Source organism: Leptonotus elevatus, chromosome 11, assembly GCF_054856555.1.
Source record: "Leptonotus elevatus isolate MCC_2025b chromosome 11, RoL_Lele_1.0, whole genome shotgun sequence".
Taxonomy (NCBI): Eukaryota; Metazoa; Chordata; class Actinopteri; order Syngnathiformes; family Syngnathidae; genus Leptonotus; species Leptonotus elevatus.
In genome coordinates, this window is record NC_141249.1 from 13,864,132 (window position 1) to 13,936,220 (window position 72,089).

Here is a 72,089-nt window from a genome sequence, read left to right on the forward strand (position 1 = left end):
TTTAGCTAGTTACTACTTGCCTGTTTGTCAGTTTTCAAAACAGATTTATTGAATTCAAATTGATTGAAAATCTGACAAATCTAAATTTGAAGAAACTAGAAGTCAACCAACATCACAGGGTAGGCTGTATTCAACTTTGGAGTCAATGTCGATGCAATGTTATTGGCATTGTCGTGACCAGCTAACGGACAAATGGCTGCCGAACAATAAAACAAAAAGTTCAAAGTACAAGGAAATTAAAATGGCAAAGGTGTCTCTCTGATAGCTGCTTCCTCTGAGGTCACTACGTAATCAGAATGCCCCTGCCAAAAAGAAAGCAATCAGTTGCATTTGCAAACCCTGTAAAAAAAAAAAAAAAAAGAAGAAGAAGAGACTATACGCACTGAAAGACTACAAATTGCAGAAAAATCTAATAATCTGCTCTAAATGACTTCACCCCGCTTAACCAGAACCATCCGCCGGCTTGAAGAAGACACCAGACGTCTTCAATATGACAGCGGCGTTCATCACTACTGGAACTCCACTACCAAATTTCAAGCCTGACTACTGGCAGTCAAGGTGCATTATGGGTAGAGTAGCTGCCAAGTGTTGAAAAGGAAAGATGAATGTGTGGAATAAAACTTGATCTTTCCAGTTGCGGCAGGATATATTTTTTTTCTTGTACAGACCATCAGAGACAGTGCGCAAGAGAAGAGCTTTAAATGAATGGCTGTTTTTTTTTTCTTCCGTTTACTAAACCCGCAGTGCATTGCACACACTTCATCTTCCTGTGAAACTGGGCCCACAGTGACAGGAAGTGCAGGCCAGATTTGGCAGGCGACATCCTGGGTAGGGCAGTCAAAGTTTTTCAAGCATGCATGCTTTATGGTAAACAAAATGCAGCTTTAGGTTATTTATTAAAAAAATAAAAATAAAATAAAACAGGAAGTATGGTTTCGATCCATAAATAACCAACGGACAACAGCTTATACAGAAGTCAAAACAGATGTTCAAACAGTTTAACAATGATAAAAGCACTCAGGTCAAATACTGCAATACTGGACAGCAACACTAGCAAAGAGCCTGAAACCACAAAAAGTGAAAATAACAAAGAGCCAGTACATTTCATTTTTAGCCAGAAATGCAGCGTCTGTCCCTTGTGTCCACGTTGTGAAACAATGATGCATTACATGAACACACTCAGCAATTCTTCTCTTTTGATCTCCCTGTGTGCTCCAATGAAAGCGCGTTTGTGCCAAGGAATAACTCCAGGTTGTCCTAATTATTCACATGTGGTATCGCAGCACTCCGTCACACAAAAGGACGCTCCATTCAACTTTATAAACAAAAAAAAAGAGGGCAATCGGACAGTCCTGAAAATATCAATTCATGTCATGAAGGAAATTGGGGTGCAGTTTGGACTCTCTCAAGTCGAGTCAAAAATTTATAATAAAAAAATAAATTGCCGTTTCCATTCTATGCAAGTCCCGATTCTCAGACGTTTCTACAAGATTTTCCTGAGAGATTATCTTGTGGTATGCTGTGTTTAAAGATAGATTTGTTTTCCCTCCTTGATCATCTTGGAAAATGAAAAACGTGTTTATTTTTAAAATCACAAATATATCTGGTTAAATCGAGTTTCACCGAGCCACAAATTCCATTCTCGTGATGTGAACCTGAACGATAGGCTCATTGAGGAATGTCTCTGAAGGTCGTGCTGTTAGTAGTTTGAGTTGGAACACAATTGACCACCAAAAAAAAAAACTGCAAAAAGAAGAGTTTGCAACCACAGTGTAGTTTCCAGATAAGCTAAAAGATACTGTAGATTTGTCTACAATGACTTATTTGTATTTAACAGCAGTCTGGAAGCCTTGTTGCACCATGTTGTTTGTCACGGCCTATTCTTGGTACTACATACTTGGTGGTCGAGGAATTAAGGTTTAATTGTTCATTTGACCTATAGCCACACTCAAAAAAACTCAATTAACATCACCAATCCCTGGTCGCAATGTTGCCCACAATCAGAAAGTTTGTACAGTTCTGCATCCAGACAGCGTGAAGGCCAAGCAGGCCATTTCACCGAATCATCTCTCGTATCTTTAATGGCAACACCTTCCCCTCCCACTCGCCGAATCATTAAGCCGCCCCTACGCTGCTAGATGCCATAAACGAAACAAGTGTGTTACCCAAGTGTGCTTGCTAAGCGTTTCCATTCTTCTGACTCTTCTACTGTGAGCTTATAAAACCCTGATGTGAGTCGTGTCAAGAGGCAGGCAGGTAGCACACACAAAAAAAAAAGGGTCACTTGCGACACAGTCCGTCTTCTTGACTGAGGAAGTATTTGTGGAACTAGTCGTGTCAGTGTAGGATCATACCAAGAGATGATTTTGCAAGTAACCATTCAAGCCCATTTCTTTGTATACTAAGTAAGCAGAGCCTTAATTTAGGGGTATGGCAAGAGCCAATTTCAACACTACTGTAATACTCATTCATCTATTTTCTATAGCACTTATGTTCGGACTAGTTGTCAGAAAATCGTTAGCACAGATAAACTAACCACCATTCATACCTATGGACAATTTTGCCTGGTTGGAAGTCAAAGTAATCCCAAGCAAGCGTGGGCAGAACATGCAAACTCCACGCAGGAATGCCCGAGCCCACATTCGAACCCTGAACATTACAACGGTGAGGCAGGTCAGGTGTCCTGCTAGTTATAACAAAAATTTTATGTAGCCCTGTCACATACTATATCAACTTATCGTTTGATGAAATAAAATGGACACAGTTTTTTTTTTTTTCAGACTCGATGTACACTCATTAACATGCGTGTTTTGTTTATGTACATCATAACCTCAAGTCAGTTGTGCTGATTTGTTCCCTCTCCGGTCAGTCACCCTACTCGGCATGTACACATACATTTTTGAAACCATTTAAAAACGGTTGAGTTTGACTGCTTCAGATTAGTTAGCATTTGGTTGGTACATAGGCATTAGCCAAGTAGCGGTAATGTTAGTCAGCGCAACCATGCACGTTGGCAAACAGCTATCCTATTCCATGCTCTATTTGTACTTTTTCATTGCTTTTTTATGCACAACCACTTCTGCAAACATTCGTAACGCCCGAACTTAAAAAAGGGAAGTCAACCAAAAACGTGTATTTAGAATAATATGTTGTATGCACGCACCCCCACTCGTCTAAACGCGACATTCTGATACAGAGTCTGTATCTCTGCAGTGCAAGATCTCTGGTGAAGAGATCTTGTGATGGAGAGTAAACCTGGCTTGAAATCAATATACGTTTATATAAACCCATCAGTGTACGCGCATCATATAAGACTTATTTAATAACTTGAGCTTTTATTTAGGAGAGTAAATGTTAGATCAATTGGAAAACAATCTTTGTTGAGCCAAGGTACCTACTTTGCGTTGTAAAAATATCACAGGTAACCAACCACCAAACAAAAATATAACAAAATATGAATACTGTACTGAAATAAATGATCTTGTCGCAATTTGGTCACAAACGTACTTATTCAGTCAGTGTGAAAAGTAAGCTTGTTTAATTGAACAAAACAAACATTGGCACTTATCAGCAAGTACTCAAACGTCAGTTTTGTTTAAACAATGTTGATTGCTAAAAGGATATATGAAAAGGAAGGAAAAAAGCCCTTAGCAGTGAGCATCAAACCGCGTGGCGCATGCGCAGAGACCCGCAGGAATCCAATCCAAACTCCCCCCCGAAAGGGACCAACGCCTTGCATTGTGGCACAATCACACCCGGCAACCAATCAATTGCACGGTTTTATTCTTCGCCTTCATTCTACAGCTATAGCTGAATAACGGACGCACACATAGCCGAACGGTTCGCTACGACATGTTACAAACCAACATCTAAAAATAACCACTCTTAATGCGACATAAACGTGGTGGAAAAGGACAAGAACTTGATTGTCTCACTTTCTCCCGGAGCTCTCGTTCGCTGTCCAATTCCCTCTGCAGGATCTGCGCCCGATCCTCGGCGTCGTCCGCCTGCTGCTGCAAACACTGGATCTTCCTCTTGACAGCATCCAAAGAGTTCAAACCTGCCATTTTCGACTAATTCTACGACTTAACTTTACACTACACGTGGACGGAAGGGGGGAAACGATGCCAAAAAAAATGGCTAAACCCTGCCTGTTTGTATGGGTCTTGTTCTAAAATGTGACTTCTGAACGAGGAAAAACACTTGACTCGAACTTCTGAATTAAAAAAAAAAGTCCGTCCGAAGTATCGACAACGGAGCCGTTCAAGTTCAACAAAAATGAGTGATATAACCAGGAAGTAGGAATGCTCAAGTGGTCCCCGAAATGTTTCTTTCGGCGCTGAAGAATGAATGGAAGCTGAAAGGCATGGAGAGGGGCGCGAAAGGTAAATCGTCCTTGGGAATGTAGCAATTTTTTTGGTACGGACACTTGGAGGGATAAAAGAAAGCTGAGTGGAGGAGAGAGTCACACTGTGGAGGCCGGAGGAGGAGAGACATGATTGGATGGTGATGTCACAGGGGGCGGGGCCTAAAAGTTGACCCCTTTGACTGATGTGATCACGTCTATGGGGCTTGTAAAGAAAATGCCCGGATGTAAAGTATGAATTACAGTCTGGAAGCTCTTGTCTGCTGGATTTAAGTCTCTATTGCCAACGATGTATTCATATCTCCTGACTGGACTGTTTCTGCATCTGTATGAGAATGTTAGCACTGGGACTGTTTCGTTAACCAATCAGATTTAAAATTTAATTTCAGTCCATTTCATTTATTTGTTTATTTCTAAAAATGAGACAAAACATATTAATGAACATTTACAAATGTCAATATGTATGGGATTATAGCCGTACGACTAATTTGCATCCCTTGTCCCGTTTCCCCACACACAGTCAGAGCGCTGGCTCTTGATGAGGTCAAGATTTTTCAGTCTTGATTGGTTTGTCCAGAGCAAGCCAAGTTTAAGCAAAAGACGCCTGTTGCCATCTGTACTTATTAATTATACAGTGTAGCATTTTATAGTATTTGTGTAATGTTTTTGTGACATTATTAGAAAAAGATACACTGTTCAGTTGCATACTGTTGTTGCGATTTTATATAGGATTGAAGGTTTCAAGTTTGAAATTTACAGTGGAGCAGCATCAGATGCGTCTCCAATCCCTGTTGGAAAAAGTATTACGAATGAGGGCTCTGACACAAAGCGAGCGACTACTCAGTGTTCCCTTTGTGACTTTTGCACCCCCCCCCCCCCCACACACACACACACAAAACCACTATCAACACATCAAGAAACGTTGTGGTTTTACAGGGACTTCTGGAGAATCTAAGAATTCCCCTCAGAGCAAAAGATGTGATGTCCAGATTGCAAATGAATTGCACTAGTGACTGAAGTCACTGATCACTGGCTAATTTAACAATTTCACAATTTGTACTTTTGGACAATAAAATAAAATAAAATAAAGTTTCCATTGCAAACAACCCATTTGGGGGGGGGGGAGTTTGCATTTGTTTACAATAATGCAAAATGACATATTAAATCATGTTAGTAGTATTTAATAATGTCTAATGCTACATTGCTCGACAGACTTAATCTCCAAGTGGAAGCGTATTGTGAGACCTCAGTTCAGTGAGCATGTCAATGATTAACTAAGGCTAAAAAAAAAACGGTGGCAACATTTTTCTTGACACCTTTTTTATTACTTGATCAAAATGCCTATAGGGAAGGGGTCTCAACTGAACTTTATTACAGCAGAGCAATTAATAAATGAAAACAGTGATGTAACAAAGATGTGCGTAAGCTTACACATAAAACATAATACAGTACATCTGATAATAAATGAAAAAAAGAAGGAAAAAAATGAAAAAATGAATGGAAAGCGGTACGTGGCCCTGTCATGGCTGCTCAGTTGTACAACTTTTATTCCAAGCTGCATGCTTATACACATGATGCTCGTCTTTCTTCACTGTCGAGCATGAGAAGAGCCGTCAGCCTCGTCAGCCTCATCAGCTACTTTGTCTGATTTGCAACGGAAATGCTGGAAGCGTAGATTTCATTGGAGACAGGAGAGCTGGCTTTTCTGTTTGCCTTAGCTGCATTCTTGAAATTCCAGAGCAGCCACCCCCCCCCCCCCACCACCACCACCACCACCACTTCTCCCATCACCGTGCCCCTGAAGAAGTAATTGTTTTCACTGCTGCTATCATTAGCTTTGATGCCACCGTGTCCTTCCTTTCTCGAGCTTTTGTGCTACTGATACTGAGATCTGTGGAATGCATGGATGCTTGACTTGTTAGTCAGCTGTAATGACCCGCGTTTGAATGGTGTCCTCACTCACTGGAGACAACAAAGATACCATAACCCGTGTACACTAACACCAACACTGAGCAACACTTTGGGCAAAAGGTGGACTACTGTTTATTGGTCACCAGTCAACCCACAACAAACAAAACAGCTCTCGCTGCACACTCAGATGTATTTAAAGAGGAAGTCACCCCCCAAAAAATTTCTTGACAAATATATTCTATGCAGCCTCACTAGTCTAAATACGGTATTTTGGTTAATATTGCGTTAGTGGAATATGAGTTAAGCAGCAAAATCTAGCCGTTTTTTTTATCAATATCAGAAGGCATCAAATGGAACTAAGAGCTCTTAGAAGTATTCTTTGAGTTTATTCAAACAGAGCAGCAGCTTAAAACCGACGTGACTTACTGACACACTTCCCTTTCCTTTGTGTGTCCTGCTACACCGCATTTCCCCGGGATATCCCCCAACAGAGTCTTCTATGCTTCTTTCTCCACAGTGTTTACTCAGTTGTCTTACATGACTGAGCGCCTACTGGTGATATGAGCCTGTGAAGGGCTTTTTTTTTTTTTTATGTGTTTAATGGTTCTCTTATAAAAACTTTGCTTGTTTGGATTGATCACCTCTGTCGTTTGCTTTGTAAAGTTGCCAATATGCTGAAATTGGTGATGTGAATTATGACATTCTGTTACGGAAGTTTGTCTTCATCATGTACTAAATTTAAACTTAAAAAAAAAGAAATCATGCTTGGAGCGAATAAAATCTGATTAAATATTACTAGCATTTCTTTGTGTGCAAGGAGAAATAAATAAATTTTATTTTGAAAATCCAGTGCCTCTGTCACAATGCTCATCGCCATCAAATGATACACACACAAAATAGCAAACATGTAAAAACCCAAATGTGGTTTGACAGCTTCTTTAAAAAAAGGGGAAAAAAAGAGCAATGGAGTGAATAATGAGACAGCATAAGAGCCGACAACTTAACGAAAACAATATTTTCGAGACAATATTGATATTCCTGTTTGAGGTGCTGGTTTATTGCTAGTTGACTTGCACGTACCAAACCAGCTTTGTGTAATGTGTAAAGACAGACTCGCAAATGGGGCATGAAGCCATTAACTGCGTGGGAACATGGAGCCCAAGTACCTGACATTAAAAGAAAAGCCTCTGGAGCGTTATGAAAGAGGAAAGATTACAGCCTGAGCCGGACATGGGACCAGCTCATTGAGGAAAAACAAGTGCAGGGCGAAAGGAAACGAAATGACAACTAGAATCAGCATAATGGTGAGTTAAACATTTGTTTTGATTTGTTTCTATACCAAAATACGTTTTTATATGAGACGTGTCCAATTTCCATGTGTTTTTGTTGGGGGTGGAAGAACATAAAGAAGAATGTAGAAAACTGAAATGGGAACCGTTGATGTGGTTTGTGCGCATGTGTGTCTTAATAGAAGTGAGCGCTCATCTTTCAGGAGTGGCTGTACAGGAATGCGCAAAGTGTCTGAAGAGTTTCAAAGCGTTCCAGTGTCCAGCTGCGGAATGGCAGCGCTCAATTGGGCTTTGCCGTGAGCCGAGTGTAGACTCAGTAAGTTATTAACATGAAGGGAAAGTGAGTGGAGTTGAGTGATGCGAAAGTTATTTGACCCTTACTTTGTAACTAAGTGTGCGTGTGTGCGTGTGTGCGTGTGTGCGTGCTCACTCACGTCTGCAGCTGTCTTCTCAGACAGTTCCAGTTTTTCCTGAGCGTCCTTCAGGCCCTCAGAGAACTTGTCCAGTTCATCCTCTGTCTGCTTCATCTTCTTCTGGAGGTCAAGCAGCTCTTCTTCCAGCTGGAGATGAAAATGTCAAATTTAGTAGGCTACTCTATTGCTCTCAATCACTCGCGTCTCAGGTAAGCCCATTACAGCTGACTTTGGACAAGAAGAGGGGTAGACCCTGGATTGGTAACCGGGGTATATTTTTCTTTCATTATATTATATAGTTCTAATGCCTCATGGGATGTAAGTAGCATTTCACATTGATTTTGACTTTGGCTTATAATCAAAATTGGCATTATTTGAAATTGCATGTACTAATTAATAAGCCAATATATTTTGGGCAACGAGACAACTTGAGAATGCTGAAAGCTGAATGCTAATATTTGAATGCATGTGGAATGCTTGTGAATAAATTGAAAGAACAATTATGTGAAATTGACGAACTATTAATTTCAGTTAAATGATAAATAAAACAAAAGAAAAGGTGGGATTCGAACCCTCGCCTCCCGTTCACTGGTCTATGCTTTGCTGCAGTAGCCACTGAGCCACAATGGACTTGCAGCTAACATTGAAGTGTTGTGAAATGGTATTGAAGGATGTCTTGCTGAATGCCAGTAAATGCGTCATTAAAATTTTAATTAAATGCATTAAATATAATGTGTGTTAAACGAAGGATAATGAAAGATAAATTGAGTGAAAATGACAAATGATCAATTGTAGGTGAATAATAAATGAAAAAAAATTTTTTTTCAATCGCAATCAGTCGAAGGTGGTATTTGAACCCTTGCAACAAACTCACTAGTCTTTTGGATTAACTACTGGAACATTGCTGCTATGAACAATTGGAGGTAGGATTCAAACCCATGATCTTCTGGATACTAAACAATACCTTCCACCGAGCAGTATTAGCTGATAATGAATGGAAAGTACTTTGAAATTTTTTAATGCATCTCCCATTGAAAATGAATAGGAAAAAGTTGATATTTAACTATAAATTGTGCGAAAACTGTCAATGACGTGGAATCAGATGATATATACCCAGGATGGCGTGAATTTTTGAAGCACATTGAAATTTGAACGGTGTAAATCGGCTTTATTATGTGGGTTTTTGCACGCCGGAAAAGCGTAGAGAATAAAAATCCGAATAACAGCATTAACACAATCAAGTAATATCAACTCGATATTTGGTGTACATTAAAATAGTTTGCTGTTGACTCATTACCCCTCCCAATGCCCACACTAAGATAAGTGTTTCCCTTTTGTAGAACACAATCATTGTCCCCACTTCAGTGTCCAAAATTAGTTTCGTTATCGGTCAGCAGACAACCCCCTTACAGTCAGCAGAGTATGTGGCAAATATGTCACTGTCACCTTTCAACAGTCACATGTTTGTGTGTTGGATCCACGTGTTAAACTGGCTCTACAGGACGCTGTGTTATTGTCCTCATCCGTCTCGTGTTCCTATTCGATATTTTATAGCAAGCGTGAGTACAATTGAAAAAAAAGCTTCCATCTTTGTTTTACTTGGCTGCACTGCGCTATTCGCCGACAGGCCAAATGCCAAGACATGCAATAGGGAAGAGTAAATGAACACGAGGGAATGTAAATACACGAGAAAAGTGCTTCCAGAAGGTCTCCTCTGAGCTACGTGTGCTTTTAGCGTCAACAATGAGATGAGATGAATATTTCGATGGCAGAATATAAACATTTGTCGCAAAGTAGTCCACCCCATTTGTAGCTCATCAACGTACTGTTTAAACAAGATAGAACATTGTTTCTCTTTTGCATTAAAAGTTTTTGGGGATGCGTTTTTGTGACATTTCAGCTTTCATTATGGTGTCATTTTCTTAGTATTTGTCTGTCTGACTTCCTATTCCTGATGGCCCTCTGATAGAGGCCTTTGAATTCTGCCGAGCAACAAGCGGCAAGAAAACAGCCTGTTTATATTGTTGCAATGTGTGCGATAAGGAAATGTTTTGACAAAAATATTTGTTTCCTTACTTATTTTTAATCATTTTTTTAAATTTGATTTAATATTGAATGCAGTCTTAATGTGTTCAATATGTCCCCTTCACAAACTCACCTGTTTACACTTGTCCTCAGCCGCCTTCTTGTCCGTCTCGGCCTGTTCCGCCCTGTCGATGGCATTCTCCTTGTCCAGTTTCAGCATCTGCATCTTCTTCTTGATGGCCTCCATGACGGCTGCTTGCTGGGATCCGGCTTGGTGAGATGACGAGCTCTTTCTTCCAAAGTCCTCGCGTGGCTCGAGATGCGAGGAGAAGGTTTTTGTCAGCGCTTTGAAGAAGGTTGGAGCAAGAGTGGTGGAGATGTTAGGCTGTATATGGGGAGTGATGTAAAGTGCAACAGAACCTGCCCACAGGTCCTCCAATCCTCCGCCTCTCATCCATCTCCTCTCCACTCACCACTCTGCGCGCACCCCATCCCGTCTCCACGACTATCACTTACCCGCACTTCACCCTATCAATGCACTCACCAAAGAAGTGGTCTGCTCAGCTCCCCCGATCTTCACCCTGGCATGATGTCCATATTTGGGGTGGTGCGCTTTCATGAAGAAAAAAAAAACTGTGTAGGAAAGAGAGCAAGGCACTTTTAAACAACCAACATGAGCATATAAATAGGAGGAAGAGAGCGTGAGGAGGCGGGAGAACTTTCTGTAGTTACACGTTGTGGCCTGGTGTCATAAATTAGGCAGAGCCCTTGGCTAAGAATTTTACACAGAGCTGGAGAATTCCAAAGCACAAAAAATGTGAATGATATTTTATCAGTGCAACACCTAAAGTTGTGGCTGTTGAGTGTCATACTATAAGTGAGTGTCACATTCCTTCCAATTCCACCCTGGAAATGCCACTTGGATGTTATTTGCCGCAAAGGAATCCTAACATTGACGAAGCGCCACTTGGGTCAAAATTACACTGTGTAAAACATCAGCGTGCATTTTATGAGGAGAAAAGCTGTTAAATGCACACCCCAGAAATTCAGCCGGCTGCCTGTTGCAAGTAGTGGCTGATGCGTGGAGCAGCTGTCAGCAATGCTGATGTGGAGGAACGACCACAACTATGGTGTCAGTCGGCATGTGGAGAAGAGGAGATGAAGCAGACTGAGGGGGAAAGGAAAATTGCTGCAGCTGCAAAGCCTTTAAGAGCGAGTGAGGAGATTGTGGTTGGCAAGAGTCAGCCATCAATTGAATGCAATGTTTTCTTGTCAAACTCAGGTTACATACAGTACGATTGAAACAGAAAATACTGAATACCGGGCGTGTCAAAAAACAATTATTAGACAATTCTAACGCTCTGGATGAAACAATCATACCATTCATCGGATTTTGGTTCCTCTATGTAAACTGGTTTAAACATCTCTCAAAAAAAGATAATCCATGTAGAAAATTAACTGGTCAATATAATACATTAACTGGAATCCTCATCTCTAAAACTCACTCTAATAAGTGACACCAATTTTCTATAGTGACTGTCTGACAAATAGGGTGCACTTGTTTGAAGTGCTTGGAAAGCGGGGAAAAGTGTGCGGAGATTCAGGGATTTTTATTTTTTGGGGGGAAATCACGCGTCCGCACAATTTTTACATATAGAACAACATAATATAGTGTGACGTGTCACAAGAATGCTGCCAGCAGACGTGGTTGGTAATCTCACCTTTTTATTTGTCTTCACACAACCGGCTACTATCGGCCGCAGCCAACGCCGAACACAAGGAACTTTACTCGCAAGCCTAATTAATTAGCACACGTGACGTTACCAAATATATATGGATGAGTCCCTTTCCACCGCGGGACGTGCGATGCGTTCACAAACACTCGGACACAAGAATACAAAACAGAATGTGCAACACAGGAACGCACAACACACCTTAGTTATACAAGCGTATAAAGTTTATACAATCGTAACGTTATATGGTAATGGCTCTTGCTCTCCATTAGCTCTCGCGCGTCAGGTAAACACTTCCAAACAACTTGGTTTGTGCGCGTTTCTCGGCTGGATGCAGTGCGCCGCGCAGTGATACGAACAGAAAACTAGAACCCGGCGGTAATGGAGTCTGACTTCTTTTTTTCTTTTTTTTCTAATGTGCAGTTTTGTGATGCAAATTCGTCACTCTTTTGAACACAAATTGTTTTTAGAAGAAAAACACTTTATTTTTGTGACCCCAGCGAACTTGCCAAAACCGGACCAGATCTAGTGTCACAAGATGCTGTCAGCTGTAAGTCAGTGCTGATTGCACACCACTTTAGGTGAGGATGCCATACAGATTCATGTCCAAAACCCCTTTAAGTCAGGTGATCCCATCATACAGAGTGTACAGGAAATGGTCTTTCCACCACAATTCATTTCATGTCTGAGGACAGCTCTCCACTTTCCATGCTCTATTCCCGACTGGAAAGAGTATTTGGTCGATGTGTAAAAAAAAAACCCAGAAGGACTTGACTTCAACAGCTTTCTTTGTGGCTGGAATATGATGTTCCACCAATCATCTGCTAAGATCATGCTCAGTCAAACTGCTTTTCTACTGGATCTCATTGAAATTACACTGTGGGGCGTACCTAATGTTGTGACCGGTCAGTGTATACAACATAGTGTCAGTTTCCACTGCCTGGAGGGAGAAACGTACCTCATGATTCACCTAGACAAGAGAACACCTGGATTCTGTACACAGTACACACACACACACACACACACACACACACACACACACACACACACACACACACACACACACACACACCATAACCTTTGATCTATACAAGCAGCTTCTTGTAATGATGTAATGATGATACTGTTTACTACCAGCACACTCGCCGTCTCGCTCTTTGACACACACCTTCTTGGACGAGACATTGTAGACGTTTAGGTCATCACTAACCAATCCAAAGCGAGCTCAAACTAAGCATATCATTGTTGCTGGTGAGCTGGAAAAACAACACGCACGGCACCTGCATATGATTCAAGGCCAGATGGTTCAGACTTGACTGTTTGCACCCTCTTGTCAACAAGCGGACTTGTGTATGTAAGTGATCTGCGCAGAGGACACATTGTACATGCAGTCAAAAGGACAACGCGTCCACCAGTTTTGTGTTTGACTCCGTGATGTCCTTCAAACATTAAAGAGCACTTTCTCATCTCATCAGCAGAAACAATGACTCATAATTTAACTACATCGAATGAGGGCATCATAAAATGGAATCCTACAGCTTTGTTCCTGGAAGGACATTGTCACAAATGATAACACAATTTCCTTCCCTGATGGGGCCCGGCAGGGGCTAATGATATTCGCCGAGGTAAGCGTGTGGACTATTTCTCGGGTCAGAAAGGTGCAGGTATGTTCCCAAGCTTTTGGCTCCAAGGACAGGATTGCGAAACTGACAGTAAATTGGAAATTATTCACAAATTAATTTTAGAATAGATTAAACTAGTCAGTAAAGTAATAATTTAAGGGTAGGCCTACTACCATAGTGAGGATTAAACTTTAGTTGTACAATAAAAAAAAAAGTCTTAAATGACAATGATAATAATCATAATAATAATTGTTATTATTATACAATAAAAACATATTTAATGCTAATAATAAGAATTATTATTATTATTATCACCATCATCATCATTATTATTATTCATTACAACCAGTTCAGAGTGTACCCCGCCTATTGCTCGAAGCCAGCTGGGATAGGCTCCAGCACCCACTCGACCCTTGTGAGGAATAAGCGGTTAAGAAAATGGATGGATATTATTGATTATTATTAAATATTATTACTATTAGTTTTACATTATTTCCTATACTGTATGTACTATGTACGTATATATCCAACATTGACCAGCGTCTCGTGAACGATTTGGATTGAAAATAAAATCCCATTTACGATCATAATTCCATGTCCTCTTCCTGTTGTATTTCCCAGCCTTTAATTCCTCACAGCCCTTTCCTCTCTTCCTTATGTCCTTGTTTTTCTGGACTCCATTCCAGAGCGTCTCTTGTTACCTTGTGCATGACCGCACGTTCACCTCTTGTCACGTGAGGGTGGGGGTCAGTGTGGCTTGCACACTCATACTTTGTACATCTGGGCCTAGCTGTATTTCACAAGTGCTCCGGGAGTATAAAAAGTGTGTGCGTGTGTGTGTGTTCGGAGGGACCGAGGCGGTCAGGGTAAAGCCCGCAGCTCTAAAGTTAAGCGAGAGAGAGGAAAGTCCTCCCACAGGAAACTAACACTCCACTCCACATGTCCTTTTAAGGCAAAGGGGGAAAAAAGTAGCAGAACTCTTTACATATAGTCACATTTCAAACTGCGTGGATGAAATAAGAAAATAATGTAAATTATTATATCAAATGTTAAATTAAACATGATGAGTGCAATCATTTTTAGATGTTTGATTAGTGATATTTTCATAATAGTTCCCTATCTTGAGAATTTATGGCTCTTGTTGGGTCTTTATACGCATGACACATTAACAAGGTTGTGGGAAATATACCCCATGCATTTCCTCCATGCAGGAAAAAAAAGAAAAGAAAAGAAAATGCCGTAAACAAGCATGTGAAGTTTGACAGCATGGGGACTTAGTGGGTAGTTAATCTGCCTCACAGTTCTAAGGTTCTGGGTTTGAATCTCACCACCAGCTTCCTTCCACATTCCCCAAACACGCATGCGTAGCTGGGTAACTATTATCACTTTCTGTAGGTGTCCTAATACTTATGTCAATATACTGCATGCATTTATAATGCTTCTCTGGTTGTTAGTGGCCATTAAATTAAAAAAAAAAAATCCCATGAGACTATAGTGAACAATGTGTGCGCTTGTGTGCTCACAAACATGGCATTGTGTGACGACACTGCCCCCAATGAGAGGCCATAAGAGCGAGTTAACTTCCCTTTAAATCGCCCGCACCATCAGCAAATGTTTCAAGCGTCCACTCACTGTCTGAATTGGAGTGGAGTCATTCACCTTCGTCTGCCCCTTGTGCTGCTCCAAGTTTCATCCGGGCACGCGTGCGCTGGAAACAGCTGCCTGGCTTCTTGACGGGAGCTGAATCAGAAGCAGCGATTAGCAGCAATTTAGCCCAGCAGCCTATAAAATGAGTTCAAATGTAAGCGCTGGGTGGTATTTTTTTTTATGTGTGGTTTAGAGCGTACATTTCTGCCATATTTGGTGGATATAAAAAGTCTACACACCCCTGTTCAAAGGTTGTTTTTTTGTGTGAATTATTTATAGCTTGTTTCCACTATTATTGTGACATAACCTGTACAATTCAAATGAAAAAAAAAAGAAGGTGAGTAAAAAATAAGCAACTGATATGTGGTTGCACAAGTGTGCACACCTTCAACTGAAGATGAACCGGTAGCTGTATTCAGAATTAATGAGTGGCATTCAAACTATTGAATGGGAGTCAACGCAGACCTGCCACCATTAAAGAAACCTATGATTAACCCAAAAATAAAGCTCACATGCTTTTGTAAGCTTGTCATTACATTTTGCTCTTTCTAACAGAAGTCTGCAGGTTTTACAGGTCAGAATTTTAGTCATATTCAACAGTCATTGTACTTTAAGTCATCTCTATTTTTACCATGTTCAAACTGGACAAACTGGCACTTGAGCAAAGCCATGCTGCAGAGGTTATCTCACCGCCGCACTTAAATAGCTCACACAGGAAGAATGTGTGACGTTATCCGCTCTGCTGATAGCTTGCCAGCACCGTGAACCCTAAGAGGCGCCGCCACCATCGACACCTTCATCTTAGTCACTCACTCACCAAACCAAAAGCATCAGATGCACTAACTCGGCCCAAAATCTGATTCCTGGACTAGAAGCGAGTTGACAACCTGGCTAGCCTTCCTCCCGACAAAAGTCTTGGTCAGCACTGACCACACTTTCTTCCTGCCCTGAGGCACCCCGGATGTCACCCCCACCCAGCCTGGCTCAAAATCCTCCCTTCAGGGTGGGACTCAATTTTCCACATTAGAATTAAGATGAGAAACTGAAATTCCCAAAGTCTTTAAGTTCCTTCGAGTCCTTTTCTAAACACACATTATCTTCCAACATATCCAAGTATGAATGCACTTTTGTGTACAGTGTTTGGTAGGTTGGATTGCGAACCATATGAGGTCACTTCAGTGTGTGTAAACTCAAACCACCTAAACTCATTATAAAAGTGTATGTTTGTACTGTATGCATGTATGTACATAATTATTTATTTGCAGACAATTTTTCTCAAGCATGTATACAATTATGTTTTTTTTATTTTTAAATTGTGATTAATTTCCAAAATAAATGTTATAATTTTTGAATATTACTCACATGAGGCCAAAACCTCCTATTATATATTACTAACAATTTAGTAATTAAAAATAATAATAATACCCCCCCCCCCCCTAAAACTCTCCTCTGAGTGCACACGAATTGCTGCTAGAATTTGTATATGGACTAATGATTAACTAGTGTTCATCATCTCAAATCACAATGTGCTATTTAATTCTCACACAGCGCACGACCCCTCCCTGACCAAATATAGAACAGGAAGAAAACTAGTATTCCACTTTGTAGTTGCGTCCCCTGGTGGCGATGATAATTAATAATGAATGTCTTTTTTGGTCTCCTGAAGTGATCATTTTGAAAGTAAGCATTCAAGGCCCGCACCATCAATATGCTACATTAGTATACACACACGCACACGCATATGAATGAAACAGTCCATGAGTCAAAAGTTAAACCCAGTCTTCGTTACTGTGTTGTAAACAGGATCTCTCAAGCCCATGTCTATTGCACAATGTAAAAGTAAGACAGCTGCCCTATGTTTCCTTCGCCTTCCTCCCATTCTCTTCAACATGGCTGCATTCAGACACTAATGGACGGTTAGGGTCATTTGTCATAAGCAGTAAAAAGAACAGGCAAACTATAATACTGTATATGCCTTCAACGATGCAGTGTATTCTTTTCTTGTTTATACTCTTATTTGTTTAAATGCTTTGCTCTGTTTTGCTTTGTCTATCCCTCTTTGTCAGTGACACCTATTTCCCCCCCGATTCCCTACAAAAGTTTCCTTTTGTAGCGGCTCAGTTGTTCGCCAGTCATCAGTTAATCTGCAGTTAACACGCCAATAGCGCCCTCTTGTGGATGAACGCGCATTACAAGAGTCATACATTGAAAAAAACATTAAAGAGTTATGAGTAATGTAAAAAAATTAAAGTAGTTTTCTAAAATAATGAAAACATGATTTAAAAATGTTTAGGAAACAAGCAAAGTTTTAAATCTGGATTTAAAAGCATTTACGCTCAAAGATGACTTCATTTCTCAATAGGTTTAATTTTGAATGTAACGTGTCTAACAAATCTTATGAGCTTCAATTCTTAAATTGAACTACCAAAATACAGTTCATGAACTTTTCTCCTGTCATTTATTGGGATACCCCTTAATGTACAGGAGATCCATTGCTCCATGTAAATTGTATGTCCTTGAAATGTGTTACATGTGTATAATTCAAATGAAATGTAGAAAAACTAGAGTCGTATTTGTTTATAATTGCTTATAATTCAACCAGGCTTAATAGGATGGCAAAATTCCAACAAGAGGCAAACGCCGTGTCATGATTCCTTGAGTGTCAAGGTTGCTTTCAGTTCATATCAAATGAAGATTACCCGGATTGTTTTTTTCACGGGAAGAAGATGTTCCTATGTGGACCGATGGCATTTCATGGAGTAATGCAGGTGACCTTGTCCTTGTTGTTTTGTGGAGCTGTTAAGATCACGGTCTTAAATCTTCCAAGATGCTGTGTGTGCAGACCATATTTGTCTTTTAACATTTTTAAGGCAAGAATAAAATGTCTTGCTTATACATGAGTGACCACGTGACTAGGGATGGGTGAGTACCGATGCCAGGTATGATTCTTGCGATAGACATAATGCTGCAGTTTCATATTTTCCCCAGCAGGGGGAAGCATCCCACTATGTGAAATTAAGCTAGTTTAAAATCTCCTTTCGTTGGAATTCTACTCCTGCGTGATTGATAAAAACAGGTACTTTTTTCTTTTTTTGGGGGGGGGGGAGGGTGCGTATTCACTAAAAACAAATTACATGCAAACAAGCATACAAGAGCTAATGCAATCATGATAGCTAACCTCTTGTTCTGAGGGTATAGCATGCGTTTTGGTGTTAAAATGTGGCGCAGTACATCTCAGCTCGACAATCGCATCAGCTCGCATTTATGTCAATACTTTAAAACACAATGCACTCATTGTGTAGGGTGGTCACAGGCTGCATATTGTGTAGAAAATGGAAGGCCTCGGCCCTTTGGTGAAGTGGGTCAAGTTTGGGAAGGGGGTCCACCGAATGCCCAGTCAGCAAAAATTGATGAGATCTGATCATTCCCATAGCCTATGAACTCTCTGAGAGCCAAAGAAAGCTGCGGGCGTAGTAATTATCCCTCTGATCCTTTGTCTGACACAAAATGGCCAACTTTTGTACAGTTTATGAGATTGCAGCAGTGCTTGAATTGTTAATATTTTGTCTGGCTAAGTTGTATCCATTTTACAGCTTTGTAGCTTTCAAAACAGATAGCACTTTATAAAGGAGTATTATGGTTTTGTGGCCATTCAAGGTGAATGTCCTTACGTGACTTTTTTCAAGCGACCATAAAAGGTAACAATGGGATAAGTGCAGGTTTTAATTACAATTCTTGTGTAAAAGACTCTCAGAGCATGTATTTAATTCAACATGTGTTTGTTCTTGGGTCACTCATTGCATGTTAAAGTTAAGGGAGGAAGGATACAGTTGCAAGAATCCATATGGGGAATGTGTATGTGATTCAAATGGGGTGGGGGTTGGAAGGGTTGGGGGGTGCACATGTGGGTGCGTCCTAGCATGTGACATCGTAGACTCAGGTCCGGGTGATCCTCTCCTGGCCAATCAGTGTTCAAAGAGAGGTTTCTGGGGGAGGGGTTGTTCAGTGAATGATTGATTGGGGGTAGGAGGCAGTTTTTCCCCCCCTTGTTTTGGGAGGGAAATTAGTCTGTGTGAAACATTGATATGTTGAGTGTAGTAGGCCTCCGTTGCGTGTTGTATCAGGCCAAGAAGCTGTCCGGAACAGATTTTGGGTGCAGTGACCTGGGCCATCGATCTTTATGCTATGTAATTTGGCTTCATCTTTACACACATTACACTTGGGAGTTATTTTTGTGATCCATTTTAATTAGTTTGCAAATTCTTTCATGACACTCATTAATCAACAATGACAGGCCGAGGTGTCCAAACTTTAAGGGGGAGCAGTGGTAGCCAACTTTTTTTTCATTAGGTTATTAAAGTTAAACATATTAGTTTGCAAACATATTTTTTTTGGGGGGTGGGGGGGGTGTTACTTGGGTCAGGTATCTATTGCTGTAAATTTACCCTATATAAAGCTCCCAAGGAAAGGAAAATTACAAGTGAGTGGCTGGGCCTGGGGTTCGGGGGTGCCGCCCGTCCCCCGGTGCTCCCGTCTCCCCTTCCGACCCCAGTGTTCCGTCCCACCACGCGGGTGGAGGCGGGGTGGGTAGTAGGTGATGTCTGGTCGGTGCTGGATTTCACTTTCCTTTCTTTTCTTTGATCCTTCCTCGGGTCTCACGACAACTTCACGACTCTAGCTGGATTCTGAAGTATTCGGTTTAGGTCAACGGTATGGGATTTTGAATAGGTTTTAGGTGAGTTTAATGAGTACACACTCACACGCACGCACACATGCACACACACACATGCTCATACTCACGCAGATACAAAATAAAAAATAAAAAAATAAAATAAAAAAGAGAGAGCAATGATGATGGCATGTCGAATCGGTAAAATTACCGAATGAACAATACTGAGTTCTCTCAGAAAAATATATAAAAAATCACAAGTGATTATGCTATTAAGAAGCTTTAGTTTTTGGAATGTAATACCTGCTAAAGAAAGAGAGACAGCCCACCTGCTGGACATTCTTTTGTTTCTTTAGTATATGGTCCTCACAAGAAAATGTTTCGACACCTCTGATTTAAAACTTTCACGCTGATTGATACTACTGCAAAGTAATGACTTTTAAACATGTTTTAATGTTCCTGCTCAGATGGTTCCCCATTTTGGAGTGAGCTCATAAATCCACCTACGCTGTTATAATTTTACAAATGACTTCCTCCATGTGATTTTTAGACACGTCCCCGCATTACGGGAACCTTAATTTAGGCGTGGGGATGAGTTCAACGTTCTGCATTTCATGCACGTATTGGAATAGCGGGACACAAGAATTTGAAGATCCAATTCACATTTGGGTCCAGGCAGTATGAAAATGTGTGAGCAATGATGAATGGTCCCTTAAGCCCACTTCTTTTTTTTTCTGTGGTGATAACATTTTGACACCATATTGGCTAAATCTGTAGTAGGAGTTTATCAATGTACAAGTCTTTGAATTTGTCCAAAATAGCATCTTCAAATCAAAATGGCCGACTTCTTGTTCACTTTTGTGCACGAGTCCTTGAGACTTTTCCATGCATCATGTCATAATCGACCTGCTCACTAAATTCCGTAAAAGAAAGAAATAAAGTAAAATAAGTACACTTCAGTTGTCTTTAACTTTCATGCACAATCAATTTAATCTTTAAGAAATGTTTTAATCAATATTTATGTTTTCATTGAATTACTGTTGTACAGCCCCCCCCCCCCCTATATTTAAGTACAGTGTTAATGTCCAAACTGCATGTTACCATGGCTTACAATAATATTAAATATAATTAATAATTGTTTTTGATAAATACTTGGACTACGCTACTGTATTTTAATTTTGCTCAATTTCGCTGGTCCTTGGAGAGCAAATTTAGGTGGTACTTGATGTATCCAGTTTGAGAAACACTGGCTAAAAGGGTTGTTTGGAGGGCAAACTATTCACATATGAGAGGTATCAGAAAAGTTCAAACACTGGTGTCACAAAATACTGGTATATTATCAAACCCAAACTACTTTCAATGTGGGCCGCACAATCAACCAGCAAGTATACAAAGAGAGATCCATATCTATCTTATATATGTATATCTTTTGTGACCCCTGTGCCGGATCTTTCTGACGCACTGTGTCTTCTTGTTATTTTATCTACGTGAAGCCTTTTTTTTTTAATTGCCTTGTGTATGAATTGTGCTGTACAAAAAAACATGCATTGCCTTGCCTTCTAGAGTACTAAAACAACAAGCACATTTTTGTATGATTGCTAAGACATGTCGGTCGGTCAGTCAGTCCATCCATCCGTCTGTCTGTCCACCAGCCCACCCACCCATTCATCGACCCACCCATCCACCCATGCATTCACCCATCCATCCATCCACCCACCCATCCATCCATCCATCCATCCATCCATCCATCCATCCATCCATCCACCCATCCATCCATCCATCCGCCCACCCATCCATCCATTCCTCCCTCCCTCCCTTCCTCCCTCTTTCCCTCCATCCACCCATCTATCCCTCCTTCCCTCCCTCCATAAATCCCTCCCTCCCTCCATCCATCCATCCACCCATCCATCCATCCACCCACCCATCCATCCACCCATACATCCATCCATCCACCCATCCATCCACCCATCCATCCATCCACCCATCAATCCCTCCCTCCCTCCCTCCATCCATCCATCCATCCACCCACCCATCCACCTATCTACCTATCCACCCATCCATCCATCCACCCACCCATCCACCTATCTACCTATCCACCCATCCATCCATTTCCGTTCCGTTCCGTCTTCAATTCCGCTTATCCGGGGTCGGGTCGCGGGGGCAGCAGCTTTAGCAGGGAAGCCCAGACTTCCCTCTCCCTAGCCACTTCAGCCAGCTCCTCCGATGGGATCCCAAGGCGTTCCCAGGCCAGCCGTGAGACGTAGTCTCTCCAGCGTGTCCTGGGTCGTCCCCGGGGCCTCCTGCCGGTAGGACATGCCCGGAACACCTCCCCAGGGAGGCGCCCAGGAGGCATCCGAACCAGATGCCCCAGCCACCTCAACTGGTTCCTCTCAACGTGGAGGAGTAGCGGCTCAACGCTGAGTCCCTCCCGAATGACCGAGCTTCTCACCCTATCTCTAAGGGAGAGCCCGGCTACCCTGCGGAGGAAACTCATTTCGGCCGCTTGTATCCATCCATCCATCCATCCATCCATCCACCCATCCACCCATCCACCCATGCACCCATCCATCCATCCATTTATTTATCCCTCCCGCATTGAAGCCCAGACTTAACTCTCCTCAGCCACTTCATCCAGCTCTTTCAAGGGAATCCCATGACACCTCAGTGGGGCTCTATTTTCCTGAATGGCGCATTGGCGCAAGTCTGCAGCACCAAGCGGTGAAAATATGCACAGGGGGAGGTTAGACCAGGTGTTGGTAATTTGGCAGACACATGCAAGCCAGCTAATTTAAGGACATTTTGCATCATTTTGGGCACTGCAGATTCCACTCACTGCCAATCAAAGTGCTCTTCTCAAAACAAGGTACAATTTTGGAGCATTCAAGTTTCAAATAAAAACCACACAAAAGCAGTTGAGGTGAACAGTTAGAGGTTCCATTGTACATTGAACTATTCAATAATCCTTTAACTGCTTACATAAAGGGAAAAATTAAAATCCACTTGTTGAATAAGTCAACCTGATTTTAGCTTCAGGTCACAACTTGATTGTAAATGCTTTTGCCCATCATATTTATTGCGTTTGGTAATCTTCCTCAAAATACACTCCATTGCACTCATACACCTGCACGCATGCATGCAAGTCTGAATACGCCTCTCCAGTGCAAGACTTCAACTCGCCAACAAGTTGCATTCCAGCCTTGTGAAACCGTGTGTTCGATCTCACTTAGGACAAATTGGATGAAGAAGAAGAAGAAGAAGAGATGAGGTAGACAATCAAGAGGAGGAAGAAGCTAAATGAAAAAGGAGACAAAGGCCTGACTAATGAGGTCGTCATGAGGGCTCAACTTTGCTGCCAGTTGCTTTTTTTGGTCGGCTGTCAAGAGTGGATTACAGGTAGTGTGTCGCAGGAATGTGTTGGTTAGTGTGTGTGTGTGTGTGCGTGTAAAGGAGTGTTTATGGCTTTATAGCTTGACGTGTGCCCAATTGCGTGCGTGTGTTGTCAACTGACGTGGAGCGGCCTTCTCGCTGTCCTTTTGGCTTGTACAAACCTATCCAGTCAGGAATGTCACTGCCCGCAATATAAAAAGCTACCGGTGACATTTGTCTTTCTCAGCATGCAATCCTATGGGGCGAAAAAGTGTTTTCTTGAAGCAGTGAGAATCTGGGCAAGAGGTCACAAGTTGCTCTTGGGCTGCCTTTCACTTTCATAGACCAAACAGCTCAGAGTAGCTGTCATCTATGATGACTCAAACATGTCATTGTGATAAGAACATCATTTAAATTGAAAAGTGGAGGAAGTAAAAGTAACTGTGTGGCTAAGATGTGATTATGACCTATATGCCTACTGCCATTTATTCACCATTCAGTCATCATTTTTGTGTAACGTCAGTATTTTAGTAAGGCAAAAGTGAATGTGGGAGGGGAAATGACCACTTGCCTTTTTGGGTGTTATTCTATTTTTGCACCCTCATTACCATTGTAAAGTGTGATGATACTTAAGTCGTCAGTACAAACAAAAACTTAAAATTTACAACAGTAGGTACATTTTGATTAATTGATTTCATATTTGGTGAGATTATATTTTTCACAAAAAAAAAACGGGGGCATAGAACATATTATTGTGAATAAAGTTTTTGACTTGGCTTTCTCTTTAACTCATTAACCATCGATGGCTATAGACGTCAAAATTTCATTTGAACTATTCCTATTAGTTTAACATTTTTTCCCCACTTTTGTTAACAAGAGTATGAAAACCTAGAAAAAAATTATTGTACATTTAGAACAGATAGAAAATTTGTGATTAATTGTGAGTTAACTATTGAAGTCATGCGATTAATTACAATTACACCTCTAATTTTAAATAATATTTTTCTTTATTCTTTTTTTTTTTTTAAATATATATTTTTTTAATGTCTAGGTTTCCATACTCTTGTTAACAAAAGTGGAAAAAAAGTTAAACTAATAAAAATAGTTTAAATGAATTTTTGACGTTTATAGACGTTGATGGCAGTGAAAGAGTTAAGTTATTGTTATTGATAAAAAACGGCGGCAGCAATAGAGATGATCATATTTATCAAAAGCTGAGTGCTATCATCCTTGTAAAAGGTAACATTTTTAAAGAATGAAACCAACACAAAAAAAAAACGAAAACATTTTCTGCTTCTGTCAGGCGACGTGAGCTTCATAAGCCCATTCATAAAACACTATGAGGGGCTATCATACGACAGGGAGGACCTCCATAGGAAGCACCTGCGAGCCCGCAGAGATACACAACCTCAGCGACACATGCTGGACTTGGACTTCACTGCTTTTCACAGGTTTGGACTAGAAAAATATTTTTTTATATGTATCAAATATGGGACAAAATGGGACAAAATGGGACAACTGGGACAAATTTGGGACAAATTGGGACAAATTGGTACTTTTTCCAGGTCTAAAATGTGCATGTAAAGACTGTATGCTTCTGGAACTGTAATTCAAGATCCAAGGTTCTTGCCGCAAGGAAATAGCGCTGTGTAGAGAACGTTTAGGGAATGCTGCAACCTTTAAGGAACTCTGACGTGAAATCAACATATGTTAGCGTCGCGAATGTTCGCCCCCTCAGTGGGACACGGGCTTATATTAAAAGGTTGCACCATGTTTTTCAGATTGTGTCTCTGCTTCTCTCTCTCCTGTAGAACTTTTCGACTGCGTCTGAGACGAGATGCCGGGACGTTCTCTAGTGACTTCAAGGTGCTCAGTGAGGATGGAGCCACAACTGCGGACCTCTCCCACTTATATTCAGGGACATTGGAGGGTAAGTTTGTATGTGTGTGTGTGTGTGTTAAGTTGCTCCTGTGGGACTAATGAGGAGCTCGCTGACCTTGTTGCATCTTTCAAACCGCTCTTGCAGGTGAACACGACTCAACGTGTCATGGGTCCGTGTTACGGGGTCACTTTGAAGGAAGCATCCACATAGGTAACGCCACTTATCACATAGAAGCTGCTCACAGATACAACGTCACTGTCACTGGTCAGCACTCCATCATCTATCGTGAGGATGACATGGGTGAGAAAATGATGCACATGCCCGTATATCATTACTTCCAATTTCTCCTCTAGGAACAATACAGTACTAAGACCACACAGGTATCGATATAGTCCAGCGGTCGCCAACCTTTTTTGAAGCTGATAGCTACTTCTCGGCTACTGTGAAGAGCTACCAGTTTGGTACACGCTTATGAAATAACAAATTTGCTCTTATTACGTTCAACCATGTTGTTGTTATTATTATGGGTGAGGATTAAAAAAAAAAATCTGCTGTCGACCACAAAAATTGGTTGAGACAAACATTTCTACCTCGAAATGGGTAATGGTCGAGTAATCAATAGGGTAATGAATTCTAAAAAGATTTGTTATTGAGAGCCCTAGTTATTATTAATAATTAATTAATTAATCGTTGATGTGAAGACACCAATCATGGTATGAGTCCTCACAATAATTGGGAAACATAAAAATACCAATATGCAGCACTTTTGTTTCTATAAATATTTTCCATTCCATCCTAAAAGTCCCATCACTATTTTTAGAACAGGCCTGCGAGCTACATATATGGTGCTTGGGAGCAACACGTTTGTGACCCCTGCTATAGTCTCCTATAAATTGTTAAATCTGTAATACGTATTCTGGTTAATTGACATATTTGGGCCAAATATATATTATGTATTAAATAATTGAATGTGTGCTTCTCCACCGTGACAGTGATGCTATTCGTTAGCCAGTTTGTGGCGTTTTGCATTGTGTGTTAGCATTAAGCTAAACGGACTGACTTAAAGCAAAGCTAATTGGTTGTTTTAAGTTACAACAAGTTGTGCCCTGCGATTGGCTGGCAACCAGTTCAGGGTGTACCCCGCCTCCTGCCCGAAGCCAGCTGGGATAGGCTCCAGCAACCCCCGCGACCCTTGTGAGGACAAGCGGTACAGAAAATGGAAGTTACAACAACATAAGGAAATATAATAACAGCAGTTAAGTGACAACTAAATGGCTACATTTTTACACTGTTAGGCTATTGCGTGTCAGAATGTAACCAATAACCCCCACGCCCCCTAAATGCACCATCTGCCTAATGCACTTGACTGCCGTTAAGCTACAAAATTCCATGCTACAGTCGAGCCCATTCACAATTCGATTGACATCCATCTTGGCAGTAAGCTTCAACTACAGAATGCTCTGTAGGCTGGTTAACTTGAGGTCATGAAATCAGACTAATCTCATGGCAGCAGGGAGTGAGGGAGAAAGAAGCAACGTGAAAGTAGCCAAAGCAAAAGCAAGATGAAGATGGTGTGATACTGAAGAGGAGGAGGGTGAGAGTGAGAAGGAAACCACAAAAAAATATGGGAAATTAGTATTAGAAGAGATAAAATGGCCACACGTCTGCTATTATCAAGTGTGTGTTACTTGTCTTTTCTCAGTGTGACTTTTTCCCCCTCCAAGAAATGATTCCCAAACTTCCAACATGTTTGAATGGGAGCACGCGTGGCCTTGCTTCATCTCGTCTGAGTCAAAAGCTTTCACTTTAGCGTCGCAAAATGACAACATCCTGCGCTTTCAACCACAGGCCAGGTTATCTCACAGGAAACGCAAAAACAATCCGGCCCAAGACGTTTTTCGATGCAACAATCGACTGTCCCGTTCTGAGTTTATATTTGGACACGAGGGAGAGGCATCATGCGTCTGGTACGGCGTGTACCGGTATTTCCACTTTCGGTGAGTGTCGTCTGGGATTGACAAAAGCCCGAAGGAAGGATGTGGTCTCCCCTGAGATGGGTGATGTCATGATATCACCCTCAGATATGGGACCCATGGCGCTGTACACAGCGGTCCGTGTCGGGAAAAATATAGTCACAAATTTAGATTGAACCGATTAGCCACAAGCAGCACAGTGGGTCTTACAGTTGCGAGGTTTGGGGTTTGAATCTTGGCTCTGGCTTTGCATGTGCTAGCTTCATTCAAGACTCCATATGTGAGAATGTTTGTTTGACGTTATGTACTCCGCGATTCAATTAAAATGTATTATAGGTACATAAGTTTGAAAACTATTAATAAACAGCCTTTTTTATTTGCCATACCAACAATGTTTATGCACTTTAAAAATATATATCTTTTTTTGTATTATTTATTTATTTATCTATTTATGCCTTTGCCTTTTATTGATAGGATCTTATCGGGCATTTATGTACTTTACTTAATATGCAATATTAAAAAAAAAAAAAAAAAAAAAAACATAGGTCACCTCAGATGTCTATGGTTGTGATTTTTATCAAGACCAAAAAAACAAAACAAAAAAGAAATCCACTTGTATATTCATTGGACTCCCATAAATGCTTGGCTATTATTAATCCCTACATTAGTTTTTAATATAAATATTTTTAAAAGTGTACAGCCATTTTTCTGTCATGAGCTAGCGTGATTCCTTTGGCCTCACTTTCTGCTGAGTCCGCCATTATAAGTCACTCTCTTGAGCCTAAATTGGGATGTGGGTGAGCCAAAGCAGTTGATTTTTGGCTCAGACTGGCTTTAAATCATTTTCAGATATTTGCCTCTGCGTAACTGTTTCCCAGACACTTTAGACGAGCCAATGATTTAATAAATATGACTATAAAACATGGCTGAACTCTGTTGGTGTTGCAAAATCTGTGGTTTTTCCAAAGTGAGCTTCAGATACAGTTTTGCAAATGCAATTCTTGGAAAGCACAATCATTCAGAGGCTCAGTATGTGCAGTAGTTAAAGTGAGTCCTTGTACAGTAAATCTATCATGCAAATGAGTCCAAAAATGTTGCACTTTAGTTTTGGAAGCCAACTCTGAGTGAGAAAACATGAGTACAGCAGATTCGACTGGAAATACCTTCTTCTAGGAACTAATTGCGGCGCTGTGGTTGGCTGACGTGAAGTTTTCGTAGAGTGGTGCGATCCAATCAAGTGTTCCCTCACTGCCTCTCTCTTGAAGTTCTTACGGGTCACCGGTTAACTGGCAGATCGCCTCTCTCGTGCGACTGCAAACATGTGAAAGTGATTTCAGGTCATGTGACTTAATAGCATCTACGGGAATTTCGAGCTATTTGTCTTGCCTGGACGCTGCAGGGGGTGTTTGGTTTGTCAGAGTGAGCAGATGCTTCCCCATCGTCTGCTTAGCCTGTGCAACATGTTTTAGAAATGCTTCTAATGACTCCCTTGTGAGCAAGCATTAGTGCAGACGTGGGTGAAGAAATTGGTCTCAAATCTGTTTTCTGTTTCTACAGACAGCCCACTGGGAAGGCTCATTTCCCAACCCGTCTCCGCTATTTTTAAAGCGTCCGACGCCACGTGTGAGATGATTTTTAGTTTTGTTTTAATGGTTTCAAACTGTCATGAAATTCGGGATTTTAGCTCTAGGTAGAGCATTGAAGACAATTCGGGGGCTGTTTCCCAGTGGTTAAGTATTTGCCTTATAAACACAGGGTTGCTAGGTCAATTCTGGTAGTGTTTATACTATTTCGTAATCTAAGAACTTTGCGGGAACAAAGTGTGCCCTTGCATCGTGACAGCCACATGGAGTAACTGGCAATACAAGTGCTATTCCACTAGATGGCAGTAGGCACATAATTCACCCATTCACTGCCGTAGACGTTTATATCCGTCAAATGGAATCCAAGGGCGCTGTTTTTGTGCACGCAGTGAAAACTGACGCATCTTCATTTTTCGTGCCAAAGCAAGTCTAGTTGATCATATTTGGGAACTTGGCACGCAATACTGCACCTCGCTCGCTGGGCGCACCTGATAATTGGGTGACAAAAAGTACAATAGAATTGAGCATTTCTTAGTTATGTATGTGTAAATAAATTATTTAATTATTATTTTGCCATCAAAATAACTTTTCAATGTCGAGTAGTTTGAGGTGTCACAATAGTAAAAAAATAAAATTTGCATCCAAGTCACTGTTGTGCGAAATGTATCTTTTCACAAAAAGCTCATGTTGTCCGCTTTTTGATCAGAAATGGGTGTTTTTGGTGAAATCTAATCTATTGCTAGTTAAAGAAGAGGGTCCACTCTTGATTTTGCTAGGTTTAGTTTTGATATTTTCACAGAACACATGTTCTGTGGAGATTAAAATATTAGTCAAAATGCAAAAATTAAAAAAAGAAGGTAATATTGGGAAAATCGTATGACAATCGCTAACAATGCTTTTGTGACAGTGTTTTTGTTTTTCTGTTTTTTGGTGTGCCATGAGATTTTTTTTTCCTAATGTAAAATATGTGCCATGGCTCAATCAAGGTTGGAAAACCTTTCTGTAATGTATGTCTGAATGGGCATTGTGAGGAAAAACACATTTTGGGATGAAATAAAACAGTGACCAAAAATGGAGTTTATAAACATCCCCACAAACATCTTGTAGAAAGCTTTCCCACAAGAGTGGAGGCTGTTATCATTAAAAAGAGACGCATTAACCCTACACTTCCTGTATGTTTAACGACCAGTCGTCTCGGAATTGCATAGGTACAATGTGTACAAGGAAGAAGCTTGTCTCCATCTTCCTTTCCAGCAAGATATCGAGATAATCTGCTGTCGCTCACATACCCACATAAGCACATCCTACATACGGCAGGCTCTCTTCCGGCAATTCTTGGCTGCACCTGGTCATAACAGAAACAACTTTTATGACTTCAGGATGCTGAAGCAGTTGGGTTAATCAATTGGTATTCTTCCTTGCAGTAATCTTGGCCTGAGTTTATTTCTTGTCCCGTTTGCGTCAATGGATTCTCACTTTTTGCGGCGTAAACGACTTTTAGCATTCAGCTCTTACTGGATTGTATAGTTTTGTTTTATAAATGTTTTCAGTGACACAAAAAAAGGAGACCAAGATAAATCATTTCAAAACATTTTTCACCAATTTGGTTGCATAAGTGGGCGCACCCCTTAAAACAGGGTATGCGAGTGTGTTCAGAATTTGCCAATTTCATTTCAACTCATGTTAAATGAAGTGATTGCAACTGGATTGAGTTTGAATGCGATTGTTAATTCTGAACACACAGCCACATCCTCTCTTATAAGAGGGTGTTCCCACTTATGCAACCACATTATTTCTTTTCTTTTCTTTTTTAATTTCCTCAACATTTTGTTTTCAATTGAGTTCTGTAGGTTATGAGTCACATTCAAGGTGGTCTTGGTCTCAGCTTGTATACAGTATAACAAAAACCTGGTATTTGAACTTGAAACGGGGTGTGTAGACTTTTTCTAGCCTCACAATAACGTGTGCACTGTGGTGAAAATGAAATCCCATTGACATATGCTTTTTTTTCTTTTTCTTTTCTTATGCAGTTTTTCCAACAAGAGGAACTGGACGGGATTCTGGATTTTGTGGTGCGGAACATCTAAACTTGCTAGCCCAAAGCCTCAAACCTGATGATCAGGTAGAAAAATCCTCATTTGTTACCTCCATACACACATGCCACAAATTCAACCAAAACTTTCTGGAAAAAATACAGTATGCCTTAGCAGAGTTCCAACCATCACGTGTGACAAACCTCAAGACTTCTAAAGTATTCTAAAGTGTGTTTTGCTTTCCCTTTGGCTTTTTTTGTGATGCCACCAGAGAAAGGCTCCAGTGATGGCAACAAAGGAAAGTGTGACCATAAAAGAGGAATTGGGCCTTTCTGCATAGGAAAGTGTCTGGCTAGTGGCTACTCAGTACAATACGAGCAATACAGTTGGTTAAATATGACAAAGTTCGGGCCAGTACGTGCAAGAACTTTGATTGTTTGGAAAAATGTCAGTCGACATCAATGTGATCTACTAATTAATATTCCCAAAGGGTAACCAGCGTATTGTAGTGGGGTGTCCCCTGTGTTCCTTTTCAACAATGGCTTCCGGAACATTTACACGTATCCATTTTTAACAACATGCCCGTCTGTACAGATCATTTCCAGTTTCTGGACATTGTGAAATGGCTTGAGCAGATGTTTTTCCAAGTGAAGAGTTCAAGTTGTGTTCCCCTTTCTCTCGGTGTCCCACAGGAGGCGGCAACGAGCCGTGCGAGGAGAACGGTGGACGAAGCCAAAACGAGCTGCCTGCTGCACCTCACCGCTGACCACCGCTACTACAACAAGTTTAAGTCTGTGGAGGCTGTTGTGGCTCAGGTGACCTTCACACACCTTTTGTCTTGCTTTGCTCGCAGCGAAGTTAAATGCCTCATTTGGCTTTTGCATTGTTTCAGATACATTAGACCAATCTAGATCATTATGCAGCCAGAATTCAGCGTTAATCTCCTGAATTTGCAGTGCTGAATTGTCTTGCAGCCAGAGTTCAACTATTTTCAGGCCCAGCGTAAGTCTAGCACAAAGTGCTAGTGCACATGGCTGGAGTTTTTTTTTTTTTGTATTTTGCTAGCACAGACAGAAGATGGTATTTGTGCCGTTGAGGTAGGGAACACAGCCGACTCCCGGCCAGTTGAAGCGGCTCCCCCTCATTACATTCAAATTCAGCAGAAAAGCCTGCGGTCTACATGTTGGAAGGACTCGCTGGAGTTCATGCAGGAGATCGGCACGCGCAAAGTATGTACATTTACAAAATCGCCACTTGAAAATTGTGTAAAGTGACTTCCACCCCCGACCCTGGCCGCGGATCCCCCCCTGTTGTTGTCATATTTATGACTGAAATACTGTACAATGACATGCACTACACACATCAGAGTAGCTTAAAATTTTGTCTGCTTGCGCCTCAGTCAAATCTACCAAAATAACATTGCACCACAATTTAGACCTGCTTTTAGCTAGTCGAAAATCTTGAAAAATTAGACTTGCCCCGGCACGCAAATGAAGACACGCCCATTATTATGCAGAGCGCAGTCTACTTTCTTCTATTTCACCATCAGAGGGTTCATTGAAGACTCTAATTTGTCCTTTGATGAATTTGGTTGTTTGTCTTCAAGTGCCCTGTGATTCGTAAATCAGCTGGCCTCGGTTCCATAATCAAAAGTGAATCCAGTCATCCTTGAATCATACTGACAGATCAGATTTTGTCAAAATCTGTTACGGACAAAATCAGAATCAGTTTGTAAAAACACAAAAGGAATTTGTCTTTACAGTAGGGCTGCTCGATTATGAAGAAAATATTCATCACGATTATTTTGGTAATAATTTAAATCACGATTAGGATGATAATTTATTTTTTGGGTACAAAACAAGAAAACGTTTAAAAGTAAAATATATTAAGACAAATACAATTCTTTGAAACACTATAATTATGCAAGTTCCTTTTGGACAAAACAAAATTTATTCAATTAGTTATTTTAAAATTTTAAAAAAGGTGCAAATTCAAAATTAGTATTAATAATCTTTTGTTTGACGATTATACTGATTTTGGAATTGTGGAGTGTAATAATTCAAATCATAACTGAATTTCGATTAATTGCACAGTCCTACTTCACAGTCCAAAAAACACGAAAAATAACAAGAAAAATGACCAACAGTGAGAAGCCTGGCGGTTCTCAAGTTAGCGCCCCGAGTTACATTGATGGAAAAAAAGGAGACATGAGGAAGGAGGGAGAGAAAAAAACAAGACCAAATCGATCAAAATCATTTGCGTTCAGAAAATTGCACAGAAATCAATTCTCACTTTTTTTCCCTTGTTTTTTTTGCTGTATAGCAAACAAACAACATGATTTAAGTGTTGCTGCTTCATGACTGAAATAACTATGCAAAGCTCTGCGCACAGCTGATACGGCATTGCACATAGCACGCTGCACATGATTGGTGTGTTTTAACACTTTTGTTCTAACCACAAAACGTATGCTCAACTTCTCAGAGCACAATCACGAACACACCATACTACGGTACCTAATAATTAGAAGTATTTGTCCTGTAACTTGGTCTTTAGTTACAATTCCCTCCCTCTCTGTCTGTTGTCTGCCCTTGCATCACTTCCACTGACCTCCTTTGCATTCTTTCCACACCAAGCAAGCAAACACACAGACGTGTTGTCCCTGGGTTCCTGCCAGACTGCAAGGTGGACTATGAAAATACACTGTACTCAATGCCGTGACATGATTTGTAGGTGTAAATAGACAAAAGGTTGTTGTCAATCACTGCTGGCGTGCTTTTACCGTCTCCTCTCTGTGTCCAAGGTGTCAATACTTACAGTCAAGGAGAACTCCCCCGCTGGTTTAACTTTTTTTTTTTCTTCTTCTGCCTGTTCAATTCCCACCATATATACACTTTGGACTGTCACGCGTGAGTAGGTTTCACGTGCATCTTAAAGTGCATGACCGCTGCAGAAAATACTCTGTAGCCTGACAGTTGCTGTATGGCTCGAATATTATTATTAATGAGCAGATGTTTGAAAGAGGCCAAACTATCCTCTGTTAAAGAAAGTCACCACTTAGAGAGATTTAACTCAAAGATTTTGTGAAAGAAAGCGAGTACAGTAATTTCTGCACTATAAGACGCTACTTTTTTTTCCACTTGCATTCAACCCTGCGGCTAATACAAATGTGCGGCTTATCCATCAGATCACAAAGGGACGCACTATAAAGGAAGCGTAAGAGCGCCAGGTAGAGCAAAACAAACCAAGTGAGCCCAAATACAGTAGGAGAGACAGAACGAGAGCAAGACAATTTGCGCACTCATTTTGGAAAAGAAAAAGTAGCGCTTATAGTCAGGTGCGCCTTATAGTCCAGAAATGACTGTACTTTTTCTTTTTCTTTTTACAGCTCTCTTATTAGACCTCTTGAAATTATAACCCAAAGTGACCTACGAGCCTTAATATTTCCTCACGTAATTGTGTGGTTTGTTCCCAGGTTGCCTCTTACATGCGAGCTGTTAACGACATATATGACAAAGTGGAGTTTGATGGAATCAAGCTGATCAACTTCAAAGTCAAATCCCTCACTGTAAGAAGCTACTGCACTACAACAGCAACAGAAGCATTCAAACCTAAACTGCTGGTTTATTACTTAACTCACAAATGTAGGATTAATGAGGAACAAAATGTTCAGATATTAAGTATTGCTATCCCGGCCAGGTAATGACAGAGGAGAACAAAACGGATCCTCTGAATCCTCTCTTCATCGGCCCAGAGAAGCTCCTGAGTCTTTATTCAGAGAACAACTGGGGTAACTTCTGCCTGTCGTACCTGCTCACCAATCGAGACTACAGCGGAGTGCTGGGACTGGCCTGGGAGGGCAAGGCCGGTGAGTTGCAAAACACACCTCATGGTAATGCAACCTCAAAGTCATCACAATTTACAATCTAAATTGTAGAGGTGTGCAATATGGGCAAACATGTATATCCTAATACAATATATTTTATATTCCGATAATGATATAAAGTATTTTCCGTTGCATGAAATTCATGGCATTTTTCGAGGATCTAATCTTCATGTAACAATCAAGTATGCCAACCATTTATCCTAGAGAAATGCTAATCAATGAACTGATTCAGAGGTCGAGTTTTAGGAACATGCGGCTGTCAGCATGTTCTGAAGGCCCGACTGTGACGTCTGAACATTTGGGGCATACGTAGATAAGAGACGAAAAACGAAATTGACATGATCTTTCTGCAAAATTGGTTGCAATAATCACTTCATGTCTTGATATTGAATAATGTATTTAATTGTCCATAAGCTAAAAAAAACAACAACAAAAAAACGCAATATACTGTATATGACATATTGTTATATCATATGATAATTAATTCCCAACAATGTCATATCTGATTGAATAATTAAATAAATAAAAAATGTTTTCACCCTACACTGGGGCATTAAAATTCCAGTCTAACACAAACAGGAAGAATATTTGTGTGTCCAGTCCACTCTCTCACCAAGATATTTGACTTGAAAGGTGAAATAATATTTGTCCGCACAGTGTCAGTGTTTGAATCTCCGCATGGGGCACCACTGATTCATTGCCTATATGACTTCTTGGACTCCCTGGTCATGACCAGAGGCCAGAAAACACGAGTGTTTGATGGATCCTATATGTACGTATATGAGTAGCATACCTTCTAGCTTTGCACCCAAGTTTTGCTGTATTAACAGAGGAGCTGTAACAAAGTCACAGAGGATCCTTCCTGCCTGTTTGTCATATACGCCCGCTTTTGATTGGCTAACCTAGGGGGCGTGAGAGCAAACTGCCACAATGACATGTGATTAGGCACCAATGAACCTTTGACACCCGAACACACCACCGCTACTGACACCACCCCCCAGACGTCTTAGAGGCTACATTCCACGGTGCGATCGCCATGGCGACGTCTCACGTGAGGAAGCACAAATTTGATGAGATTGTTGTGACTTCACCATGTGGCCGGTCGATGTTTTTTTTTTTTCAATTTTCAATCACATCTCATATCTTTCACAACACAATTCCACTGGTTTATTGCTGGTGCTCGCTAATATGTGTCTCAGAACCCCCTGTGAGCTTGCAGCAACAGTAAGGGCGCACCGCGCACACACATGCAGACACACTCGCATGCACACCACCCCCATCGAGCACGGGAGACTCCTCCTCTAGTTGAGTTTCATATATCAATGGGGGGTAAGTACAAAGCCACAGAAAAAGTCAATCTTTGCCAAAACTGATGGCAATTTAGTCACTTGAATAGATTTTTTTTAACATAGCACGAAAATAAAGTAAGTACATTTGTGTATGGTAGATATTTTTCATGACAATAAATCGTATCTTGAGCATCAGGTAGCGTGTGGGTGAATCTTTTCCTCATTGGAGTCACCAGCAGAGTCACACACTGATCCAATCAAACCAATTTCTCTGCATTGAGATTTCCTCCAATGATGACAAGCCTCATTTTCCATTGAGAGAGACGCTGCCCCACACCATCATACCGCATCCAAAAGATCTTACTCATTATTTAGAACTTGGCCTTTAATTATGGAAATAATACTAGGGCGCACTCCAAATAATGTTTTGCGGAGCAACAGGTTGAAATTGCCCTATTGGGAAGACCCTATCCAGATTAGTCAAATGTGGCAGGCTGATTCTTGTAGTAGACACCTGGTGACCACTGTTGCAGGGCCCGTCCTCATGCTGGCCGTACCTGAAGCTCAAATCAGGGGTCAAAGACAACAGCAAAATCAATAAATAAAAATGCCTGCCATTGGCCGAGAATATTTGGCACATTTTCACACAAATATATGTTCCTTACAAACGCTATGAGATTTATACCTAATTAGGCCATAGTGTGTGAAATTCCCAACGAAAACAACGCATTTGCAATTTTAGCCAACATAAGCCTGGTGAACAACAACAATAATAATAATAATAATAATAATAATTAAAGATCATGCCCTAAATCCATATTATCACCATATTATATTATTTATCATGTTACAAAGCTCTAGTAATGGCACTAAAATGATGAACACACAATTCAAGCCCGGGCCTTTAATTAATCTATTAATTAATACGAGAGGGATTAATTTAATCCTTTTATTGTGTATGTAGTTTGCAGTGGTGACTGCATCATATTGAGAAATGTTACTTAAATTTGACCACTCTGACAAATCAAAATAAGAATATCAAATATTGCTCAATGCGGCTCAATATAAACATTTGAATAAAGTAAACAAGGGCAAATACAAATGTACTTTCCAACCTAAACCATAGGAAGGATCATTTTGTCTTTAAAATGTCTTATTTGTTTAACTCCTCCCCAAAGCCCAAATAACGTCTTGAAAAGACTTATCTGTACAACCTTGACCTTGAAACTTGTATGCTTTTTGGCAACTATCCGTCTTATCATCGCACGGTCAAGAAGGTAACAAAAGAACAAAAAAAACAAGTGAATAAAAATCCACTGTACAAATAAATCCTGCTTCTGTAACAGCAAATTGTATGCACTTTACAATGGAGAATATCATTCAAATGTGGAGGTCATTGAACTCTGGAGGGAAAAGCCCTTGGACTATTGTTAGCTTATTTCTATTGAACAATAAGAACATATTTTATGGGCCTCAGGAGAAGAGTAATATTTTATTAGCGCTCTAAAATGTTTCCTAAAGTTGGCTTTTGTGCCTTCGTACATGCACTTGTTGTTGTTGTTGTTGTTGTTGTTATTAGGTGAAGGTATCTGGAGTAGAGTTTTGTTTCCGGATGTGTTTATCCATGCGGCTAATAATAGGAGCCTTTCATGGTGACTCTTCTGTGGCCAAGACTAGTAGGGGAAGGGAACAAAAAATGTGCAGGTCCTCTTGCGCTGCCAAAATCCACAGCGGAGGCCTTTCAGCACTCTTTCTAGGAACCTCAGCTCCTTGAATGAGCCTTTTAGCAGGCATTGGGGACAGAGGGTGGGAGGGACACTTTTTGTTGAAAAGCAGTGTGTGCAAGTAGAATTCCCAATTAGCTGTTTAATTGTTTGCCTTTTAACTGTGAGCACGAGTGGCCCAGCATATCATAGTACACTGATTAAAGTTAAACAAGAGCATCATTGGCTGCTTCCTTTACGGCGCCTCTGCGCTCATTGTTTCTTCAACGGGGTTGGGGTTGGGTCACGGAGTCACTCGTGTTGTTGTTTCCGAGCTCTAACGTGGTAAACACAATCGCACCCACGCAAACACGCTGATGGGGGATCCAGATGCCCACAGCTGGTTCCCACAGTTCTCAATGACATGACACCGAGTGAACTCACATTTGTGTGGAAAGGGGAATATCTTTAATAGATAAGTACACTTCCCTTCCCTCAAAATCGGGGATTCCACAGGTCAGGTTACGTAAGATCTGTTACATAAAAACAAAGAATGTGACTAACCTTAACCCACACATGGCAGGAGGCAATGGATAAATTGAAGTGGCGGGCAGGGGCAGTTGCAGCAGCTGACCTTTAGGAGTGCTCTGCGCCCACTCTACCTTAAATATCCGGCATAAAGTGCCTTGCAGTACAGAGGAACAGTAAAGATCAAACAATTTGTTTCAGGATGCTCGTCAACCTCCTTTGAATTATCCTACAAGTGCAACAAGAAGTCACTGTAAAACTTGCTTTAAAGAGGGAGTCAACCCCAGAATATGTTTTACGTGCCCCCCACTACACTCTAAAAAAGAGAATTGTTGAACCAATTTAAGATGACAAATTGAATTCAATCGGTAACACATGATTGAATTAAGTTAGTCCAAAGTGAATATATTAAGTTTAATTAATGATGAATTCATTCAACTTAATACTTTGGATGTGAGTCACTTCGGATTAACTTAATTCGGGTGAATGTATTAAGTTTAATGAACTCATAATTCATTAAATTTAGTATATTCACCTTGGACTAACTTAATTAAATCGCGTGTTACCGATTGAAGTGACTTTTTTAAATTGGTCAACAATTCAATTTGTAATCTTAAATTGGTTCAACAATTCTCTTTTTAGAGTGTAGTCTAAACGGTATTCTGATTAATACTGCATTTGTGGAATATGAATTAAAAAGAAAAACCACCCGTTCTTATCTATCTCAGTCGACTCGCTGTCGACTGAAAATGACACCACAGCAAGTGGCAAGATGGCCGTCGCCTGAGATGGATAAAAACGGATGGATTTTGCTGCTTAATTCATATTCCACTAACACAATAATTAATCAGAATACCGTGTTTAGATGAGTGGCTGCATAATGTAAGACAAGAAAAATGTAAAGAACTTCTTTGGGTTGACTTCCCCTTTAACAGCGACTACTTAACTGCAGCTGTGTGAATGTGAGTTTGAGTTTCTCATTTTCCCCCAGCGATCAATAAACAGCCAAAAAGTCATCCGAGGCCGTTGCCCTCCTTTCCCACTAAGTACAGTACATCATCAAGCCTGTGAAAAATGATCACTATGAACCATAGATTTCAGTGACAGATAAAAATGATACATTCTACAAAAAAATAAAAAATAAAAATCAGCACTTTTGTTCTTCACTTCAAAAGAGGTTGCAATAAAAAAAAAATTGTCTAAGGGGATGCTAAGACAAAAGGGAGTCAGACAGGGAGAAAAAAATAAAAGTAAAACGCTGGTGCAGTGACGCCCATTGCAGCTGTTTCGATTGTGGGAAAGTCGTATAATCAGGGACGCGCCGGTCCAGGAAGCCAGATAACTTCAATAATCGGAGTTTCATTGTTTTCAGACACGTGCTGCCTCCGGAAAAAAACTTTTCAAGCGTCACCCATGATCAGGCGGCCCAATAATAGGTGACCCCCTTTGACCAATAGCTTTCTGTACAGTGAGTCCTGTGAATGACATCACACAACCTCATTGCATTCATGTGAGGATGACCAGCTGTTGGTAAACACACGACTGCTTTTTTAGGAGTGTTACATAAACCCAGCGGTGGGGGGCCTGAGGTGTACGTGTTGACGTGTTGTGGGCCTCTTAAGAGGGTGATAACTTCAGCAAGCAAAAACTTGTTGGTTTAAGGTATTCCCGGTAGCACAAGGTCAGTTATGCAATCTTGTCAATGGGATGTATGTGCAGTATGATGGTCCTGTTGATTTAAAAGATCACCCATGTGACCTGTCAACTTCCTGTTTCGAAATTCCATGGAGTTGCCACTTTATGGCCACTTTATGGACAAACGTTTTGGACGCACTTTATTGGTGACACTTCAACCAATTATTTTCAATCGGTGGCTCAGGACGCATAGGTAGGCATCGACCCATTTAAGAAAAAGCAATTTCAATTCAATCATTTTTCGGAGTGGATTTTTCTTTCTTTTGGTGTTTTGGCAGGCGTTTCACAGGTTTTGTGTTGTCGTGGGATGGAACGCAGCCGACTCTCGGTCAATCGAAGTGGCTCCCCTCATTCCCATTAACATCAGGGTGGTGGAAGTGCACACAATTGCAGAAGCAGAAATTGACTTGTAGGGTGCCAAGTGCGGTTAAAAACCCATCAAACACATTTGAAGTGAACTAGAATTTTTTATTTTTTTAGTCCTACTAAAATTGAAGCAGCCAGCTCTTTTTCTCTTCTTGTCTTCAGGCAACTGGGGAGGAATCTGTTCGCAGTATACCAACCTTCGCAATGGCCGCCCTTCCACCCTGAACACAGGTCTGATCACGATTCAGAACTACGGACAGTTCCTGCCTCCTCGACACGTCCAGTTGACCCTCGCTCACGAACTCGGACACAGTCTCGGATCCCCGGTCAGTCGTCTTTGTCCAACTCCTCGTCTCGTCTACCGATAAACGCCCAAGTTGGAGTATATTCTTCTCCACTACATGGAGCCCAAACACCGAAATAAAATGTCGGAAACTCTCCTCTGCTGCCTCTTTTTCTTACTCGACACAAAAAGCAGACTTTTCTCCATACGTGTCTTTGTGTTGGACTATTATGTACGTTTACCAGCTTCACTGAATCCCTTTTCAGTGCTGCCGTCACCAGGAAATCACCATAACAAAACGCAGCCTATGTGCACACACTGGATGCATGTATACACCTTTATGTGTGTTATAACTGGAGACCCCCACAATCCTTTTCACTCCGCCAAGTGTGTCTTTTCACCCAGGCCTCCCTTTTACACAACTCCATGGAGCAAAAAGAATCTTGCAGAGGTACTCCTGAGCTGATTAGTTCTACTACGTCAATCAATCTCGGGCTTCTCTCAAACCGTTACTTCTGCGTAGAGATGGATGCACGCGAGGATCTCTGAGTCATAGGAATGAAATCCAAACAGCTATTAACCTTGTTTATGTCCCGTCCTTCTAATCTACGTCTCATATTTACACTATCGCGTGTGTGCAGCGTACGCATGTGCTTTGAACTATTCGACCGCTAATTGGCATGCGTCTTTCACAAATATACAAAATGGAAGACTTAAAAAGAAATATTATTTTTAAAAGGGTCGCTACAATTTGTAGACGATTCCTAATTTAAACAACCCCTTGAATTCAAAGGAAGTGCAGTCACAAGTTGATTCGAGGACAGTTTCCGCTTTTAATTGGCCTCTTCCGTGAGCATGTTTACAATGGAAATAGAAAGCGAACACACCCTACTTATAAAAGATACTATTCGAAATGTAAATTGATGACTGTGATTAAGTCTCGATGGTCCATACTGATAGAGAGACCTCAATGTCATTAAAGTAAACTATTTTACATAAAGTCTTGTATTAGTTTACATTTGTAATGCAACAGATTTGTTTCTTTTTCCAATTGAACGAGACAAATGAGAGTTTTTCGATGTTTGATTGCATTCAAATGTATACATTTTTACAGAAAAAGCTGCTATATTCTATATCCACTGCAATACCAGTACATTTCTTCCCAAATATATTTTCCAAATACTAGAGCAAAGCATGAGGGGCTTACTGTTCTTTCCACATACAGTAGAACATGACATTCCCGTGCTCCTCCAAGGTCATCACATTCTCCAGCAATCTTGACTCGCTACATGATACAACAAAAGATAAATGCTCTGCGGCTGTCAATGACACAGCATTTGGGTATCCTGGATGACTTCTTCAATAGATGATTTCTGTGATTGGGGGGGGGGGGGGGGGGGCATGGCTAAAACGGGGCTCAATCACCCCTCCACAGTACCCTATAAAATAAAAAGCACCTTCATTTGCATCATCATTCACAGTTAGCTAGCTAGCTATCACTACACCGTGAAAATGCATCATTCCTTCACATAATTACACTCTAAAAACAGTTGGGTCAAAAATAACCCGATCCTCTACTTTGAGTTAAAAAATGGGTCTTTCAGCGTAAAAGAACTTATAAATATTGGTCAGATCCTTTACTTGATTTAAAAAAAAAAATGGGTCATTTCGTGTAAAACAACCGAGAAAGTTAGGTTGAATTGACCCATTAAGTGGATCGGTCCATTTTTGATCCATAACTGGGTTACTTTTGACCCAACTGTTTTTAGAGTGAACTGTCTGCTGGCGTGGCCACTTTAGAGTGCCTCGTTGTTGGCTATGAGCACATGCACGGAAAACCATAAGTGAAGTTTTGTTTTTGTTTTGTTTTTTTAAATGAAGTCTAACTTGACAGGGAGTGTGTAGACTGGGGCTCTGGATTGACATGGACAAATTAGAGTGCCTTATTGTTGCGGCGTGGGAAAGCCCTGTTACAAGTTTACAACCCGGTGGGATATATTCCAACTACCGGAAGTTTTAAGCGGATACATTTTCACAGCTCAAACATGAATTTATGTGTAGGCATAAGAAAGATTAAACAAAGTAGCGTCCATTTTCCATGTCATAGAAGAGCTATTTGATTTACAGTTGAGACAATAGTTGGAATTTTAACCTGATGTACTTGCCCAAAAAAAAAAAAACATTCAATTTTACCAAGGTTGTTAACAAAAGTGTATCCAATTAAGAATACATTTATTTTATATTTTACAGGGATTTCAAACCATTGAAAGAAAAATTTGAATATCATAAGCAAATCAATTTTGGAACTAAAATCGAATCTTATTCTATATATTTTTTACAGCACGATGAAGGCTCTAATTGTGGCGATCTGGGCTCCTCCGGTGGAAAGGGCCGATACCTGATGTTTCCTCAAGCCACAGATGACGTGCGTGAAAACAACGACAAATTGTCCATCTGCAGCGTTGGACACATCAGTGAGCTGCTGCACCTCAAGAAGGACGACTGCTTCCTGGGTGAGCACGTGTTCACATATACAAGCGTGAGTCACTATAAATATGATCTCTGGATTGTCACAGTATTTACACGTGTGCTCTCTGTGGCCAGTCAATGATCATCCCATATGCGGTAACCAGATAGTGGAGGAAGGTGAGGAGTGTGATGTGGGTCACAATGACACAGACCTCTGTTGCTACAGCGCTAAAGAACGTGTCGGGGCGCAGTGTCGCCTCAAGCCTGGCAAAATATGCAGGTACGTTATGAACACACTCACCTGCCTTGCCTAATTTGTTTTGTGTGGGAACTCAAATCATCATCATATGACGCACAGCAAAAATATGGTACTTGTAGCAAGCTTTCACTGGGCATAAAAAAATGACATGAACAAGATCTGACCTAGTGGTCTCAAAGAGGAAGTCAACCCCTCCCAAAAATTATTGACGATAATATGTTATATGTGACCTCACTAGCATGACATTCTGATTCATATTAAATTTGAGGAATATGAGTTAAGCAACAAAATCCATCTCAGGGGGCGGCCATTTTGCCACTTGCTGCCGACTGAAGATGACATCAATGGTGCTCGGGTCTCAGGTTGCAACCAATCACAGCTCAGCTTCATAAAACAGGTGAGCTGTGATTGGCCGTGGCCTGATCAATTGTGATGTCATCTTCAGTCGACAGCAAGTGACAAAATGGCCGCCCCCTGAGATGGACAAAAACGGCTGGATTTTGCTTCATAACTTATATTCCACAAATGTCATGTTTAGACTCGTGAGGTCACATATAACATGTTTAAGGTTGGCTTCCACTTTAAATTTGACACCTGTTAAATCGAATCTGGGCAGCTGATGTGCCTCCTCTTGTCTTTTCTAGTCCAAGTCAGGGCCTTTGCTGCAGTCAGGAATGCAACTTTAAGTCAGGGCTTCAAACCTGTGACGAAGAGACGGACTGTCAGAGAGAGAGCATTTGTTCGGGTCTCTCAGCTGTGTGTCCTGATCCAAGGCCTAAAGAAAACCTCACCGTTTGCAGTCAAGGAACTCGAGTCTGCTTGAATGGGGTATGACAGAAAAAACTGCCAATTCATTTCTATCCAACCAAAGGGCAATTCAACATTATTCAATGAACCAGGAAACAGAACATGCAGAAATGTATTTAATACATTTAATCCCCTCTCATCTGTTGCGTTTGATTGCTGTTGTTGTTGTTGTTTTTGGCCTACAGGTCTGTGCCGAGTCTGTATGTGTGAAACACAACCTTGAGCAGTGCGACTGTCCAGGTGATTCCAAGAAGCAGAAATGCCACATGTGCTGCCAACAGCCCGGTAACCTCAGAGCCCAATGCCCAGCTGTGCTTGACATTTTTTTTTAAACTCATACGCTTTCCGGATACATTTGCCTGTATGTGTTTGCTTTCCATTCAACTAACTAACTCAGAGGAACTAACAGGATGACATGTTTGGTACCAAAGTTTCATCCAAAAGAAAGTTTGACTTAAAGTGGAAGTTAAACATTTCTTGACAATAATATGTTATATGTTACCTCACTAGTCTAAACATGACATTCTGATTAATATTACATTTGAGGAATATGAGTAAGGCAGCAAAATCCAGCTGTTTTTTATCCATCTCAGGGGGCGGCCATTTTTCCACTTGCTGTCGACTGAAGATGACATCACAGTTGCTCAGGGCTCAGGCAACGACCAATCACAGCTCACCTGTTTTCTGAAGCCGCACTGTGATGCAACATTGATGTCATCTTCAGTCGACAGCAAGTGGCAAAATGGCCTCCCCGAGATGGATAAAAAAACAGCTGGATTTTGCTGCCTAACTCATATTCCACTAACACAATATTAACCAGAATGCCATATTTAGACTAGTGGGGCTGCATAGAACATATTAGTCTTAAAAAAAAAAGTGTTGACTTCTCTTTTAAAAAGTATTGCGTTAAACACGCCATCATGAAATGTAGTTAAATCTGCTGAACTTCCACATTTATCTAACTATATTCCCTGTCAACCAATGGCAGGTGAGCCTGAGACATGTGCTAGCACAACCTCCTCCGTGTTGTCCCGCCACTTCCAGAGAAAGGCTTTGCCCCTGGTGGGCGGGGCGCCGTGCATGAGCAATCGAGGCTACTGCGACAAATTCCACATTTGCCGCCTGCTGGACGCCGACGGCCCCATCGCCAGACTGAAGAACTCCTTTCTCAACCTTGATGAATTTGAAGACGTGGGAGAGTGGATGAAGGTAATATGGACAAAAGCAACTTCTTTCTTAATCAAACGGAACAGGAAATGCCCCACATTGAACAGGAAGTGACCTGGAAGTGAACCAAAATCAATAGGAAGTGCACAGGAAAGCAATGCGACAAGCTTGTCTCGGTTTTGAGCGGTTTTAATGAGACGACCTCAACACAGTTCCAACTAGATTAGCATTTAGCACAATAAGAATCTGATCCAAAGATGAGAGTTGAGTGAAAAGAAGCTTGTCTAAATTCAAAGGCTTGATTAAAAGAAAAACGCGAGAATGGTTAAAACGAGTCTTACCATTGACGTCAAAATGACATAAACAACAACACATTGTTTGCCCACATTTTTATCTACAGCATACTGGACAATGTTAATCAGTTTGGGGCTGAAAAGAAGACTTATCATCCACATATTCTGATTCATGGCTCGAAGAGAAACGGCAGCAGTTGCTTGCTAGCTCAACATGCCAGCCAAATATCCTTAATTTATTCTCTCTTTAGATGTTTGAGTCTAAGGTAGCAACTTCAGATCTTCTTGACAGCGTTGCAAATCTGGAATGCTCATCCGGGTTTAAGAGCACCTCAATGAGCTGTCAACAACCCTCCCCTAAGGAAGCCGTCATGCTCTTTCACAACATTTGTATGCTGACTCATTTTCTTCATGTGTCATATGCAATATTTTTTTGGAAGTATTTTCTTTTTCTTTTTTTGGAGGCGCAAATAAATGGATTTTTGTGTCCACAGTCTCACTGGTGGGCCATCTTGTTGGCTATCCTGACACTGTCTGCAGTCATGGGCTGCACTGTCTGCCTCTGTGGCCGAACGCTGGATACCAGAAACCTGGACTGACTCACCTTGAATATGTATCAAACATTTAATTTATCTGGGATTTCATGTCCCTTTTCCAGTAACTTCCTTGGAGATGCTGCTTTTGTTACTCATATACTGAATACAGATGAAATGTATTAAAATGACATCAGATGAATCAACAACTGATATTTGCACTTATTCGCATATTAAACACCAACCTGCTAGCCGTTCAGGGGCTAACGTTGGGTTAGCAATTTTATTAGCATGTCTAAACATTAATATTCACAACGAACACACTCAAAACTTGTACAGATATGAATTTGTCATGTTCTGCAACTTAGCACTCACCCGCCTACATGAGGGAAAAGAAGGGAAATAAATCATCACAGGATATACCATGAATGATTAATCAATTGTAGATAAGCTTACCAGAGCTAACTAGCTAGCCGATCACCGATAACTGAAAAACATCAGAATGCCACTGCATTTAAAATACTGTAACCATCATGGTCCATTTTTAAAAATATATACAATATTGTTATTTTATTTACATTATCGCGCAATTTCACTTGCACAAATGCTATGCAATATGAATGGATGGAAGGTCGGCGTAAAAAAATGCAATGTCACTGCTCATCAATTTTTTTAGTAAATTAGCGTCTCCTATGTTCTTTTTCTTGTCCATGTTATGGCAATACATGACGTGTTTTCACGCAATGAATTGCCTGCTCACATTACAGCATGTGTTATGGAAAAAGCCGCTGTTGTTTCCAACTGCAGCCAAGCGCGACTGCAAGGGCCCCTGCATACCCAACAGATGCAGGTGGTAATTCAGAGGGCCTGAAAAGTCCAAGGGAACTTTCCCTCCATTCTGTCACCATGTCCTTGAACCAGAGTGCTAATGCACCCTGTGATGGCTGTCCAGGTTTCCATCACATTGGCGTTATACTGGTGCAACGCTTGAGCACTGCCATGAACTTTGGTCCAAATATTACAACACAAGGGCTTACCTCATGTTGATACACTACAGTCCAAATTGTTTGTTAAAATAAATATACCGGATTGTTTCTAAATACAAGTGAAGATAATTGCTGAAAATTTGTGAAGGCTGTCGCACTGAATTGTGGTGTTAAATGTTTGTCACCTTTTTAGTTTTCCTGTTGTTGTTTTTCTTTTTAAATTGTACTATTTACGGCACCTGTCAACAAAAAAAGAAGTTAAACCTTTGTTGCTTCATTTGTTAGGCCCATTTCTACCAAAAAGTGAGCAATTAATTAGCTAACTAGCTAGCTAACTAACCCTACAGTGAGCAATTCATTAGCGAGCGAGCTAGCTAGCTAGCTATAGACCCACACCACAAACATGCATTTTTCCTGAATGCCACAATTTACAGAATAGCTCGGTGTTGTTATGTAAATACCTAAGTGAGGAGGTGATACCGCCCGTGAAGTTCTAGAGGCCTGTTAGCTTGCAGGCTAACTAGTGTCTAGCGCTTCTTGTTGTGGCAGGAGCACCCCGTAACAGCCTGGTGGGACATATTTCTTCTAAATTATGCTAGATTACCGGTAGTATTATTCAGTCAGGTGCAAATTATCACATTCTCAAAATGGTCTTAATAATTACCAAAATGCACACACACAAAAATAATAATAATAATTGATATGAATATATTGGCATTATTATCTTTAAAGCCCGTTTTTCCTTTTGCTCTACTTCATAACCCAATTTATTAGTCTTTTGACTAATTATTTTCCACCCTGAAGATAAAAAATGTGGTGACAAGTTATAAAGTATTTTGGATTTAACTAGTCAAGTCAAAATAAATGACTTGGTTTATCTTCATATATTGTGAACTTGGGTCAGTTTGACAACTTGCAGTGGTGTCACCGCTGCAAGGACAATCATAGATTATATCAAAGTAAATTAACAACTATTTCCACTTATCAAAAGCAGAAAAAATGAAGACAAGGTGACCTCATGTTGTTTATTAAATATACACATTACAACACCACATATTTACATTTATGTACAAGGAGAAGCGATTACATTTTAATGACAACCAAAAACTGTTTTGTTTTGACTACAAAAATCAATTACTTCTTATTTACATCAGCGGTTTAAAAACGCCCACCCCTGCAGTCAGTGCAAAAATGGAATATGTGCACATGTATCGGAGGTTGAAAATAAAGTCACAATGATTACAGTACCGATCTCTGAGGAGCATCTGCACACAAAAATGGAAATTCCTTTTTTTAAGCGTAACAATGCAAAAAAACGGTGAAATTATGTAGTGTGTTGTTTCCAAACGCAAACAAAAAACACCTTTATCCGTTCAAACACGTTGCAATATATGGCTGTTATAATACAATAGAATCTCCTGTTCACTGTTAAATAAAGGACAAATGGATTATTGATGACCAAGCATTATTGTGCCGCATTCGAGAGAAAAAAACACAACAATAACAGGCATTTGTTGAGGTACCAGCCGAGTAACGTTTCACAGCGCAAAGGTGGAACTGAGTAGAAATACAGTAGTAATGTCTGTTTGTTGCCATAACAACAATAAAGCACCCATAAAAACACACACAGCAACAAATGCTTAAGGCACACTGATCCAGTCCCGCAGTCACGTGCAGTGCTGGGGGCCACAGTGGTGAATGCTTTGTTAATACAGTACATAAATACACTATTGCGTAAAACACCTTTATGACCATTAAAAAAAAAAAAAACTTGTCTCTTTGGGAAGGTAACATTAGTCTATGGTTACTTTTACATGGACTTCACAAAAAACGAGATTCAATGACGTCAAAATGTCTAAACAAATAAATTAATCGAGGATCAATCAGTTTCCCAACTCCTGGGTCACTCCTGGGGGATATTTGCACGAAGTTTATGTCCATGTAAAAGCAGCCATTGAGTTTGACAGTGATATCTATAAATACCATCATAATGGGACATTAGTACCTCAAAAAATATTATATTACTATATGACAAGAGTCATTCCGACGCGACTCGTTTAGGCACCAATGACACACCAATTAATTACTCATAAACAAAGAAATAATTGACAGCATTTAACATATATAATGTTTTCAATAAAAAAGGACATACTCCTGTGGGTATCTACAAGTCAGTGACGGCTTTTTTTTTTTTGTAGTACGAGACATCAAATACATTATTTACTAAGTGCTGAAAAGGACACAAGGCTGGTGACGGTTGTTTTCTCCGCAAGGTCAGTGGGCATCCAAGGTTATTCTACAGATAAAGATGTTGCTTTTATTGACAAAACCTTGAAACGGTGATTATTTTGTGCAGATAAAGCAGCTGCAAGAAGTTTATTTACCTTTTGGAAGCACGTTTTGCATCTGTTCGCCATGAGTCCTTACATTTGACAAAGGTAAGCTCCCGAGTCAAGTTGGAAGATTCTGGATCTTTTGCACAAAACACAACCCTGGAAAACACATTTCGGATAAGTAAATGCGCTTCCCACAATATCGCCCGAATAGCGCAACTGCCTTTTTTATTAATATCCGTCGACTTACTTTTGCTGCGTCTCTCCAGCCCGGATGCGAATTTTGTGCACCTCCATATTGGCGCCGTCGGAGTCACCGGACCACCAGGAGGAAACCATCTTCAACATGCTGGAGGCCGACCAGCCGTTTGACTCCTCCCACTTGAACTTCAACATCAAGAGCTCGCCGATGTTCTTTTCGGTCACCAGCAGGAAGGAATGCGTCCTATTTGCGGATATTTTCTCCTTCCTGTCAGAACATTGGGTGAGGCGTTAAGTCATAAATGTTACCCATAAAGCCAACACGTCCAATAAAATGTTGTACCGTGTTGCTAATGTTGTTGTGCGGCACGTTGAACTTTTTACTGCTGTAATTCTCTTAGAAGGAAGCTAGATGTTATTGCACACTTACAGCTTAAGCTGCAGGTTATCAACCTCCCCTTTGATCCCGAACAGCGAGACGGTCAGCGAGGGCTCCATTTCCGAGCGGTTTACTTTACTGGAGAAGTGGATCTTCAGCTGGTAGTGGTAAACTGTACAAGGAGAAAGAACCACAGAAAATACAGGAAGTAAGTCAGTATATAATAGCACCATGCCAGCTAAGGGGCATCCCTAGTGGCTGTGAGAGAGAGAGAGAGAGAGAGAGAGAGATGACATCAGAGCAATCCGATTGGACGCCTAATACGTCCTTTGAGGCAGTGCCATGGCGTCCATGGCAAACCATTCCATTTTGTCCATGATCTTGCCTTTCAGGTCCAATGTTTTGATCATTTGGGCTAATCAAATCATAGCTTGTTGAAACCCAAAGAGCAGTAAAATGAGCAGAATAGTACCTCTCGGAATTGCCACATAGGATACTTGGGTATTTTGCCAAAGAGCCCCGAGCCACTCTCACACTGCATTCCTGGCTAATTGGTGCATTAGAGGCGAAACAGTCGAGCTGGGATCAGCTTTGCCTTTCAGACTGAACTCGCCAAAGCAGGACATTGCTCATTTACACACCAGTTGCGGCTTCCTCTATTAACATAATTAGATGTATGGGGATGTCGACTAGTGGTGGGCGATATGGACAAAATTTCTTGCTGACCATTCTCAACATCAGCAATGAATAAAAAAAAAAAAAGGATTCAAGTAACATTGTAATGCAGCTCTGCTTTAATGATGATGCCTTTTCACACTCTTTGCTGCTGAGTTAAAGCATACAGATAATGCCTGTAGAGCTGTCAAAATTAATTGATTATCAAATGAATGGACAATTATTTTAATAATAGAGTACTTGTTTGGAGTAGGGCCCAACCGATATGCATTTTTTTTTTTCAGGCCGATGCGATACCGATTTTTGGCAGAAAAAAAAATACTGATTATTGATTAATCTGCTAATTATTTAAAAATATATAAATAATGCATTAAATTGTTTACCTCTTGTTCATGTTTAACAAATATAAAACATCATAAATCGTGCTGTTTCTACTAAGTACTGTCTCAAATGTTCTCCAATTACGATACTGTAAATGTATAGGATCGTATGCCGAGAAGCGTTTCTTGGGAGGAGTAATATGGCGGCCTTGCGGCTTCAAAAGTCTTGGCCTATTGGCTATCCAGTAATATATACAGATCAGTGGATCCTCCCTTCACTTTTAGCATTTGCGCTAGGCTAGCGATGTTTTAAAAACGAAGCATTTTTTGTATTTAAATATACAGTAGATGTAATTCCTCTTGTCATGTGTTTAGTTTTACAGTTAACTCCAACTGGGGTGTCATTAAACAACTTAAAGGACGCTTAGGGACAACAGAATAACATACGCTACACACTCGCTAGTTGCTAATGCTACGCAAGCATTGCATTCAGGGTACTTTCACAGCGTCGGAAACTTCGTTTTGCTTTGATTATAACATTTTAAGGGGTAAATAATCGGCCAATTGGCCGATTGTTTTGGCAGATGTTTGAAGGGCAATAATTGGCAGATTAATAGGTCGGGCCCTAGTTTGGAGCCATTTTTTAAATTATTTAAAATGGTCTAAATCCTCTGATTTCAGCATATAAATAGTAATTGTGCACTGATTTCTGTAGTTCGTAATGAACGAAGACTGATTATCTTCTGTGTTTAAACAAAATAAGACTTTTGCAAACATATTTTTTCACTTAGGAAAACAATGACCGAATCAGTAACATAACACATCAATATGAAAAATATGACGTACGAAATAAACACCAATCGCTGGTTAATAAACAGGAAATGCTTTTTTTAATACATTTAATGCAACACTAAAATGAATCGAAATCTAAAAATATTCGATGGTGACAGCACTAAATGCCTAGCTCTGGTGCACACTCACCTCTAAAGGGCATGGTGGCTCTGGTCTTGGTGTACATCTGAACATTCTGCGCTTTGCGGACCTTGCTGATGTCGTAGCCCACCGTGTTGCAGCGGCTTTTGTGGCAGCTGAGGCACATGCCGCGGTCGAACCTGTCGTTGCTGCCGCAGCGGTAGGCCTTGGCCGCCTCCTGCTCGTTCAGCAGGGAGTCGATGAAGAGGTGGATAGAGCGCTCGTGCTCACACTTGACCGCATCGGCGATGGCTGCGGGAGGACGTTTAAAACGAAAAAGATAAGTGGTTACATTTGTCCTCATCTACTGAGCAAACTGTCGCGAGCCAAGATTCGAGAGTGCCAATTTCTACAAAGATTCATTTCAGCCATGTTTGGGCCCCTCTGCTACTGTTCAGCCTGCTTGTGAATGGGAACATTGTGTGAGTGGCGGTAACAATGTTCGCCACGAAGCCCGATTAGTGACAAGCAATGCGGAGCCAAGCTGCTGGACTGTTTTTGTTTAGACTAAAAGCACACATGTGATGCCTTGTTGGACACTGAGACTGCCTCTAGTTTACGTACACAGCAATGCAATGTCAAATTACCTACAGGGCATACTCAGTTTACACTAAGGTTCCATTCCAATAGTTACCATATGCCTCAAATTTGTACTCAAGTTCAATAATATGTTATATGAGCTCACGCGAATCTAAGTCATCCATCACAGGGGGTGGCCATTTTGTCGATTGAAAATGTCATCAGAGTTGCTCAGGGCTCAGCTAACGACCGATCACAGCTCACCTGTGTTGTGAGTTTAGTCATGTGACGTGATTGGTGGTTAGCTGAGGTCTGAGCAACTATGAGGTCATTTTCAGTCGACAGCAAATGGCAAAATGGCCGCCGCCTAGGATAAATAAAAATGGGTAAATTTTGCTGCTTTGTTCATATTATAAACTTTTTTACAATTACATATTTACTTTTACATCAGACACTTAAATTACTCTGTTTGCCTAAAAATGTGTACATTTCAGCCTACAAGACCTCCAATTCCAATTTAAAAAAAACATGTGAACATGTGCTGTTTCAGGAGTGTAAACAAAGAATTTTCATTGAGTACTTACTCTTACTCAAGTAATTCTTTGGAGGACTACTTATTTACTTTAACCTAAATCATATTATTGTAAAGTAGGGGTGTCAGGCGATTAAAACATTTTAATCGCAAGACTTCAATAGTTAACTCACGATTAATCGCAAATTGTATATCTGTTCTAAATGTCCAATAATATGTACAATAAAATATTTCTTTTCTAAGTTTTCATTCTGTTGTTAACATAAAAGTAGGCAAAAATGTTAAACTGATATAAATATGGCTGCATCTTTTAGTCATTGATACAGTAAATTCATAATAATTCAAAAAATGTTGTTACAATTAAAAGATGTACTGTGCTGTAAAAAAGTGCTAAATTGATTTTTGTTGGTCATTTTTCTGCCACGAGATGGCATAATTGCATTTGTAAGACATTGGTGACAGCTCAGTGCATTTTTCTTTTCAGAGTTATCGAATCTTTTTGTGAAATTCTGCACATTTTTCAAATTGTAAAAGACAAATTGACCCCAGTCTCCACAAATATATGCATTATTATTACATTTATAACAGCTGAATTTTGACATGGATATGTCTGCTGCTTTGCGACTGGAATTCCCCCAATACAGGCTTACCAAATAAGGGGCGTTCCTTAATCGCGCGGTATAAAAAGTTAGTGGCATTAAAGGAACTTTAAATTAACTCTAAATGAAAGCACTAATTTTGACACCCCTAGTAAAAGTGCTCTACCCTGAGTAACATTTTTGGCTATTCTACCCAACTCTGGTCGGTACATGCCGTGGTATTTTGCTAATCTAAGTTTATCTAAGATAACACAGTATTAAAATTAAATTCACAATTACATTAGTCGCTCAAAAATAATTGCAAATAGTATTTCTTACCTAATACCCCAAATTTGGCGATCTTCTCCAGAGCGTCTCTCAGGTTGCAACCCGGCTGGAACCTGCCTCCGTTAGGGTAGATGTCCACGTGGCCCACGGGCTGCTGGATGCCGATGCTGAGACCCAGAGAGCCTCGGGTGAAGGTGTGGAGGACGTCCACGAAGCCGGCGTCATCTGGGGAGAGGCGCCTGTGGGCGTGCTTGCCCTCAAAGTCGGGCCCGGCCGGGTCCAAACCTGCAGACGGAGACGGGGTGTGTCAGCGCTGACATAAGCGACTTTAATGTGTTTGGGGGACACAATGTTGTTTTTTGCCTTTTACCTGTTATTCTTCCAACTTTGTTAGTCGCATGGCTTCCTGCGATGCCTGCCACGTGAGCACCGAGGCTGTAGCCAATCAGATGCAGGTTGTCAAGCGGAATGTTGGTGCTTTCCTGTCAAACGCCCGTAATTAAAAATTGTCAAATATTTGTTTTATTCAGTTATTCAATAATAGCTCAAAGTCAGCTGAGATATGCTCCAGTTCACCCGCGACCCTAATGAGAACGCGTGTGATAGAAAATGGATGGATGCTCCCACTGACCTCAATCCAGTCAATGAAGCGTGCCACCTCCTGCCCCACCGGCTTGGTGTTCTGGGCTGCGACCACATAGTGGTTCTGAGCTGTACTGAGCCAGTCCACCACGATGACGTTGGCCATCTGCTCTCGCTCGTACAGCGCCGTCACCAGTTTAGCCACCCAGCTTTCAAACATGCCACCCAACTGTTGAAGATAAAAACACCAAATGAGAAAAAATTATAATCATGATTATTTTTGATTGATATTGAAATCAATAAATCAAGATGAATAAACATGATTATTCATTTAGCTCAAAACTATTACTGTTGCTGTACTACAATTATTTAACTACCAAAACTCAGTAACATGAATAAAAATAAATATTAGCTATTCTTGCTGTGCACACCTTGGCCTCTAGGGGCAGTGTGGTGCATTGAATGCATGGAGATACATGCTTACATTCATATAAAAATTGTAGAAGAAGTAAGTCTTGATTCAACTTTATTAATACAAATCCTTTTATACATACTAGGAAGAATGTATGCCTTTGAATATTTTTTATATTACCTGCATTTGTGTGTGAATATTTGTCATTAAAGGGAATATAATCTGGAACTCGATGCAAATTTTCTATTAGACTGTCAATGGGATTTTATTTTGACTTAAGCATTAGCACTGGCAATGTTTATAAAACGAAGTTTGTCTTGTATTTATACAATGTGTGTAATTCTTATAGTTGCGTGTTTAATTTTACGATAAACTCCAAAGAGGATGCCATTAAAATAAGGCAGAGCAAAATAACAGTCACACGCTTGGTGGCCAACCAACACGGTGCATTTGAAGTGCTTTCACAACGTACGAATTGGCGCTAATCGTTATTGTTTAATTATAATGTTGAGTGAGAAACCAAAACCACAATCAAAATAAAATATTTGCTAACATCTGCTTTTAATTTGGAAAACTATAATCAACATTTTTGCCTGTTTTTTTGTTTTTTTTATAAGTGATGGACCGAACCAGTAATTGAATCAGAATGAATTCTTGTTTGTGTGTTTTCTGCACTATCAATTTGAAGAAAAATCTTATTTTGGAATAAAGGGATAATTTTTTAAAAATGTTTTTGAATACAATTCATTAATGAATTGACAAAATAATGGATGGATTAATTATTAAAATAATTGTTTGATGCAGATCTCAACCAAAGCGTTGTCTAATCTCTCTGACTCCGCCTCAAAATCAGTAGTGGCTTTATATTGCATGTTTATGCCAACGCAGGGTATACAATTTCACCCTGAATGTTCTGAACTCCTGTTTCCATATTGTTTCTATGGGGTACGTGGTACAGTGGGTACAAGCAAATTTTAACTCACGTTTTTTGCCGTTTCTTAAAAGACAACCTAAATTTACAATCGAGAGACAAGTCCCGACCGGTGGAACCATATGGAGTGTCTCACCGTCCACCCGTGGATGATGAGGAAGGTTTTGGCGGTGCTGTTGAAGGCGCAGGCCACCAGAGAGTCGACTTGGCCGGGGAGGATGTAGCACAGGTCGTCTTCCGGGTGGGAGGGTCTGCGCAGGGAGAATCTGGCCACCGTTTGATTGGTGTCATACTTCTGCTCAAACAAGTCTTTGATGGGATCCAGGAAGTTGCCTGTGCGGGGAGGAAAGGTTAGCATTTAAGTGTTTTTTTTTGGGTGGCTGAGCCATCGTTCTGGCTGGAGAGGTTCGCCCCTTGTGGCCCCTTAAGACTGGACTTCATGCTGTCAGACTGAGCTCCATGGAAACCAGAAGCAGCTTCTGCAAGTTTCTGAGTGAAGAGTCAGCTGACTCAACAGGGGGGAGGGTGGGATTTGTGTGCAGAGTGGGGGTGGGTATACAGGACCCTCACATTTATGAGTTTGCAAACTAAGACAGACATTTTACAAGTCATAGCAGCCCAAACGCATCACAATTCATATCTGCCTTAATGTTCCTCCACTTTTTTTTGCACTAAAATGACGTTAAACATGTCACATACTAAATTAGCATGGCATTAGTTGCAGCTCAAACTACGTCACCAACTTTTCACACGCAAATGTAGACTGGGGGGGGGGGGGGGTCTTTTGGGAACTCACCAAAAATAGAATCGGTCAGTTCTTGCTCCAAAGACGTCACATAGCGAACTGCCGCGTTTAACACCACTAAGCAAAGAAAGCCAAGTCTCCAGGCTTTCATTGCTTTGACAGCTTTGTTCTGAAAGTGTCTTCAACCGCGTCGGAAAGATGCAGACGAGTTAATATATCCAAGAAGTTTTGGCAATTTGTTTCAAATGGAATAATCCCGTTCCGTGCGTCGTGTTGCGCGCAGTGCGCAGGCATGTGAACCACCTTGAACCGAGTCCGCGTCTTAAATAGAACCTGAGCCGCCCCATTGGTTGTCAAGCTCAGGGCGGAGAATGGAAACATACTGTCGTTGTAAAGTCAATCATTACACTGGATTGGGAGTGCAGTAAAAGCCTAGTCAGCGACATGATGACAAATTTAGACTTTGTTTAAACACCTTAAGAGCACTCAGTGAAAGCGTTTGCAATGAAGACAATTTACTATCTGTCTTTTACGGAGTGTTTGTACTCTCAATCACTAGTGCTGTACTACAATATAGGCTATTCCTTTTATTTTACGACATTCTTTTTATGTTAAGCACAGTGGTTGATAAGAGATCATCAGGTGTAATGTAGGAAATGTTTTTTTATCACAATCAAAATTGCCCACGTACTTCAAATAATCTATCATATTTGTTTAACTCCATGCCTGTGGTGTATCGTGACAGCCAGAACAATGAAATGCTCTTCCACTAGATCGCAAAAGTTCCAATTGCCCTGTGCATCTTCCAATTGCTATTTATGCGACAAAATAATAGTGTTTAATTTAACAGTCCCAGATTTCACACTAAGTATATTTGCTAGTAAATTGAGATGAAATCATTGTTATTTTACTATACATTTACTTGTTGTGACATTTTTCTTTGGTGTAAAATAAGGGTTAGGGTAGCTAGCTAACCTAGCTAACGAGCTATGCCAACAATTGGGCCTTAATGTACAGAACAGCTTTTTTCTTCTTTTTTTTTAAGACGTTTTTTTTGTCATTTTACTGGGTCTTTAAAAGATGACTTGATACTTGTTACAACTAATGATGCCAATATGAAGCTTCAACATTTTTTAATTATTTCCCCTTTTGTGCAGTTCCCATTCCAAAACATCAGCCTCCAAATTGAACCACATAACAAGACATTATTTTCTCTCTGGTGGTTGTTTAAAAGCTAAGATGTCTCTATTAGAGAATATCGATTGAAAAAGATTTACAGGATTTTTCGTAGGTGTGAAATATAAACGTTGCAAGTAAGCAGAATTCATTCAAATGCAGAAATGTAATCTCCGGAACCCACCATGAGTAGTGGTTTGATGTGATAAAGACAAATTGCAATGTAAACAATGGCTATCCAGAAGAGATTAGAAAACTTTGGTTAAACACCTTCCAGATTTTTCTTCCGTTGCTTTTCATAGCACCTCTCTCCCACATTCATTTGGAAAACAAACATGCTATGCGGCGGTGGGATTTAGTTTCTCTCTTACAATATGAGGGTAATTAAAGTTGTGGAATGCTAAGGAGATAGCAGCATGTCAGCAGTCACCTACTGCCGACTGACATTCCAGGACACAGGCTGCGAGGCTAAACACAAGGGGCCCCTTGAGGACATCTGGGGCCCCTATTTCCTCACATCGCCTGTTGTTGTTGTGCTGTCTTAAAGCAGAAAGAAAAAAAAAACGAGTTGAGCCAAAGTCCAATGTTAAAAGAAACTAATATATCATTTCAATTATGATATCAAATATTTGTGAAAACATCCTAGGAACCTTGTTGCTAATTGTCAATATCCAGCTGTGGGATTGATTTTTATGGCATGTTGACATACTGCTCTAGTTTTATCTTTCTCCAAAGCAGCATAGAACACAATGCCCATAAGAAAGGCCAACATGCCAGCTGCACACTGTGTGTGCTTACAACAGACATTGGAGGCCAACACAAAAGTGGACGAGGTCATGGCTGAAAAGATACCAGCATGTAGTGAACAATGTTTGCTGACAGCCTAAGAGGCCGAAAAACCAACCTGAAAATGTATTCACCTGTAGCATGCACTGAGGGCCTTCAAAAGCCGTTACTAAAAGCACTGAGTCTGACCCGCATTCAAAACTTACATGAAACTTACATGAAATTGAAATTGTCTTTTGTCTTTTTTCTTTTTCAGCAGTTTCCAGTCATTGGCCCAATCAGATTTCAGTTTGTATTTGTTGTCATATAATTGTAAACTTCCCAGAGCCTTTATATTCCGGACTGTTGGCTAATGCCAAAGAGACACAAATGATTTTTCAATTATTATTATTTTTTTAAACCACTATTAGCTAATCACATTTCAGATTCATTCAACAGAGCTAGCGAGAAGGCTAGTGATGTCAGCATTTTTAGTTACATTACGTGAAGCCTGTGACTGAATAAGAAAGAGAAGCCAACTGTCAAGGTAGACTTGTGAGGATAAATTGGACAACGCTTGGAGCTGGCCATTTTGTTTCAACCTGGTAAAGGATTTATTCGCTAACAACTATGTATAGCTAGCTAGCTCTGAACATACCAACACAGCTAGCAAAAGAGTGTGGAGTTTGTTGATAAATAAGCATCTCCACTATTAAGTATTTGATTTCAAGTGAATTATTTGTCAACAGAGTCTGTGTGTTAGGAAGTGTGGGGTTGCGTTACTGAGGAAGGCCAACGTCTGCCACTAATATCCATCCATTCATTTTCTAGAGCTGCAGTCTATCCCTGCGGCCAAAATTATCCGGGATAGGTTCCAGCCCTCCCGATGGACACCTCACATACATTTGGCCTCGAATTCAGTGACATCACTTTTGTTCACACAGTACTGTATTCCATATTAAGTGCTCCGAGTACAATACATTCTCAATCTCCTCCCCGTGCGCACACGCCACGTGTTGCTGCAGCTGTTTTGCTGGAATTCTTCTGTGAACTTGAAAATTTTTCCTCGAAAATCCGTGGCCCCCTTTTCTTTTCCCACCCATGGGAGCGGATTCAAAAATGTGGGATCTCGAAAGTAAAAAGAGTCCACACTCCACAAACAGCAGTTTAAAAAACAATTGTTGGAGACAACAAAATGTTCTGGAATTGATATCGGAAATTTCCTAGAATTGTTTTGGTTATTTCTAGGAATGTTACATGACACGAAAGACTCACTGGACACTAAATTAGGTACTCAATCAAATAGGATCCAGATCAAGAGCAGCACAAACACAATTAAAAAAAAACATTGTTATATTATGCAGATGTATCTAATATTTGTTCCAATGAGTATTTTGTTTGAAGAGATTCAAAATTCTAATTTTTGATGATTGTATACACTTCACCTCATCTACCAACTAGTTCAAATATTTTTTAAATAAAAATAATTAAATAGCTGACATTTTATCAATTATATTGCAGAAACTCAAGAAAAAAGAGGCTAATATTGGCTATTTGCCCCCCCCCCCCCCCCCACACACACACACAAAACCAAACAAACAAACAAGTAATATTCCTCTTAGAGTAAGTAAAAATATTATATTGGAATTGTTTAAAAAAACAAAAACAACGTGACATAATTACTACCATTTATATGTAATGATAAAAAGGTAAAATACTTTATATATATATATATATATATATATATATATATTATTTTTGCTTTGTTTAATTTCAACTGTGCATATTACGTAATGTGTTTTGACTTTTTTCCCCCCTTTTTATTTTTTTTAGCTAAACTGTCTTGGTGTCAACAGCCATCTGAACTCTTAAAACACAGTGTGCTGGCTGACCTGCAGTAACCGGAAAATGCACTTACAAGCCGCCAAGGAATTATGACATACTTAGTGGCCCATGTTTGTCGACCAAAATGTGATCGGTGTGTTTACATGAGTCATGATGCTTATTGCACTCTGTTATTATTTGCTTGGTAGAAATCACTGTGGGTTTTTTTTTATAATGTGTGAAGGACAAATACTCAGTGAAAGATCAGTTTGTGCAAAATGATTACTTTTGAATAAGTAATTGACCAAACATCGCCACTAGATTAACTGCACTGTAATGCGCACGTCAGACCACACCAGATCATCATTATTCTTTTACAAGCTTTTACAGTGTCAGCCACTGACAGATGAACAAAATGCATTTAATTCAAACTAGTAAAATTTGACCTAACTTTCCAGCCATACCATTGCTGTTTTTGGATGTACTAACAATGGATATAAAAAGTCTACCCCCCCCCCCCCCGTTCAATTGCCAGGTTTTTGTGAGACCAAGATTAATCATTGCAAAAATTCATACTGTAAATATGACAGATAATTAAAAAAAAAAAAAAAACATTACATCTATTGGTGAGGTGAAGTAAAATGACATATAGAGGTTGCATAAGTGTGCACACCCGCTTGTAGCGATGTGGCTGTGTTAAGAATTAACCAATCACATTCAAGATCATGTTAAATGTGAGTCAGAACACTTTTGCCACTAATAAGCACAGCTGATTAATTCCCCCACAAATTTAGCTGTTCTTGTAGGCTTTTCCTGCAACTTTTTTTTTTCTAGCTGCAGCCTGGCGGTTTTTGTTTTCCACTATAGGCATGGTGTTATTTTGGAGATGAGCAATGTTGTATTTGCACCAAACATAACTTTAGGAATCTGCCTCCATTTGGCACTTTAGCATGACATTTGACGACCAGGACTCACGGTGATAGTTTTTTTTCCAGTAACCCTGTAATAATCTGTATTTGTGGATTTTTGCATTGTTTTGAGTAAAGAGTAGTCTTTTTGGCACACGCGTTTAAGAAAATGCACACTAACAGCAGCATGAGCAGTCAGAATATGTAATTTTCTGTCTTTATTAAACCACCTTGGGCTCTTTCTTAATACAGTGCACTGCAAATCAGTTGATAAATGCGCTCAACAGCAGGCATGGAGGCCTATTGGCTCTCATTCAAACAGCTGGCACATTAAAGAATAATCACAGAACGGCTTTTTATAAAAAAAAAAATACAGACAACCAAAGCACGACAAAATATATTACAGCTTAATATACAAATATATAAATGTAAATTCAATAAATACAATACGGTGTATTTTTGAGATGTATTATGGCTACGGCGTTGGAAGATCCATCACAAACTCCAGCGGCTTGTGTGTGTATTTTTAATTGCGGCAATTATATAACTTGTGTGGCCTTTAAAAGTAAGGCGGCAATCTCAAACTAAGCTTATATATATTTTTTAATGTCTGCATGGAAGAAGAAAAACGTGTTTTAAAGTGACCTGTGATAAACAACCAACATCCAATCAAATGAACATAATTCAAAATTCCAAATATAAAAGAGGGATTTTTAAAATGGTATTTACAAGACCAATTGTATTCAGTAGATAGTCAATAACTCTTTGGTCCCTGTTGATTGTTGGCAGTTAGTAGTTAGGGCAAAGGGACAAAATTTTAATTTTTTAAGACAACCACGACAAAAATGTGCCTTAATTGTGCCTGTCACCCTGAATAACTCAGATAAGCAAGAATTCAAACTTCATACAGGCACGGTAAATGTGTACAAACAACATACAGTAAGCATAAACAAATGATTGAAAAGAGAAATTGTGAGCACATCATCACTCGTGTAACATTTTTTTTTCCAGGTCCAGAGTCATCTTGCATGTTTTAAGGTGTGTGCTTGGATTGCCAATTCCCATGCAGTGTTGTGATTTTGTCCTTCTTTGGCTGTGCACTTTGAGCAGGATGATGATGGCGATGCTAGTGAGGGTACATCTTCAAGCATCCTTCTGACCGAACAGACTCCCCTGCGTCTTCAACTTGTGCATCCTGCAAGAAGGAGAAGACAAAATAAAAATGGAAAACGTCAGCATTTTGAGAGGTGCGTCAAAGAATGACTGGTATCCATATTTTATTACTTCGGATTATTCTATTATTATTCTATTATTATTCAATTCTAATGCTAATGCTAAACGCTAATGCTAAATTCTAGACCTGGATTAATTTGATACTTTCTCAATTTTGTACTGGAATCAAGACCAGATTTGGGTGTAATTTGGTTTGACATGCTAGATCAGACCCTCTGGATTGTTTGCAAATAGTTGGGCAAAGTGGCAGTTACAATACCCATGATAAAGAACATTGCAATTAGGACAAATACACGACAATTAACCCCAAAACAGATGGTGTCATCTCTTGAACTTACAGTTTTTCTTTCCGACTCATTTTGTCTTCTTTGGACTTTACAAACTCCGCAGCTTCTCCTCCTCTGACCAGGTCGGTGAACTCTGCTTCCTTTGCACTAAAGATCACCCTAGAATGATTTAAAAAAAAAATCATAATAAATTAAAGCTGCATTCATTGCGGATTTTTTTTCTACACTACACAAACTTAAAGGGACTTACTTCGATTGGGTCTCCCCTGACTTGATTCGCAGCTTTCGGACGGAGAACTTGCTGCTGCCCCACCAGTCCGACCAACTGATGATGGTGTCCTTCTCCCAGCGCAGCTTGACGATCATCAGGTCGCCGATGTCCACGTCGGTGGTGATGAGGAAGGACATTGTGCTGTTGCCTATCATGACGGGCCTGCGGGAGATGGGGGCGGGGTTAGTTGTCGTCGACAACTTGGAAGCGAGCGTAATGTTTACAGACGTTAACTTGTCGTCTTAATTTAGAGTCACGCTTACAGCACTTTTTTTTTAACCATGGCAGTATGCAATATAAATACACTTTTAGCATAGTATAATATTACATTATATTATTTATTCATGTATAGATTAATTTTTACTTTTTGTTTATTTTTAGTTTTCTTCTTTATTTATTTTTTAATTTGTACTAAAAAATGTAAGTTATTTTTATTTAAAAATATGTTTTAATTTTTAATATACATATAAAATATTAAAATATATGTATTAAAATTTTTTTAATAATTAACAATACATTTAATAAAATTTGTATTTTTTTATTTTATTTTTATTATTATATATTATATTATATTATTGCTGCTGTTCACATTCACTTACATTTTTGCTATTCACATTTGCATACAATAGTAAAAAATATTATTATTTATTTTTATTAAAAAATGAAAAATCAAAAAAATATATATAAATATAAAAACAATTTTTTTTTATAATGCTACATTTAATAAAATGTGTATTTTTTATTTTATTTTTATCATAGTTGTTGCTTAAAACAATACTGCTGACTATTTTTTGCTGCTGTTCACATTCAATTCTGTAAATATAGTTTGTTCACATACATTTTGCTATTCACATTTGCTTACAGTATATAACATTATGTACAGCTCCTATTTATACTGTGACTGTATATATGTACGTAGATATTGTGGATTTTTTCATTAAAATCTAGTGTTAATAATCATGATTAAGACTAACTTAAAACAAAAAAAAAAACTTTTTTTTTTCAAGCAAAGTTAGTAGACAATTATGTGCCAAGATTATTGTACATACTGAAGTATAACATACGTACAAGACAAAGGGGATGTCTTCTTTCTCTCCATGAGTTCCATAAAGGGAAATTTGTATTGGCTGCTCTTTAAAATTCAGGCTTTCCTTGCTGAACAGATGCATCTTCACTTGATAGTGGAAAACTAAAAAAGAACATGCACATTATACATTACAGTTAGTAGAGTGCACAATAATGCCAACTCTAATGCAAATTTATCTCTTGTCATTTAAAATGAGAATAGCTTTAGCACAACTTTGAGAATACGGAAATAAACGTGCTTGCATAGGTGTCGCCTTTCCTATGCCAACCCCCAGTCTCTAAAATATCTAATCATGTGACCTCCTTAACAGTTGCAGCTTGATGTAGTGCCTGTACTGTGATTAGATGTATGTACATAGCAAAATAGCCTGCAATACTTGACTACAACCAGCAGAGGCGCTCTTGGTTAGCAGTAGTGTGATGTCTAGCTCAAGGTCAGTTTATGTTTCGAAACCTCTGCAATAAATCTGCAATAAACACCAGATAAAGACTATTAAAAAAATTATTTATAGTTTTAAACCACCTACATGCATTAAGCATGTTAGAAAAAAATACACTAAAATATACTTTATGTATTGTAGTGTTTGTGTGTTTGACGTTCTTTTAATAAACCTGTAATAAAACGATCGCTATATAAACCCCAGAATTCCAATATATAGCAAGTGTTTTCATGGGAAAAAAACCAACTAGATAATTTCCACAACAACAAAAACCAATAAAGGCAATACCAAAAAATTAACAGCAAACAACACTTCCCGCTGTTTACCTTTGTAGGGCATCAATTCCCGAGTCTTGAGGTACATCTTGACGCTGCGCGGCATGCGGACCTTGTTGATGTTGTAGCCGATCTTGTTGCAGCGGTTCTTGCGGCAGCTGAGGCACAGGCCCTTGTAGAAAGCCTCGCGCGAGTTGCAGCGGAAGGCCATGCTCTGCTGCTGCGTGTTGAGCAGCGAGTCGATGAACAGGTGGATGGAACGCTCGTGGGAGCACTTGACCAGTTGGTCCACGTCTGCATATGTCACACACACAAATATAGAACATATGTGTTATTACGAATGGCAGTAAGATACAGATTAGCAAGATGTATGATTTGAAAAATTTGTAAGAACCCGTACAAAAATTGTCTCTGTGTTTTTTGCTCCATCCAAAAGAAGAAAAAAAAAGTGCTTCAGATTAATGGTAAATTAAATAAAAAATATTCTGTCTTTCAATGTACGCTGATACATTTTATTAAAAACTTAAATTTTGCATGACAATTATTTTTTTTTTAAGTGACACGTCTTGACAGAGGGACAAAGATCTTAAAGTTCGGTTGTTAGTGGAAGTTGATGTCTACTTCTGGTGCATTTTTTTCAGACTGAAATAATATGCAAGCAAATGTATTTTTAGGGCGGATGTAGTTTGAAACGATATTCAAATGTTGTGGGATCAGGGTTTGTGGCATATAAAAATGCAATTTCTGGAAGTATAGCAATAGAAAGATAAAAGAAAATGGCCATTAAATTCATGCAATTTTAAGGGAAAATGCTATATTGTGATATATAAGTATTCAAAATTAACTATCATTATTATGTATTTATTTATTCATTTTTAGATATCCAAAGCACTAGTGGTATGAGTTCTTGGCATCGTTGACTACTCAAGAATTGAGTACCCATACTGGTATTGGTCTTAAAAAAAAAAAAAGTGTTGTTGAACATCCCTAACTAATACTACAGGAACTTATTTAAAACTTTTTTCAGTCTTCCTGAGAGAGCAGACCTCTGCCAAGGACGAGCAATAATCTCTTCTAGTTAAGTGATATTGTGCTGTTTTCATGTTTTTATTTATTTCAATAATTAATAATTAATTTAAATGCGGAAGATAGTGTCTCACTCCAGTCCTCTAGGTGGCAGTAATGTGTAATAGAAAGTAGTTAAACCCATTACAGGAAATCATTGAATAATTAGAATTTCTATTATCCAGATCCAAGATCCAGTCTGGTTCTTGGAGGTAACAAAAAAAACAAAAGCTTTTTCTCATGACTCAAAAATTCAATCCGATTTCGAGTGCTTGCACATTTTGTATAAAATCCGACTTGATACCCATGAGAACAGTTACTTTCAGATTATACCAGTCACGTTTTGCTGTGTTTGTTTAATACTATACAGTTAAGGGAGCGAAGCAGCAAATCATCAAACAAGACTTTCATCTCGGCACGAGCCAAACCACGCCTGTGTGATCGACTGTAATTCTTTATGTTAAGAGACCGGAGGGCAAACATGTCTCGACTGTGCAAGTGATTACTTGTGAGAAGCCAAAAATGTTGGTGCGATAAAATGTATAGCTTAGCTATTGTTTTTATTGGAAGACCATCTAAGCGCTGTCTCATTGCTTCCACAGCTGGAACTATATGCGATGGATTGAGCTTCAACATGTAAATATTGTGCATTATGGGTAAAAATGTAAAGAAGCTTATGATCTTAATCCAAAGCCGACATGCACGAGTGGGGAGACGACATACTTTGCAGGCCCTTGATGCCTTCCAGCGCAATCCCCCTCAGGGTGTTCTGAATGTCGCAGCCCGGCTGGAAGGTGCCTCCGTTGGGGTAGATGTCGATGTGGCCCACGGGTTTCTGGATGCCGATGCTGCGGCCCGGCGAGCCTCGCGTGTTGGTGTGCAAAACATCCACAAACTGGGCGTCGTCTCTGGACAGCGTGTTCTGTTCGTCGGCGTGCTCGAACGTGGGACCGGCGGGATCCAGCCCTGAAACGGTCACGTTACGGCGTTACATGGACAATTATGGTAAGCGGGTTAGAGGTTTTAAAGCTGGAACAACTGGCAAATAAAGGATTGGACCTGCTGGCTGGCACTATAGGGCATGTGCATACATTCACAGACTTGGAATGTCATAGCCGGCAGATTATATTTCACTGGTATGCAGCGTTAGCTAAATTATTGCTTCGAGCAATGTGTTGAGTTACACACTGGTGTAAAAATGGCCATTACACAAAGATAATAATGCTCAGTTTTGATTGACACTATAACACTCTAAAAACAGTTGGGTCAAAAATAACCCAACTATGGGCCAAAAATGGACCGATCCTCTACTTGGGTCAAGTTGACCCAACTTTCTGGGTTGTTTTATACAAAATGACCCCATTTTTTGACACAAGTAAAGGATTTGACCAATATATCAGTCGTTTTACACTGAAAGACCGATTTTTTGACTCAAAGTTGGGACAAATTGACACATAAAGTGGTTCGGTCCATTTTTTTTAAATCCACAATTGGGTTACTTTTGACCCAATTGTTTTTAAAGTGTAGAAAATGACAACAGGGGAAATTCACCCTCATAGCAGTGATTGTCGTGTTGAGTTCACCTGTGATCCTGCTGATCTTGCGGTCGGTGAGGTCCCCGGCAATCCCGGCCACGTGCGCCCCCAGACTGTAACCCAGCAAGTGGATCCTGTCCCAGGGCACCTGCAGCTCTTTCTGAACGAGTCACAATAACAACAAACATGCTGATGACTGTCTTACATCTAATAGACACACAGGCTTACATGAGGATTATAAATTAATAACTGGCAGTACAAGGTCCGAACGGCCATATGGCCGCCTGTGTTTATAAGCCTTAATGTTGTTTGGAATGTAATCAGGGATGAAAGGAATTGAGATCTATAGTGAAAAAAGACAAACTTCAACTAAGAAGTCATGCAAAAGTAAGATAAACAATTCCCAGTCATTGCTGAACATTTTTGAAAACATATGTAATGCTTAGTTAATTAAAAGCTTATCCTTGTAAAAAAAAAAATCACAAGCAGTAGGGCAACATTTTATAGCGCAGTATCATCTAGTAATTGGTCACATGAGCATAATAATCCTTTCAAATACTTGGAATGTCAACACTAGTCCATTATTGGGGTCTTTTAAAAGCATTCCTTCGTTCTAAAGGCAATGTATTGTTTTGATCGCCATTTGCTTGTTTGTTTGTTTTAAATATTTTTGCAGCACTGCAACATGTGCTGAAGATTAAATTTATAGTTCTTTTAACTTTTGTTAGGATTGTTGGAATTTGCTACGTGATAATAATAAAAAACATTTTTTTTAAAGAGGTGCAATCCTTAGCCAGGAAGTAACTTTAGTACCTGACAACAAACACAAATTATCTTTCCACTTTTTTGTTGTTGGGAAATTTACTTTCAGTTTTGGCCATTTAAGTTACGTCACCCCCACCCGAGAATCAAAATGCTACAGTTTGTTTATTTGACATTATTGTCCACGAATCTGGAAGTAGCATATGCTAACATAAAAACAACCACAATCATGACACTCTACAATTAATTTTGAAAAGCGCATCTACTACATTTCTTTTTTTCTTTTTGCCAGAATAAAAACGATCTTGGTGCTTTACTTCATCTTCTAAATATATGTTTTATGTCCTGCTCCAAAAGGGAGAAAGTAGTCTGATAACAAACTGTGAACCTCGCTAAACCAGGAAGTACAGAAGCTAGCTCGCTAGCTAACTAGCTAACAAACACAAATAGCGCTTCATGTCTCGTTTTTAATTATTTTTCTTTTTTTGCCATATAAATCACAATTGGAACTGTTTGAACTGCCACAAAATACAAAATGATTCACTTGGGTTACGTTGCCATTGTAGGACGGAACTCCATCTTAAAATGAGGAACCCCTGTATAGTTGTTATTAATAGTTTTCTTTGCTGATAGAGTTGAGTTAATTGCTTCATAGTAAGATATGTAAGTTCATTTTTTTAAAGCCAAGTTTATTTTATTTAAGTCAAGTTTATTTATTATTATTTTTTAACCGAATGGCCCCAATGCAAAAAACGGAACTTCATTTAGGTGATTTCATGTCCCCCCCACCATTTAAAACACTGGTGAACTCACTTGTATCCAGGTGACAAACTTGGCCACGTCTCGGCCCACCAGCTTGGTGTAGGCCGCGGAGGTCGTGTAGTGCTGGCTGGCGCGCGTCAGCCAGTCCACCACGATCACGTTGGCACCGGGCACACGCTCGTGCAGGGCCGACACCAGCTTGGGCACCCAGCTCTCAAACATGCCTGTCACCTATAACAACACACATATGCGCACTAGTGAGGTTGATTTGAATCCGATTGGATTCAAATTCACCGAATAATGAGATTTCCTGTAACCACAGGTGGCTAGCAACCAGTCCGGGGTGTACTCCTTTTCTCACCCAAAGTCAGGCTAATAGAAAATGGATGGATTTCCCAACAAACCTCACCAAGCAGCAATCTATCCAGTCGGACGACATTCCGATAGAGCCTAATTCCACATGTTGGGGTCAAGAGGTGCTTTATTTGTGAACGTGCACGTACCGTCCAGCCATGGATGATGACAAACGTCTGCATCAGTGCGTTGAACTCGCACTCCTGGATGGTGTCGGGCCTCCCGGCCACAATGTAGCACATGTCATCATCTGGAAATTCGACCGTGCGCAGGGAGAATTTTGACAAGATGTCTGTGTAGTCGTTGATCCACTCTGTGGTGGTAGCGGGCGGGGAGGTGGGGGTGAAGCTGCTGTTCACTGTTGCAACACACACACACACACATACCTATGAGAGGTCATAAGGGCATAAAAGTCTTGCATAGCGCATACATTAATAATCTGGTCCAATTTATTTAGGGTCATTAGTAAATACTTTCAACTTTGTTTTCTTTTGCAAAATACAACAGAAAAACATCTATTGCCATTAAATACTTCCGAATTGGGAATCTCCTTAGTTTTAAAATGTAGATCTGCATGTAGGTGCTTAAAACAAAGTCTATGTCGCCCCCTTTTGCATTTAAAGCACACTTACCACAGAAGAGTTTTACTTTAATGTGGCGACTAGATGCAGTTTTTTTTTTTTTACTAGATTTTAACATGTCATTTATTAAAACCCATGCCTTGTGATCTATTTTCATACTTTACATGTTAAATGGCTGCGTGGATGTTCTCCCATATGATTATCTCTTTTTTTTTTTTTTTTTACATGAAAGGTCCCAGAGGCAGGCTTTACTTTACACATATGAAGGTGATTGTATGAGATGACTTGAAGACCTGCAAGCGTGTACGTTTCAAGATTTTAATTTTTAAGATTATTCTCCGGCAAACAGCCACATTGAATGAATCAATCAATTAAGCATCATATCAAATATTTAATTAATTGTGTGCTTATAATATTTAGGTATGGTGAAAAAGGAAATCAAAAGTACTGATTTTGTCGTTCTTACCAAACACAGTGCTGGTGGTGAGTTCAGGGTCCGAACAAAAAGTGGCAAAGATTTTTCCCAAAAGTATCCAAGCAGTGAAAAAACGTATGTTTTCTTTTCCCATATTATTAAAAGTTGGTCCTGTGAGGTGTCTTGAGTAGTGTTGGAGGATCGGTATCCGACTTTTAAAACAGAAATGTAGTGGCGTCGTATACACGCGGCGTTAAGTTTCTTTACGGTCTGTCACGGTTGGCGCTCCTAAAGTCATCTTTAAGAGTGGGTCATTTGCATATTACAACGGGATTGGACGTCGGTTAAGGGGCGGGGTTTCCCCAAGGGTCCCTTGGGTTGACCATTCACACAGTTTGGAGCGCCGCAGAGTACAGTACGCTGAAATAATAGTTATGGTTAGTCTCATTAATGTTTTCTACAAACCATACGAGTTTTAGGCATAACATATAAACAGGTGCATTTAAAAAATTGCACTAAAGTTTATTTATTTTAGTAGTTCAATTCAAAAAGTCTTTGATTCTCTTAAAAATAAAATCATAAACAAATAACATTTCTTGAGATGAATGAACTTGGGGTTTTTGTTACCTGTATGTACTTTAATTACAATTGTAAAATTATGGAGTAGTTCACTCTGTCCATATATGGGTATAATTAATTCATAATTATTTTTCACGATGTAAAGGCAGTCCTCTTCTCATGATTATTTTTGACAAGACAAATTAATAAAATCAAATGAAATGGTTATACTTACTGTAAATACTATCATACAAAAATAAAATACAAAAACAAACAAACAAACATGAATGTATCCATAATACAAAACTGTATATTGATTCCTTGTGTGAGCTGCAAGAGCTGGACAAAATATAGGAAAACCTCTAAATATGTACATTTTTGTTTCTCATTTTCAGTTAAAATGTAACCTGTGTTACTGTATATTGTATTTTTTTTTAATTCTGTACATCACAGTAAACAACCACAGCAGCAAACACTTTCAATTTATAATGCACATAAATATAAAAAAACAAACATAATTTTTTACTTTTAAATAAGTCATACAAGTGTTCTTGAAGACGCCTTTAGTATAAATTTGCTTTTCAAGTTTGGTATATTCATTTACAGTAAAAAAAAAAAAAAAAAAGGGAAAAAAAAGTCAGTGTCTAGTATAAAAGTGTAGCGAAAGAATGATGATGTGAGTTGTAAACTTGGCCCTTATCATACACGACAGTTTTTAATCATGTGGATTAATAAAGGCACCAGGGACCTCTGGTGTTAAAACCACACAGTGCAGCGCGCGATGAGGAACAGCGACACAACATGGATGCTTCAGCCCGTGGGGTGAACATTTGCGACGCAAACTAATGTTGATTTCACGTCAGCGTCCCTTCAAGGTCGCGGCGTTTTGAAAACATTCTCGAAACAGTCTTAATGGCTCTCTAAACAGTATTAATGGTCTTTCTCGTCACAAGGAAATTTTGAACATCTTCAGACTGTTTAGAGAAGCGTTTCGACTCTGTAGGGAACGTTTAGGAAATGTTGCGACCTTGAACGAACCCTGACATGAAATCAACGTTCACTAGCGTCAAACGTTCTGCGGGATAAGGGCTGAAAGAGAGAAAAAGAAAAGAAAAGCGAGTCTTACTTCATGTCAGATGTAAAGTCTGCTTGCGCACAGACTGACGTGATAAAAAGTGATGAACCTCAAATTGTGGGATAGGACGAGGTGCTTGAACGAGACCATGTGTCGGAGTTTTATGATGAATTCCATTCCCAAGCGCCTTTGTGGGAATCTACATTCATGTTATACTTTGTACTTCTCCCATAATATTAGTATATGTTCTCAGTTGTCACCTCATGCGGTGCTGCGGAGGATGGAATGACCATGTTTTTGCAACAATTGAGCAAGTGTTTATTATTATTAATTACGAACATCCATGCTAAATGCTAAATGTTTTACGGCTACAGCACGGTGGAATAGGCGTGAACATGAGCGGGATTGGTAGTTTGAACACATTTAGGTTAACAAGTTGTTTTTTTCCAAAAAGAAAAAACTTTTTTTTTTACGTTT

General features: G+C 39.9%; 4 protein-coding genes across 6 annotated transcripts in view; 1 reads left to right on the forward strand and 3 right to left on the reverse strand.

Moving 5' to 3' along the window:
- tpm4a (tropomyosin 4a) overlaps positions 1–10,524 on the reverse strand; it is a 21,924-nt gene extending 11,400 nt beyond the window's left edge. Inside the window, exons 1-2 of one of the 3 annotated variants that reach the window (XM_086089297.1) lie at positions 10,138–10,518; positions 8,001–8,126 (exon numbers count right to left, since the gene is read on the reverse strand). In XM_086089297.1, the coding sequence (XP_085945423.1) occupies positions 8,001–8,126; positions 10,138–10,458 (447 nt within the window). In that variant the 5' untranslated portion in view covers positions 10,459–10,518. Of the gene's footprint in view, positions 1–3,935; positions 4,476–8,000; positions 8,127–10,137 lie in introns of those variants that run through there. The other 2 variants (XM_086089298.1, XM_086089299.1) reach the window with 2 other exon arrangements.
- Positions 10,525–22,829: 12,305 nt separating this feature from the next.
- LOC147165942 (disintegrin and metalloproteinase domain-containing protein 10) lies at positions 22,830–46,166 on the forward strand. The gene is made up of 15 exons (XM_086089174.1): positions 22,830–23,068; positions 24,345–24,492; positions 24,853–24,971; positions 25,068–25,223; positions 30,510–30,601; positions 31,205–31,327; positions 33,985–34,077; positions 34,209–34,377; positions 40,139–40,302; positions 42,601–42,772; positions 42,864–43,008; positions 43,632–43,815; positions 43,980–44,079; positions 44,783–45,003; positions 45,749–46,166. Exons 1-15 carry the CDS (start codon positions 23,008–23,010, stop codon positions 45,851–45,853), a joined length of 2,052 nt encoding a protein of 683 aa, XP_085945300.1. The 5' UTR covers positions 22,830–23,007; the 3' UTR covers positions 45,854–46,166.
- A 1,618-nt stretch (positions 46,167–47,784) lies between these two features.
- lpl2a (lipoprotein lipase 2 a) lies at positions 47,785–56,548 on the reverse strand. The gene is made up of 10 exons (XM_086088701.1): positions 56,292–56,548; positions 55,632–55,828; positions 54,202–54,381; positions 53,941–54,052; positions 53,622–53,855; positions 51,663–51,905; positions 49,738–49,858; positions 49,357–49,575; positions 49,158–49,265; positions 47,785–49,069 (listed from the first exon to the last, which is right to left on the reverse strand). The coding sequence occupies exons 1-10, from the start codon at positions 56,389–56,391 to the stop codon at positions 49,048–49,050; spliced, it is 1,536 nt and encodes a 511-aa protein (XP_085944827.1). The 5' UTR covers positions 56,392–56,548; the 3' UTR covers positions 47,785–49,047.
- A 4,555-nt stretch (positions 56,549–61,103) lies between these two features.
- lpla (lipoprotein lipase a) lies at positions 61,104–70,241 on the reverse strand. Its single transcript, XM_086088603.1, has 10 exons — positions 70,031–70,241; positions 69,133–69,341; positions 68,681–68,860; positions 67,154–67,265; positions 66,294–66,536; positions 64,557–64,799; positions 63,773–63,893; positions 62,684–62,866; positions 62,485–62,592; positions 61,104–62,108 (listed from the first exon to the last, which is right to left on the reverse strand). Exons 1-10 carry the CDS (start codon positions 70,131–70,133, stop codon positions 62,057–62,059), a joined length of 1,554 nt encoding a protein of 517 aa, XP_085944729.1. The 5' UTR covers positions 70,134–70,241; the 3' UTR covers positions 61,104–62,056.
- Between the last annotated feature and the right edge of the window lie 1,848 nt (positions 70,242–72,089).

Coding starts and splice junctions, on each gene's coding strand:
- LOC147165942 (XM_086089174.1), top strand. CDS start 23,008: ATGAGGGCTCAACTTTGCTGCCAGTTGCTTTTTTTGGTCGGCTGTCAA. Junction 24,972..25,067: donor ATATTCAGGGACATTGGAGG/GTAAGTTTGTAT, acceptor CCGCTCTTGCAG/GTGAACACGACTCAACGTGT. Junction 31,328..33,984: donor TGGAGGCTGTTGTGGCTCAG/GTGACCTTCACA, acceptor GTTTGTTCCCAG/GTTGCCTCTTACATGCGAGC.
- lpl2a (XM_086088701.1), bottom strand. CDS start 56,391: ATGAAAGCCTGGAGACTTGGCTTTCTTTGCTTAGTGGTGTTAAACGCG. Junction 54,382..55,631: donor TCATCATCCACGGGTGGACG/GTGAGACACTCC, acceptor TATCTTCAACAG/TTGGGTGGCATGTTTGAAAG. Junction 53,856..53,940: donor CAAAGTTGGAAGAATAACAG/GTAAAAGGCAAA, acceptor CTCCGTCTGCAG/GTTTGGACCCGGCCGGGCCC.
- lpla (XM_086088603.1), bottom strand. CDS start 70,133: ATGGGAAAAGAAAACATACGTTTTTTCACTGCTTGGATACTTTTGGGA. Junction 62,867..63,772: donor GAAGACATCCCCTTTGTCTT/GTACGTATGTTA, acceptor CATCTCCCGCAG/GCCCGTCATGATAGGCAACA. Junction 62,109..62,484: donor ATGAGTCGGAAAGAAAAACT/GTAAGTTCAAGA, acceptor TCCTTCTTGCAG/GATGCACAAGTTGAAGACGC.